Genomic DNA, 72,089 nt, shown 5'->3' with positions numbered 1-72,089 from the left:
CAAACACATTTCTCTGGCTGTGTCATGGCTACAAAGGAGTCCAGGCGGGCACAAATACCCCATGTTCTTCGCACTTGAACACAGTTTGGTCGCTCATGCTTTGATCTCCTTCCTGCAATAATCCAGCACTAATTGTACCCATCAGTCCCTTTCTCTTTTCCCGGCCAGCTGGCAGGTTGATGCCACCGTTTGCTTTTTATTTTCTCAGCGGTTAGGCAGGGAGGAAGCGGAGCGGTCGGAGGCCAGGGCATTGTCCTGGGCCGCACTGGTGGCAGTGGACTGAGCAGGCTGCGGTCTGTGGCTTCAGCCCAGGTGAATCCCAGCGGCCGGGACCTCTGGCTGCGGTCACGCGTCTCCCCCTCATGGACAACCGCTTCACTGTCCCCACCGCCTGCAACCTGCCATGGTGGGAAGCTCACCGCCACCAGAGGAGAAAGGGGCTTTCCGCTGACTACAGCCAGCTCCAAGCACCGCCAGGAAAAATGACCCAGCTGGAGAGCCTGAATTGGACTCTTCAGTGGGAAACCAGCGCATAAAGTAGGACAATGGGTTCCCAACGCAGCCCATGGCTGCACAAGCACTAACTGCCTATTAGTGAAGAATTTTACAGGCCACTTATTTTTTTGGCAGGAATTGATCCCTGCAATAAACTGGAAAGGGATCCATGAACTTTCATGTGACTGATGCTACATAAGGTCTGGGCCCAGAGGCTTCAGCCTTCAAGCCTAGCGGTTCAATGTGATCAGATTGTCTTCTCCCAGTGCAAGTCTCACAGGATCACTCACAATCTTCTGATCAGCTAGGGATGGAAATGAGCACTTTCCTACCCAGTGTAGGACAGTGCTTAAGAAGACACCAAAGCCCTAGGCAAGCTGGACAATTTGAAGAAGTTTGTAGAAGAGATTTGAAGAGCAGATGTTGTCAATATATGTGATTGTTTTGAAGGGAAAGATATTGTTAGTGTTTCTCTCTCACACCCAAGATGTATCCTATGTTTTCAACCTTCAACCAGCTGCACATTACTCCAGTACTGCTTCAAGCCATGGAGAAAGCTAGTACTTTCTTGTTTCCTTTGACTGACATCTGTACTCCCTGTGTGTACTTCAACCCAATGGTTGTTCATCCAACAGCCCTGTTAACTACCTAGTAGCCCTGTTAACTGGTCCTAGAGGAATGCCTCTGCCATTTTGTGCGAGCAGTAGTATACTGAAGTTTTAAGGCATGCAAATAAGGTGCATTGATATGTCTCCAAATGAAGCTGGTGTAAATATTTTAGTTAGACATCCTGGGATTTTCTCAGGATTATTCAGTAGTTCTTTAGAAAAAGCCTGCAAAATCTCTAAGGGAGAGTCTGCCTGCTGCGCATGTCATGCAGAAGGCAAGCACATCTAGCGCACATTCAGTCCTATTGCTACCCATGCACCAAACCATTTTCTCAGTTAGTCATCTTTCCCTATCCTCCTTCTCAATGCAAATATTGCTTCTTAGCACTCGTGAAACTCACCTCTGTTGTGTGTCTTACATAACTTACTTATTTCTACACGGAGAGTTGTGTGACAAACATAGTGGACACGTGATTCTCTAGTCGGCTTCCGATAGCCACCTTATACATCAGCATGGCTTCCTGGGCGCACATTTGTAACTTCCACACAGACATATGTCCCTTACAGCAATCCAGGACTCTTACATGCCCCTCAAGGATTTCAGCTTCTTCCTGCAGACCGGCTGGATCGTTCTCATCACACGCCTCCCTCTACAACTCTGCCAGTCATGTAAGCACAGCACTCACTGAACACAGCTGTCCCTGACCTGCACACAAAACCAGCATCTCATATATCCATGCACCTATCGTCACTGACTATATGCATTTACCTGTGTCTCCTACTTGCTCTCCCCTTGCACTTAACTCCCAACCTGCTCTCATGCTGCTATATATGCATGTACGGCCCCTTGCACACTTAGACAGCCTCTCTTAAACTAAGAGGCAGATAACTACAGATGGTTTAAGCCATCATAAACTTTTTCCCACTCCTCGTCACTCTTCCCTCCCCCATAAGCTGTTTTCCTTCTCCCAGGCCCCACACCCAGGTCTGCAATCCTTACTTGTACTTCCTTCATTTACTTTGAGCATGCTGTGTGTACAACTCTCTTTTATCAGACACAAATTTTCAGTCCTTTCACCTTCCCTTCCACAGCCCTTACAAGCAGGCACAACTGGCAGGTACCTTCCTTGCTTACACACCATCGTGTGTCAACTTACACTCAGCTTCTCACCCCTCGTAACATGAACTGTCATTCCTGTTCACTTCCACTTCATGCCCTATATCTCCTAACTCCACTTGTCTCCCCACACACTTCACACTTTACTTTTGACCTTAGTACAGCCATGTGGCTTATACGGCCCTCCAGGTAGTTATCCCTCCCATTCCTTCTCCTCCCACCCCTTTATATCTTTAGTCGTTTCTCTGCTAGCACATTTGTTCCATTCCCTCTTGCTGCTTCATTTAGCCAGTACCTACCACAGAGATATAAGCACATTTTTAATGTCTCTCTTAACACAGTCACTCCTTTTTGTTTGTGTATGTGTTCTCCTCCTCCCACACCCCTCACATTGTTCCTTACTTTCCATTATTTTCCTCAACTACTTCCACTGTAACATACTGCCTGTTGTTCCCCTATGTTATCTCAACTACCCAGTAAGGAGTCATCCTCTGTTTCTGCTGGTCAAGCCACTCCTGCACCTTTGCACTACTTTCTCTGCCTACGAAGCAATACAAAACTAAATTTCCTCTCACCCTGTGCTCTCTTGCCCTATACCTCCTCTAAACCACCTTTTGCCTAGGCATCTTTACAGAAGAACTGGCTCTTAATTTCATCCTAATGCCTCCTACATTCCTCATTTTTTCCCCATTCTCGTGCTTCTCAAGACCTGCCACATCTTTATGTTCCTGTCACAGATCACCCTGCCCTCATGATTTCCACTATCTTGCATTTCCCCACAGCACTTTCACATGGCTTTTTCCCTAGTTTTGTCTCTCCCTTGCAACCAGGCAGCATACTCCAGCAGGCTTCCAACCTCCTCTGAAATTTCTCTGAGCAACTACCCCCTCACATACCTTTATGGGTCCCTATACACTTTTCCCATCACCTCAACCTATCTCCATCCAGCTCATTTTTCCTCTGCATTCCTCTTCTCGGCATGTGTTTCCATCACCACGCAAGCCTTCCCTTTCATACTCTAACACCTTCCTCGCAAATACGTCCTCATATCTATTTCTTGACAGAATCAAAGGTGTCTCCTTTAGACGCCCCCCCCAAAGCATCATGTAGCTGATTATTTTCCATACCTTTCTCCAAATAGACAATAGTTCACATTTTTCTTCCTCCTCCAAACATCCTTTGTGCCCTGTGCTGTCACCTTTCTCCCTCCACTCCCACTCCATACCCTACCTCCCCCTTGCAGACCCTAGCATCCTTGTATGTCCCTTTCATATCCTCATCCAGCCTCCAGTCTGCACCTTTTCCCATCCCTCTCAAGTGTTACTTCCCCTTCTGAGCTCCTAACCTTTTTTCCGCCCACAAAGATCCTTTTTTTCCAGTTGACCTGCAGCAGTTCCCCCTTTAAGCTGACCACCTTTGCATGGCTCACCTAACCGTATTACCCCAATACACAACACTTATTACATCATAGCAGTTTATTTTCGGTATATAACACTTTCCCTCCAAATTCCTTGTATCTATCTTTCTATGTACCATTTAGTTTTTCTTTCCCTGGGAAAAAAAAAAAAATTCTAAACCTACATGTATTACATACCTCAACATATAGCACCCTTCTACACAAAGCACTCCCCTCCTGGGTCTGCTGGTACATCCTCTTCTCCCCATATTTTGGGACCACCACCTGCAATCATGCCTAGTTTTCCTCCCCCACTGTGCTCACACACAGAGCTCCTGGTACTGACACGTGTATCTAAGATCAGTCTTTTTACTACTAGCAGCTGGAACCATGCCGAACTCTCTTCCATTCTCTACTGCTTTTGTCTGCCTTGCCACAAAGTGAGTTTTTCTTTTTTTTAATATTAGATTTTCCTTTTTCTTACATCTTATTTATAGGTGTTTCTTGCACCACTCCTCCACTTACAGGCTTGCACAGATCAGGTATTTCTGTGCCTGAGAATGTCTCTTCTATTTGTCTGGGTGTTTTCCTGAAGGCACAATGTAAAGGCAAACTTTACATACCATTTGCACTCCTCATGCAACAAATCACACGAGCCTAAGAGCAAAGAGTGCTTTCTGAAAGGTTGTAGCTCAGAACAATTGACTGGACCATATAGCACACATCCCTGTCAATTTAAAAAGGAGAGGGGGGAAGCAACCCCCCTCACACACACAGAGTCATCTCTAAATAACTGGTTTTGCCATATAGGAACCAGAGAATGTGCGCATAGCAGCCCTATTCAATCCAAAATATCCATCTCTCCGGATACTGCATATTTATAGTTCAAGAGATAAGACCAACACAGAGCTTTCCCGTTTATTTTAATGAAGGATTAAGAACTGATCAGAAAACTATCTAAACCATTCAAGGACTTTTTCCCCTCTTGGCTAATAGCAGTTTGGTGTCTCCATAAGGACTCGCCAGTAACTGACGCTTTAAGCTGCATTTCAGCTGTTTAGATGAGAAACAGCTTTCTATTTTGCTCTCTGTATGTGAGTCTGTGTTGATTAGTTGTGTGTTGCTTTCCTAGAAGGCACTTACCAAACGCTGGAAATTGCAGCGTAAGAATAGTTTTCCTGCCATCCTAGCACAGAGTGAGTGTCTCTTTTTCACCTAGACACAGATGTGCAGGGAATCTTTTGATCTCCAGTTCCTCCCAGAGAATTTAGTGTTTGGGTTTGAGTAAATGGGATTGATTCAAAGGTCATGAATAGGGTTTCCAGTGTCTGGCACACACAAAAAAAAAGCTCCAGTGAAGTTAGTTACCTGAGACAGGCGAGGTCTAGAAATTGGGAATTTTGACTTTGCTTGTCACGGGCTTTAACTTTCCCTGAGGGCAAGCATGCTATGTATGCTGAGGCTGGTTCTTGCAATCCACGTTCAAGATTTGCAAGCCCTTTTGTTGTATCTGAAGTTACTGGTTTCCCTCTTAAAATAAAACCAAGAGTCTCCTTTGCTTTTGCCTTTTAAATCAGATTCCTTTAGCACCTCACATTTCTCCTCTGCTGTTTTCTTGCCAGGGACCTGAACAACAGTGTGCAGAGCAGAAGGAGAGAGGAACCTCAGGACTAAAGCAAGCTATAGGGCAAGTAGGGGTGGGGGGAGGAGGAGGCACAATGGGAAAGGCAACATTTGGGACAGATCTACTGCTTACAAGACCCCCCCTCCTCCCCATTATACTTCTTTAAAGGACCCCTCTCCCCCCCTCCCCTCCCCGCCCTCTTAGGACCCCATTAGAAAACGTCAAATTTCCCTTACCGTGGTAGGAGTAACCATGGCATCCGTGTGAATGTTTCCAGAAAAGTCGACATGAAGAGAAAGGTGGATGTAAATATGTTCATTCAAAGTCCCAAAGTTGGTCTGCTTGGGTTGCGCAGAGTTGCTGTATGGGAGAGGAGCCTTAAACTCTGAGTCCCGTGAACATAATCTGCTCGATTATAACAAACCAGCTCAGCCAGATGGCTCTGTGCTCTGCAGATTAACCCCTTTATTGCCACGCTCTGCTTTCCCTACCTACTATTTATAATAACCTTGCCTGGTTGGGGAATTTCAGAGAATGAGTCATTTTTTTGAAAATGACAACACCGTCGTAAAGGTCATTTTTTCCCCTGTGTGCTCTAAAAAAACCATCATGTGCCTATTTTCTTTTTTTTAATCCTATTGACGGTTTTATTCCTCTTCCTGGCAAAATCTTTTCATATTATTAAGAACAGTATTAGCACCAGGGAACATTTTAGAGGATTCTTTTGTTAAATCATAACCATCTCTTCCGGACTGCGATTCTCAGAAGACAAGTATTTTATTGCAGGAATGTCTCTGTGTTTGCACTCTAATGGTCTATTCACTCCCCTCCCCCCCCCCCCCCCCCCCCCCCCCCCCCCCCCCCCCCCTTTCCCCATACTCTCTCTGTCTCCCACATGCACACTCACACACATGCACACGCACACCCTTTGGTCAAACTGCCAGCATGTGTTGCTATTCTTACCCATATTCAGAAGTCATTATAGGACATGTAAAACAGGTGAAATTGAGACACAGAACTAGAATGCCATAAGCCTCTGCTCTCTCCCTCTGGCTCCTCTTTTTTATTTTATTTTTTTTATTACTTCCAAATCTTAGACAAATTCATTTCTTTGGTCAGCATTTCTGTCAACCAAGTCACCCCCCGTGACACAAAAATAAGTGTTGGGAGAAATATCCAGTGTTAAGAACAGACCTTAGGATGGATTTGTGTCCAGATATTCCTCCTGTTTTGATTTGCAGATTAGTCCATTAAGTAAAGGATGGCGAGTGCCAAAAACATGGAAAGTTCATCAGCAACCAGCAGCGACTGCTTTCCAAACTTTTTATTTAGAGTGATTGCTCACAGAGATGGCTGATAAATTTAGCTGCATGCCTCTAAGTCTCCCTCTAAATTTACATGCTTAAGTCATCTTTCTTTTCTATTTGATTTAAGCATAATTGAACAAGTCATAACCATAAGAACATGGTCATATAAGATACGATACAACACTTCAAATCTTAAGAGTCACGAGATTGTTTCCTTAAAGAATACTTCCCTTAGTAGCTCATGAAGTTTTTTCTTTTGTTATTTAACCAAGGAATTTTTCCTCTTTCCCCTTCTTGTGTAAGGATGATTAGCCCTCTCGTGCTGTCACAGCATTGTATCATCTTCTTTAAGACATTTTAATCTACCTAGATAGTTGTCACAGTTTTATTGAAATATTTTCCACTGTGGACTGAAATACAGTCGGTGTTGTTTGTTGTGGTTGTCCTTCATCTGACTTTTTTCAACCATAAAATAATCCTATTTAGGGAACTCTGAACTCTACAAATTGTATCTGTCTCATAAATTCTGCCTGAGTCGCTTATTACCTCTAACTACCCAGATGGAGAAGGAAAGAGTCGTCTTCCACCATTGCCTCCGAAGAATTCTCTACTGAAACTTACTGCTCTGCCAATCAAAAAACCACTCAAACCTTGAATAACTCTAGAGCCTTTTTGTCTTCACCATTTGGCTGAATGCTGTTTCCATCCTTTTTAGAGCTTTTTCAGCTAACAGGAGGGAATCAGAATTAAATCCTGTGTCGCCCCCCAGCCCCAGCACTGTAGTCAGATCTGAGAAATGCCTAAAATGTGACTCAGCTTTTAATCTCTTGAAGTAGACAAACAGTGCTAGGAATAAAAAATTTTTCTGTGGCTGGTGAATGCTCCTCCAAAGGTAGGCAAAGGGTTAAGCATCTGAACACAGCCCTAGCCCGGGAACTTTGCATTTGCAGCTAGCCCAGCAAAAAAAGAAGGAAAATAAGTAGGCTACAAGTAAATGTCCTAGGCAAAGGGGCTGCCTACCTCTGACGGGAGGCAAACCTATCAGAGCCAGGCAGTTTGCACAAGTTGAGGGGTTCTGCCCTGTACTTGTGTCTGGGTCTGTGGGCAATCAGACGCCTTGTAATTTGAGATGTGACACCTTAATCTTGCCAAATATGTGTGCACTGTAAAAAGCATTGTAGACAGGGTGTTTTCACAGCTATAGAAAATGGAGACAAGTTTGGTCCTTGTAGTTTTCCAACCTTTCCTCTAAAGACGTTTCTGTTGCTCTGAAGCTGTTTTTTTCTAGATATTTTTACATCTTCATCTGTTATTCTGGGGGTGGGTGTTTTTTTTAATGCTTACCCTTAGGACAAGTGGATTTTTTTTACATTTTAAATATGTTTCTGAATTTTTTATGAGAAACAATAAAGCTCCCAAATGGTCACCTTATTTTGCATGTCACCCTTGGATCTGAGGTTCTCACATGGCAAAAAAAAATTGTTACTTTGAACAAGTCTCTGTTCTGTCTTGAAGAATTTGAAATATTGCTCAAAGCATGCTGTAGAAAGTCATCTTTAAATTCTGGGGATTTTAATTGGAATAATTACTAGACATTGATCTGATTAATTAGGCACTTGATCAGACTTCAAAATATGTAACATTTTATATACTTTGAAGATGTGTATTTTTCTCTACCTATGAACAGATACCACTGTAATTGCGTTTGATGTTAAAAAACTGAATATGTATAGAGAAGACGTGCATGTGAGTACGTAAATGGATGAAAATTTCATTGGGTTTAATACATGCCTTGGGTCATTATAAAAGCAGGGAGTTGGTTTTCCCCGTTAACCGTTAGCTTTTGCAACAGCTCCACTTTGTGGTTGAAGTCCCGAATAGATACTGAAAGGTGGAATGCCTGCAGGGACATCACATGCGCTTCAGCCAGTTTGTGCTGTTCCCGTGATGGTTTTGATATGCATCGACAAACAAGACTTACCTGCGATGGAAGTGCGCTCCAGCCATATGGTCCTCCATCTATGAGATGACAGCTTTGAATTAAAGACAAAGAAGAAGAAATGGAAGCAGAAGATTAGCTCCGAACATTTTGTCTAAGATCTTCAATATAGGAGGCTGTTCGCCTTTCAAATGTCAAAATCGCTTTTGTTTGAGTTTCCAGAATTTAAAAAAGGGTCTGACAACATCTCTAGGAAAGATTTTTCCTTGGCATGTGTTGTAATATTTTGTTAAAAATAAAAATGAATCCAAGCATGGTTTTCTTTAACTGGTGGAAATGATGGTGGGAAAGAATAAGTTATTTTAGAAATTATTTATTGAAACATTATTTAAATCTTATTTTAAGAATACCAGTGGTGCTATTTCAGAGCTGAAAGAATTGCTGAAACCTCATTGACATTGACCTTCCATACACTTGCGTTAGTGCTGAACTTGAACCATCATGTATGCTCACATTTGAGTTTTCCTTACAGTCTTACACCCAGGCTAGAGAAATCAGAAGTATTAAAAAGAAACTCCAAGCAAGATTCACAAACGAGGTCAGATCTGGTTCTGATACACATTTCTTGGAAAGTTGTCTTCTGCAGTTTTTCCTCTTTCATTAAAAAATAATCTGATAAATTCTTAAAATAATTACAACAGCTCAGAACAATTAACATGGTAGATCAAAGATGACACAGTGAAAAACATGTACCCAGAGCTGTAGACATGCCAAGAGGTAGAATGGAAAATATGCAGGGCAATAACCATGAATTAGGGTCACACCCTGAAAGCCATTGCTCTTCAGATCTATTCCTAAAAGCAATACACTTCAGAAAGTTAGCTTTTATGTAGTTCACCTGTAAACCTATTTTCGTGACTGAGAATTAGCAAAGTGAGATTAAATGGGATTATAAATATAGTATTAATTAAAATAATATGTAACAGACTTTTGTGCCTAAGTACAACTACTAGCACTTGCTCATGTGAAATATTTTACACACACACAACATAGTTTTAAGTGTTTTACACATATTTTTCATTTCAAAGTTTCCCTGTTTAATGAAATGTAGGGATCTGTATTCCTGTATCAAAATAAAGCTATATATTAAGTAATATACAAGAGGGCACTTACACTTGCCAATATATAGCTATGTTTTGGCAATAGAGCTATGGATCATTACAAACCTCTCTACTATACTGATGTGTTACATCACTTATCAGTTTAGCACATATTTTGGACTTACGTAATATTTGCCTTTTTCTGATGGTATCTAATTTTTCCAGAGACAGTCTTTATTGCAGGAATAATTAAGAATTGTTGCAGCAGAACAAGGTTAGTTGATGATAGGCACCATTTTGGGAAAGAAAAAAATCTTCCTTGTAACAATAGGCATACTTTTAGCCACTACTCATTTGTTATGATTACCAAATTAGTTGAAGAGAACTCACATGACTATCTGTAAAAAAGTCTTTTCTTACTGACATAAATGCTAAGAAAAAAAGTCAAAGCTACATGAAGAAGTTTGTTTTCAGTACTTATGCTGGAACTGGGAAGAGGTACCTTCAGTTTTTAATGATCCTAGATGAGGAAGAAGATATTTGGATTCACAGCACCATTCTTTTGCAAGGAAGATAAATTCCACACTGGGACATATAAAGAGGTGCCTAGCCTGCAAGGTACATAAATTACTCTTGTAAGACATCAGCTGGGATGTAGGATCCAGTTGTGAACAAGTTCAAGTCAGAGAAGACCTGGAAAATGACAGAAGCAATGATTAAATGTGTAATATAGTTTAAAACATAACACATGACAAAAAATGAAAAATTGGCATTGCTTACTAAAGAAGAGAGAACTTGCGAGGTGCTATGATTGAATACTTCAAGTTCATAAAAAGCTTCTGCGTAGAAGAGACCAGCTCGCATCCTGAATGACTGGGACAAGAATTAATAAGTTGCAGCAAGACAGGTTCAAGTTAGACATGAGGAAAAACTGGAGAGCCCAAGCTCCAGAACTGGTTGCCTGGGGCTGCTGTGATGTCTGTCTCATTGAAGGTACACACCAACAGGGTAACAAAATCTGTCAGGACCCACAAGGCTGTAACTGATCATGCACTGGGGCAAGGGGAGGTCTAGGTAGTCTCTCTCAGCCCATCTTTCTCATGACTGTATGACTTACATCATCTTTGAAAACAAATATTTTCTGGAACATCATGTACTTAGTGCTCTGACCTAGCTTTTGAAGAAAACTCCCCAGTGAAATCATTCAGGAAGTTTCTTTTAGGTATCCATATGCCTTGGTGTCCTGGTTTTGGCTGGGATAGAGTTAATTTTCGTCTTAGTAGCTGGTACAGTGCTGTGTTTTGGATTCAGAGAATAATGTTGATAACACACGGATGTTTTAGTTGTTGCTAAGTAGCGCTGGTCTTAAGTTAAGGACTTTTCAGTTTCCCATGCTCTGCCAGCAAGCAGGTGTGCAAGAAGCTGAGAGGGAGCATAGCCAGGGCAGCTGACCTGCACTATCCAGAGGGATATTCCATACCATAGAACATCATGCCCAGTATATAAACAGGGGGGAGCTGGCCGGGAGGGGCGGATCACTGCTCAGGCATTGGTAGTGAGCAACTGCATTGTGCATCACTGTTTTTTTTTCCTTTTTTTCCCCTCTTCTTTTTTTTGTTATATTCCTTTTCATTACAATTATTATTATTATTATTATTATTATTATTATTATTCATTGTTATTACTGTTAGTATTATATTTTATTTTAGTTATGAAACCATTCTTTTCTCAACTCATGAGTTCTGCCTTCTTTCCTGATTCTCCTCCCCATCACCCTGGGAGCGGGGGGAGGTAGTGAGGGAACGGCTGCATGGTGCTTAGCTGCTGGCTGGGGTTACTTGGTTTGGGACACTAAGGACTTTATCACTGGGGGAATTGACTGCTACACACAGCAGAGTTGCTTACTAAAACACTAGTACACACTAAAATTTCCCCAGAAGGGAGATACCTCAGTACTCCCTCAGTACCGTTTTTCTCTCCTGGACTGATGCTTCTGTATCTTTGAGGTCCAGTGGAACTATACTATCTGAAGCAAGTTGAAAGAGAATGAAGGAAAAGGAGAAGACAAATATATTTTTTCAAAATAAAAAATAAAAATACAAATATCTACCACTAAGTCAAGCAGTTCCAAAGTGAAGAGCCTCAAAGCATTGCTGATTTGCCAACATGGCATCAGCTGTGTCTGTTAAATTCAAGCAGGTAACCCATCACTGAAATGAAAGGCAGTTCCACACAATACATCTGATAATACTCCAGCCACAGGGAAATGTGACCTGACTTTTGTGTTTACATTCCTAATCTTAGTGTGAAATATAAGTGTTCTTCTCATTTGTCAGTTTCCCCTACTGGAAGAAATAGAAAATAATGCAAAGCAAAGAAAGGAAGGTAAAATAGTAAAACACTCTGTGAAAAGAACTGCTCCCCAGCCTTGCTCACTCACTTGCAAGGAGCAACAAAAGTTAGTGTAATGATGGAAATACAATTGGGCAATGACATTTTTCATAAAATAATTTAGTTAAGGCTCTTTTTTTTATTCTAAGATTATGTTTACTAGAATAGAAAACGTCTTGATTCAAAGTACAGCTGACGAGGTGTGTTTCACAGCAGAAGTCGGCCTTTGAAGTCAGTGGGACATTTCTCAGCACTAGATTGTATACCCTGTAGTTAGTATTTGTGTGTTCTGACCTTATAAGGCACTTTTATTTGAATTAAAGCAATTTTTATTCAAACTTTTTATCTGATGGATGCTGATGCCCATTTGGCTGAGCTTCTGCATTCTAATTCTCTAAAAGCTTAGTGTGAAATCACATCTGCTGGAGGAGGGGCAGGGTAGCAAACATGGCATGGATCGCCTTTCAGGCAGCCTAAAACTGAAAGTCCCATTTGAGCTAATGCAGATGTACAGGCAAGGGGTTTTAAACAATTCTGGGCCAAACTATGCTTTCTGTTGATCCTAGCCTATCTTTTTTAAAAAAATAGGATATTTCCCAAACTTAGGCAGTACACTCATCTAGCTGCCTAAATACTCTTTCAGGGTCTATAGACAAAACATTTAATGCATCTGTCTATAGTATTAAGTTTAAGCTCACTGTGATTGTCTGTGAACTAGTGAACCGTTAGGAAGTCCCTGGCTTGAACTGGAACTGTTTCAAACAGTGGTCTCCCCAGCAGCTGCCAGGCAGGTCTGGCAGCTGGACCATTCCAGGCCCATCTGCATGCCCCTACCCTCTTGTAGGCAGGTCATCAGCATGGACATGGGCTGCTCCATGCCTGTTGGCCTCAGTGCCCAGGAATGCTCAGTTTATTAGTATTAGATGTAAGCAGTGATTTCATGCACTGGTCTTCCATGACCAACAGGGTCTTCCATGCACTGTAGGAGCAGGACCCCAACATGAATTTGTTAAGGTTTGGAAGAGTCCCGATTGAGCAAGTGGCATGGGCTTGAGTGGAAACACACAAGTCCAGAGCCTGCTTTCAAGCTCAGATAGGCTCTCTGTATGGAAAGCAAGCTTGCAAAGGCAGCTTCTGGTATAGCCACAAATTCCCCCCTGGAACATGTGGGGCTCCAAGGACCAGAGCCTGGAGGCATCATGCAGTACTGAGCTCAGGCAAGGTATGTGCTGGTGGTCTGCGTGCAGTGTGAGAGGCACCCATGAAGATAGCTGATCAAGGATGCACTACACTTACAGTCAGGACTACTCCTTAGGAACTGTGTGAACAGGCAGCAGGGTTTTTTGCATGCTCAGAGCCTTTTTTGATCTCAAGTCAAAGAAAGAGTATACCTTTTTTTCATTGCCATGTGTCTCTTTTTTAACCAAGTAAACGGACAAACGTTTTTCACCCAGAATCCATCCTTCCCCACTTTTATTTGGAAGGAGAGGAAGGAAAAATTCAGCCTATAAGGAATCGGGGGAATAAGGAAAAAAGTGAAGGCAGAGAAGATTTTAAAATTATAATTTCTTCTCAGTCTGAAGACTTCATGGCATGTCTTTGCTAGGCTTTTGTCCCATCTCTCATCATAGGAGGAGGGGGAAAAAAAGAGGCTGAACAGAAAAATCCAGCATGTTCTTTTGATTGAATAGTACTACTGACAGTTGAGACTGATTGTGCTTCAGGCTGTCCATACCTGAATTTAAGTTTAAGTTCTTTTCTCTCTGCCCTCTCAGGCAGCTCATGCCAAATACTGTTCTGCTACATGGTCATGGCAAATCTCTCTTCCCAAATATCATTGATGTTTAACCCACACCTGTGATTGTATAAAAGGTTCCTACTCACATGTTTTGTTGTCAGTCATGTGTCTCATTCTAGTTCTGTAGTTGAGTCACTTCTTTATCAAGCACCAAGAGGACCAGAATAGCAACTGAGGTTAATGCCCTGCAAGGAAGGAAAATGAAGAAACCACGTGTTGAGCAGAGGGCAACAGAGAGTGTTTATTACAGCAAGATGGGCATGGTCACACAATTGTCCATGCCTGGCAAAGCCTAATGCATGAGTCATGCAAGCTTGGTCACACAAGTAACAATAGGAAACTTCATGGGGCTTTACAACTGTTATGAGGTTATTGCATGTATGTTCTCTGTAATACACATGCTGTGTTTGATTTTCATATTTGCTTTAGTGTTTAATTCAGTCCTTTTTCTCCTTGCTGAGAAGGTCCTGATGAAGGTAATTCCCCAGTATGGATGGCTTCTCTCAGTAGCCAGTGGTGTTTGTTACAGACAGACTCTATCCCTGCAGGCTTTCCTTTTAATATAAAGCAAGACGTCATTATGTTGTATAATGGCTTGAAATGTGTGTAAGTAGTTGCAATCTAAAGGTATTAAGGACAGTTTTCATGACACTATTTATACTCTAAGTGTGCATCTTGGCTTTCTCTTAATTATCATGGTCTCTGCCTAAACATTATGAAGTGAATAAGATGAAATTTTTATCCTGAGAGCAAATAAAACTTTTTTGCATGGCTAGTTCTTCTGAAATTAGAGATTATTCTTGCAGCAAGGCACTAGTCGGTGCTGCAGTGAGAACGCAGCTGATAAAGACAAATATTTTGGCTCCCATCAACCCCAAATAAAGCAAAACTCCAGGAGTCCCTGATTTCTTTATGGAAATATGACTATACTGGGCTAGGCCCAGAATTTTAAACAAATAATCACACGTTTAAATTTGTCCATACCAAACTCCACATCCTCAGTGATTAGCTCACTTTCTTCATCATCTTGATACCTTCCCTGTATGTTCCCTTAACTTTTTGCAACCTTCTCCCTTCTTCTGTGTAAGACTTCTATTTTTTGAAATATCTCAAGAAAGGAACGGATGTTGTACTGTATCTAAAATGGTAACAGATCTGGGTTCTGACTGAGCAAGTGAGTAAATTTCAGAAAATCCTCCTAAAAATGCCCAGCTAGGACCAACACATTTCCTAGCCCCCCCCCCCCAGCTTTCATCCTGTGATGTGATACCTACAGCAAGTTGTAATTGTTTCACTTGGAAAAAAATAACCATGCAACATGTCTTACTCCACACTGAGAGAAATGCCACATGTCATTTCTGTTGCAGTCCCATCTCAAGTTGTTTAAGGCAATTTCCATGCTTCACTGTGTTTTTCCCAGGGATGATATTCTGAATCAGCTTAATAAAATGAAGAACATTCAAAACTTCTATGGAATTATCCTTGGGTTACTTATTAAAAGGCAGTAGACATGTCCCTGCTCACACATAAATGGCTTGTGCTGTTAAAACACCCCCTACTGTTGTGGAGCTTGGTTAGCAATTAATGCTTGTGTCACAGTCTCGTGTATGGCTGTGTGGGATGCACAGATTTAGCATAATCATGCTGTCCCTGTGAAAGGAAGATATAAAAAACATTCAAAGATTGGGATTTGCGTTTAAGTGTGAGTTTATTAAGAAGTTGTACTACTGCATGACAACAGAGAGGTCCTTACTGCCCAGATGCCTGGTGGGGTGGTATGGTCTGTGTTTTTAGGGTGTCTGTATGGTGCACACTGTGCTTATGAATTTCAGCTTGCATATAATTGGTGCCTTGGACTAAAATCTCCTGGATGTTTTTCAGTTCATGGCTCTTTTTCATCTCCCAACAGAGATGAGCTGGATACGCCAATACTGTGTGATCTACAGTGATTTCTTTCTAAAGTGCTTGTCTATCATTGCAACTGTTCTTCAATGTGCAGGCTGCTATCACTGACCCCTATGTATGGACAATTTCACCTCCTTATGCTCTGCATGCACGGGGTTGTGTGTATAACACACATTCTATGGTCCCAACCAAGTGCTTAACACGTCATCTACCCTTTCATAAGACTGATTCTGGATTTTGTGTGAAAAAAGGGAGGTACAGTGATAGTGTGTAGGAGGTGAGAGGCAAACAAGAAGACAAGTGAATGGAATAGCTTGTTGAAGTAAATAGTACTGAAAAGCACAAGAATAACTGCAGTTAGAGGAATTCAGAGAAACAAAGATAATTTATGCACACTGAGGCTACAAAATCATGTCAACAGGCAGAGGAAGGTGATAAGACATGACTCTGCTTCTTCTACAATGGCCTGAGGCACAATCACTTTTGCAGTTATTTCACACTACTGCCTACTCAGGCCAGTTATTAAACACTACAATTGAATAGTTATCGTCTATACTCAAAAATGCACCCAGAGTCTAGCTCTGACATGAAAACATAGTCCTTTGCCACTAGTCCCAGATTATTACGAACAGTTGGTGCTGGTACTGAACGTTTCCAAGATCTCAAATGAGATGTTCACTTTGTCACTGTATTTTAACAAAAATATACAACAGTTTTGTTTCTGTGGGGAAAAAACCCAAAAACAACCAAACCATTTTATTAACATTTTATCTGAGGAAAAAATGTAGGTTTAGGTCTGATTAAAAAAAAGTACTGAAATCTCTACTTAAAAGATAATTTTGGTTTTGAAACTTTTGTACTTGAAAGGAATCTCAAAGTCTACTTAAAAACCAAGTTATCAGTAAGATCAATCTGGATCAGCTATTCAAAAAATGTTCAGTGAGTATTTTAAGCTGAAGGATTGGAAAATGACATGTTACTGCAATACTTACCTTATATTTATGTATTTATTGCAAAAATTGTATTTTGATTAATAGATTTCCACACAGCTTGCATTAAAACCTTAACACCCTTTGACGACTCTGTTCTGGCATAGTGCAGTACAAATGACGCAGGAAATCTCATCCTGAATATTTTGTTAATAACTTCTACCGAAGTGGAGTTGGGGTTTTCTGGCTTATACAATGATTGTTCTGACCTAGCCTCCTTGTAAGAGAGCAGAACGGTAATGGCAAGTCTCTTCCTGCGCACTTCAAATCTAAGATTCAAACAAAACATCCACAACTTTGCAAACATGGATTAAGTACTGGACCTCCTGTATTACGGATGGATATGACTGAGAGAACACAGCCAGAAAATATTTAGCAATCACAGGACAGCATCTGAAAGTATGCACAAATGGTCCATCTTCGTTTTTTTGCTGTGAAGAGCCAAAATAATCTTTTTTTTTTTGTAACTCCCCTGTGCCTGCCAATGTCATACACAAGGCAGGCAAGACTAACATTTGGTGTTAGGGGTTAACATAACAAGAGCGGAAAAGCACACTTCAGCCCCCAGGGAGGTGGATAAACATTGTGATCCCTTGCTGGCGGGTGGCTGTTCTGCTGAGAAATGTCCTTGCTTTTGGTCTGGGTTGTTGGAAGAAAGACATAAAGAAAAAGGCCTTTTTCTTCTACTAGATATGATTATGAAAGTCTTCCAGCTTTGTGAACATTGAATATGTATACTGATTCTTTAACTGCTTTGTGACCAACAGAGAGGTAAAATGGTCCCTTTATCAGGTTTTAGGCAGTTCAGAAACTCTCTTTATCGCCCAAAGTGAGTGTCAAAGGGTTTAAAACCCACTGAGAATAAAATTGCTTTACATCCAGCTGAAAACAAAATGAATAAAACTGGTGAACCCAAGGTAATTTCTTGCTCATGTTATATGTATCTCCTCTTCATTACCAGAGTGATACAGAAGTGACCACAGTGTAAACTGGACTCCTGCCTTGGACTGCTTGTCTGAGTTTCTATGAAAACCGCTGTATTTCTTTTTACGAAGGAAGTTAGAGTTTTCCACAAACTTTTTGGTTGTTCACTGGAGGGGGAGGGGGGAAAGTAAGAAACTCCTTTTAGGTTGATATTAGTGACGCTAAAATATTTTTCAAGCAGAATTGTTTCTTTTGGGGTAGTTTCGCACTGATCAGGCTCTCCCTTTCTTCCACAATATTGTTGGGAGCTGCAGTTCAGGTTATCTCATAATACTGGTTTCCTGTGCAGGCTAAACTCATTGCACGATGGATCTCATTTAATCCCGAGGCCTAAAAAATGTCGGTCACAGACATCAGAGGAGCAAAGTGTACCTCAAGAAACAGCATTCAACCCAAGACTACAAAAGAATGGTGACAGGAAAACTTTAAAATACAGTTCCTACGAATCCTAAGGAGATCTTGAGTGAAGGGAGATTGTGTTGAACAAAGCTGAAAAGAAATATGTTCCCAAATAGTTTGCTCGGGACTATTTCTATTTGGTCAGAAAGTTAAATGACAAATATATATAAAAAAGCGGTATTTTGGATTTGTATCTCAATGTAGGACAAACATTTTTTGCAATATTAGCACATGAATTTCAGTTTTGAACAGTCTTTAAAGCATAATAAATGCTATTTATCTGCCTTTAGTTTCTAGTTATGTGTATGAGAGATGGTGAGTAGTGTTTTGCCTCTTTGTAAAAATGTAAAGCAAATCTTATTAATACCACCTTTATAAAATCATATACTCTCTTAAAATGTTACAAATCATAGTAATTCTGATGTATTTCTCCATATATATTTATTTTTATCCCTTTTTAGGAGCAGTTCCAAAATTTAGGGAGTTTTAAACTTAAAGCATTTTGCAATTTCTGAATAGTTTTCATATATATTCACAAGTTAAATTTTAGTATTTGCCTTTTTTGTCTTTGCTTAAAACTTAATTTAATTTGTTTTTTTTCCTCTTAGCCCACAGATCTTTGCATTCCATTCCTTTAAGCCTTTCCCTTTATCTTTCTAGAGGGTTTTTTTCCCCTATCTAACTAAAACAAAATGACAAAACCTCAAGTGAGTGCTTGGAGACATTAGAAGATGTTTTAGAAAGGTGCTAAGCTGTGTTAGATCAACAGCAGGTGTAAGCAGCTGTTTCTTTTGCTTCAGTGGAGCTACAAGAATTTATAACAATAAAATTTACACCTTTTTGTTTGTGTTCTCTAAATAGAAAACTGGCTAACCTTTCCCCCCCTAAATGCATTGGAAAATTTTTACAAAGAAACACTTAATTACTTCACAGGAAGAGCAGGGAATTAAAGAAGCTCTGTTGATTCATTCAAAGGCGTATTGATTTATTGCAGGTGAGGATCCAGCCTTTATCATCCTTTATCATCTTTGCTTTTCCAACATGCTGACCTCTGAACTCCTTTTCATTGTTACTGTAATGACTTCTGTCTTCTTTTAGTGGTGAGCAGTATAGCATATAAATTACCCAGTGATTTTCAAAGGTTCATTTCCATTTCTATCACACCTTTCAGTGATGAAGAACTAAATGTTGTATGGTCCTCAACAAGCATTTATGTATTTTAAAACGTTCATCTCTCTAGACAGTACTTATAAGCAGCTTATATGCTTAGATGTATACATCTCTCTCTCTCTCTCTCGTTATTAAAGCAAATATATCTATATACACTTATAAAAGTATATATGCTTAATTCTATCTGTATATACTATCTATACTATTTTTATTCCTGACTCTTCCCCCCACAATAACTGTGTCTCAAGTTCATTAATAGGTACAAGTAAGGAAATGCAAGCATTCCAATTTTAAAAATGAAGACGTAGTTGAATAAACTGCAGTATGTTATTCAGTGGTAAAATTAAATTAGGAGCTGGGAGGAGTTGGGAAACGTCATGGGGGTGGGCAAAGGAAGGATATAACACTGAGTGGATGGTTTCTGCTGCCAGTGGGGACGGTGCCAAAGCTCTCAAAATGTTCCCGTTGGTTTCCTGCGGCACCTCTGAATTGCACCCAATACCAGAGACAAGAGTAATCTGGCTACCGAGTGAACTAAAAAGGAACAAAACGCCCGCACTGGCTGGAAGCTGGCAGGAGTCCTGCTCATTGACTGCTGCCTCCATTCATCCCCAGCTTTCATGAGCAGGTTTGATTCCGAAAGTGCGTTACACTGTTGTTGTTGGCACACAGGACGGAGCTGAAGCAGGCAAGCGGTTTGTGTAATCACCACTCCAGCTTTTCAGCCCCGTATCGGTTTCTCATAAACAAACCACAGGCCCAGTCCTCTGTGGAGGTCACTTCATTCAGCTGCCGCTCTGGCCGTGTAAATGTCCCTTGCAGATGTAAATCAGTAACAAGCTCAATTAAACCAGTGGGTTTGCAGTAGTGAAAAAGTAGCACGCGTAAAATCACTACCAAGACCTTGAATTTTAATAGCAGGACTCAGTGTATTATGGGATCAGCTCGCACGGTAGCCAAAGCCAAACAAAGATTAAAACCCAGGATACTTCCAAAACAGTCTCTGGATTTTCACCAGCATAACTGAGAAGAGAGCTCGACCCTCTCTGGAGGGACTGCGAGATGTCTATGACAGCCGAAGGTGAAAGATAGTGTAGGAGCAAAGAAAATGTATGGGAAATGGACTCAGAGTTTCTCTGTGGATTCTCCAAGCAACTTGCTCCTCTCACTTGCAAAGAAAAGACTGTCCCAGCCCCTCGTCTGTAGAGGCTTTAATCCTGAGACTGGGTTATGTGTGAGGAGTGAGTCCCCACCAGTTTTTCCCTTAGGAAGAAGAAGCCAAGTTTTAGCCATTAGGGAAGGCTTTTTTCTCTCTAAGCAAAGACTGCTAATTGACAACACATACTTTTTTTCGGTTTTATTACTTGATCACAAATTATGGCTGAGGAAAGTGTGACAAAAGACACTCCAAGGTTGTTCATGGTCAGCCTGTTGTGCCCATGTGGGTTTCCAAATTTTGATCTGTGTTATTCTGGCTAGCTTCTCCCAGCTATAAAGTTGGCCTAAATTCCGGTTTTCTAAGTCCTAAAAAACCTAGCAAATAAGCAACTTCCTTGATGTAAATACATTAAATATGAATATTTATAAATGTAAATATCATTAATAACTAAATTCAAATATTAATAAATGTAAATGTATTAATAGTGCATTTATATTGTTATTTATTATCTTTATTTAAAATAAATATATTTATTACATATAGATTACAATTAAATTATATATATGTATATACGGATTAAATTATATATATGTATATATGTATTCTTTCTTAGATATATATATGTATTCTTTCTCAGCCTGATCTGTTATCTTTCTGTGAGATTAAGCAATTACAGAAATCTAGTTGTGTTAATTTACCCCATATCCAGCTAAAAGAGAACACATACCCTGAACATTAGATCCTTAGTCAGTCTCAAAAGACCATCTGTTTAAATCACTGGCACTATCCTGATTTACAGCAGTGGAGGATCTCCTTTACTGTATCTCTTAATTAAAAAAAAAAACAAACCTAAAAACAAACAAAAAAAACCCCTCCAAAGATCTAACTAGGGAGAAAAGTTAGTATTTCCATGTTAATTGTAAAAGAAAAGTGATGGACTGAATAACAAAACAAAAAAGAAAAACCCAATGCAAGTTGCCTGGATTTCACAGCTCTTTCAACAGAGGTGGCAGAAATGCTGTGAGTTCTCTGAATACGTGAGCTATGTGACAGTGTGTATATGGTATGTGTGTGTTTAAATGAGATTTAGAATTGTTAATCGTTTACATAACACCTGAAATCAGTTCTTCTGGGCTGTATGTGCAAAACTCAGTACAGAATTAGATTTCATCCCCATATTATAAAAAATAGATCTGAGGAGAAAAATGACTGATTAGATCTACAAAGACCCCTTTTCCCCACCACAGCATTTCCAGACGGGACTTAGCTGACCAGGATTCAAGGTTTGGAACTTGGGAATGAAGCAAGAACTGTGTCTTTCCTCATCTTGCCTAAATAACCTCTGCCTTTACGTTGTGCATCTATAATGGTATTGGAGCCCCAGGGTACGTAATTCTTTCTCTCTCAAAACTTTTTTTTTAAAGCAAAAGCAAAAAAACGAAACCACTAAAGAACAAGGTATATCAGTTGTAAGTGGTAATAACCCCTTGGGAATGATGCTAAAATGATGGCCAAGTATGGGGTAAAATATCACGGTGTTGACCATGGTGGGTCTCATCTTTCAGACCTCAGAACATGTACACTCAAGCTGAAAATAAGCACTTTATGTCACAATGTGTATGTGGGCCTCCCGGGGGGAAAATGGGTCATTAAACTGTTACTTTTTACAAGATTAGGATTATTAGTCCCGTTTTCCTAGAAGACTTCTACCTATCTAATAATTTCACACCAATGTGAAGTTCCTGTGAATTTCCCATTGCTATTCAGTTGTGATATCCTGTAATTTTTTTCAAATCTATGATGTTCTGGCAGCAAGACTGCTGAAACTGCCTAATGAAACAGATGTTATTTCTTTATGTATGCTAGAAACCTTGATCCTACAACTGTATACTCTACTTTCAAACAGGAGTTCTTTACAATATCATTGCCAAAGCCTAGAATGGCGAGATACGATGAACATTTCAATTTTTATAGTTAAAAAAGCAGTTTACTGGTGACTATCTTTAAGGCTATAACAGGAATGCAATCAAAACAATCAAAACATGCAATACAGCCAATAGCCCATTAGTTAGGGGACCCTCCTGGAGTCTGGAAGAAGCAGAGTTCATATCGGGGTCTCCTGTTTTTCAGGTGACTATCCTAAATTGAAGCTAGTGAGTAATGCAGTTCACCTTAATCAATAAAAATACGAACAACTTCTCCCCTAATACCAAGCAGGGTTTGGGGCTTTTTTTTTTTGTTTAGTTATTTTTTTACACTGATGTGTAGGGATGGAAAAATAATTTCCTGCCCAAATCTGGTTTAAAAAGAAAGATCTAGATAAAAAATGATTAAGGTTTTCTTCTCTTCTGTAATTACTGATCTTACAGCACTGTCAAAGAAAAATATTAAAAATCTCCCTCCCTAAATTGTAAACTGAGTTAAAATCTATACTTTTAAAAGCCTATTGTTTTTAGTCATTGTCTTTTAATTCTTTAGACTAGTTTGGTTTTTTCCCCACTCTAGTACTGTAGAAAGTTACTTAAAATTAATTGTGAATGAAGACTTTCTCAAATTCATCTTTTTACTGTAACAGACACCCAGAATGTCAGGGAAACTGAAACTGAAATCAGGGAAATCAGCAGTGCCTGTAATGACAGTGGCCAAGGATCAGCTTGGGTATTGAGAGACTGTAGAAAAATCAGTTGTGATAGTGGTTTGATTTGGTTGGTTTTGCTTCTTTTCTTTGTACCTTTCCATCTTTACATCTCTGCTATCTGGAAGGGCAATTGCCATTCCTCTTTTTACAGAAAAAGTGTAAAATCTCCTTGCTTTGTACTTACAAGGAGATGTTTCTTTTGTGGTTTCTTTCCTTTTATTCTGACACCCCCCCCCCCCTTGTTTCCAATGTTTTTGAAAAAATGGAAAATATTTGAGGCCCAAAGAAGTCAAGGCGCAAACTAATATCTTGCTGTATTTAAAAAATCATAGAAAGTACATTAAATTTCTTTATGTCCAAATCAGAAATCATCAATTGTTGGCAGTTTGACCTCATAAAAATTTTGGTTTCATTTGGAAATATATCTAATTATATCCTTCTAAAGGCTTGAGTTTCAATCAGTCAGGCCTTAAAATGTGCTGTCTTTTTATTTCCATTAAACTACAAGTGCATGATGGTTAGCTGGATTTCTAAATACCTGATGTATCAATGGAAGTAACACAAGTCTGGAGATGCCCTTGTGGACAGAGGTATGCTGTCTTAGAAAGTCTTTCTGAAATAAGTTGTACCTAGACAAAACTTCTGCTGCTTTCCACCGGGGCAGCTCAAATCTGGACCTTTGCATAGTCATGAACGCCGCTGCAGGGCTGGGTCCTTAGACACCTACAAATTATAAGCTGTACTGATGAGTACAATCTGCATACACTTAGCAGCATCCAGGTTATGAAAAAAATGTGGCATTAAAATTCCCCATGCAGGATTGCCTTGTTCTTGTTCAACAGCCAGCCATGAGAATTTTTCATTTTGCATTAAAGTGTAAAAGGAGGATGGGGGGTGTTTCCACGGCATTTTTTTTCCATGGGGCTGAGAAACAGGATACAGGAATGAAGGTTAAAGCTGAGACTCCAGAGGCAGGGAGGGAGCTGAGGGCCAGCCCAGGGATGACACGCTTAATGCGAGGCATTCTTCTCGGTGGAAAGACTTTGGCACACATTCCAGAAGGGCTCTAGCTGGCATTGTGACTTGGAAATATCACAGTCCCTCACACTTTGAGAGGGTACTTAAATTGACACATTGGCTCCCTTCCAGGAATATTACAGCGTATTGGCAGAAAGGCAAGGCTTTCCTTTCTAAGAAGTCATTGTAATTTTTGTAATTCAAGATGTAGCCAAAAATGGGCACAAAGTTGCACTGTATAGCTTCAGTCCTTTATGACTCAGTTTTTCATGTTATATCCAAACAGTGGGACAGGCTGTTGTCAGAACATGCTGGACTTTTTATCCAAGTCTCCATATTTCACTTGTCATAATATCCTGGACTCAAGGAGATACTTGCTTGAAGCCATTGCCAACTGAGCCTCTTCTGTTGCTGGCACATCCTCAGCCCTGTCCCTCCTCCACCCAGGAGTCACGGAAAGCCTGCAGGTATACACCTTCTTCCTTATATCTTTGCTGCCGCCACAACATTAACTCCCACCACTAATTCCTGTCAACGTGAGGTGATCTCAGGGAGCCCATAAATTCATGCCTCAGTGATTTCCTCTGCTTTATAATTAGACTTCCATTCATTAAATAAATCAAATACATATGCTGTCTGCTGGCTCAGAAGTAGCAAAACAGGTACATGGAAAGCTTACAGCTATCTCTCACTTGCTCATACTGCCTAGCTGAGCGCAGTCAGGCTGCAGGGTCCCAGCAAAGGGGAGGCAACCAGGGACTTACTGTGCGGGGAACTGCTCTAACAATTCAGTGCAAGACATCAGTCTTGCAGACACATTACTGGTGTGATGCTTTCCACATGTAGAACACTTCCATTGAGCTGCTGTTGGTTTAGGTACTCACAGCATAAAAGACAGTCATCTCCATTTAGCTGTAGGAATTACATTTCAAAATGTGGGTGAATAGGAGGGACAGTATTTATCTTCTGGTACAAAGCCTGCTTGGTAAAGAAATGGCAATATATTGGAGAGAGAAATAAGCAGGGGATTCTTGTACATACTACGAGATCTAAGAGTATATTTATTTATATAAATGTTTAAACAGTTGCAGGAATATTATCAACATTGTAATTTTTATTTCTGAGAGTATCTGTTGAAAGCTAACATTTTACTTAGACCCCAGTCATATTTGAATAATATTCCTAGCCATTTGAACAGTGTCCAATTATTCCTTGGACCAAGACGTAGTTCAGTTGCTCTAAATTGAAAAATGTCTTAGCATCATTTTGATGGGACCCCATAGACCCCAAAGAGTCTGCATTCTGAATTTTCACAGCTGTAAATGGGACTGGGTTTTGGTTAATATTCTTGGTTTAGTAACCTGGTGCAAGCAGTGACACCATGATGGTGCTGTTTCTAATTACCTCAAAACCATCCCTGATAGAGGAATGGCTCACGGGATTAAGAATAATCAGAGAATTATGACAACAGAAAGCCCCTGCCAAACCCCTTGGGGCATTGTACAGTCTACTTAGAAACAAACTAGAAGACAGTTAAAACCACTTCATAACAAGCTCTTAAATCAAGCAGATAAAAGCAATTAAGTAAACACCAGGGAGGGAGAAGAGTGATTAAACTAAAGGAAAACATTGGCACAAGAACAAATGGGTATAACCTAGACAGGAATACATCTAGGCTGGAAATTTGATAAGCATTCCTAAGTTTTCAAGAGCAGAGGTTCTTGCAACAGCCATTCAGCAGGAGCAAAGGGGAAGTGAGGCAATAATCCAAGCTGTTTTTAAAGTAGAGTTCCATGGGTTTGTTACCGAGATTGTATGATGTTCCCGGAAACTGCAGTAGTTAGGGCTCAATGACCCTGGAAAATGCCTTTCAATCCTCTGTCCTATGGTTCTAAAGAAAGAGAATTCAGTGTTAAAAAAAAAAACAACAAAAAAACCAGATGAAAAACTAGTACAGAAGTTAGCTGTCAATCTCTGACCTCTTTTTTCTTGTAGGACAGGTCATTTGTGCCAGCAGCCAGTGGGCTGCAGGCAGGCATAAATGCTATTGGAAGAACTGCTTAGTAAAGAGACCCATTGCTGACTCTGAATCTACCATTATCATTGTATCTTGGCCCAGCATGTTGGAAACTGTTCATCTCTAGGAAGGTTAAGCCCTCCTAAATGACATCCTTGTAATGTTCAGAAAGTTCACCCTGTCTGTCAAGCACCACCTTTCTCTTTACTTAGCTCTTATGCTGCAAATCTAGCTATTTTTGATTTAATGGCTGCTCTGTGCATCTCACTTCCCTCCCACATCACTCTCCAGAGCTCTTCTTTTCAGCTCCTCCACCTGAGCCATTTTATCTCTGTTGAAGGTCTCCTCTAAGAGACTCTTTTATTAATATTGCTTAGTCTGCTAATTGCCCAGGAGGATCATCTATCTTCTTCTGTTGGTGTGTTCAATTAGCCTGAATCTTAAGAACACATTTTTTCTTACATGTTACCCCTCCTCCTCTCTCCTTCTGTGCTCTCCTCTTCTCCTCCCCTCTGCCCCATGTCATCTTTCAGGAAGCAATAAATAGTGCCCTCCATTTACATCTCTGGCTTCAAGCCCATTTTGAAACTGAAATCCCTATTAGAAATAGAAATACAGACACAAATTAGAAATAGAGACACAAATTAGAAATAGAGACACAAATAAACAAACCTTAAAACAGGGACGGGGTGTAGGAAAGTAATTAAATACTCTGTAAACACTGCAAAGCTGTAATGAAACTGCCATACCATCGAGCTAGTGGCTTGTGGAAGGTGCTACTCAGGGAAGAGTTCAATCCTGATGTTCAGTCACAGCGAGGAATTCCTACAGGCTTGAATTGCTTGTCTGCAGCTGGAGGAACTTTTTGGCCAGTGTCACTTCTGTACCCTCTGGGCAGGTATCAGGCTTTGATTTTTCCATTACCCTTATCACCTACCACATAACAGCCAATGTTCTTCTAGAGCTGTAAAGATGCACTTAGCCATGGGGAGAGGGGGGCTGAGGGTGGAGAGAGGCTGAGAATACTGTATTGGAGATACATTGGGTTGTTCCCTATAAATTGCATTTTAAAGAAGAAGCTTTACGTGCTTCGAAACAATAAAATCACTGCTTCACAACCCCTATTCTAAGCAAAAGGCAGACATCTCTGTTAATAAAATATTTTGGTTTTTTAGACCTAAATTGCCTTTTCTGCTTTTAATTTTGTTCTGCATGCTGTTGTCTGAGTTATTACTGGACCACATTTTTCAGGGAACAAATAATTTTCAAAAATATTGAACAGTGAATTGATCTTACAGGCCTACACCTCATAACAGAATCAAATCATGGTTTCCTATGGCAGTTTTAGTGACTCTGCTTGCTGGTGTAGCCACTTCTGCTGATGGTCGGGAGGAGATACAGCACTAGTCTGCATAAATCAAGTCAGATACTGATATCAGACATCCACTGAATGTGGTGACTACAGTCTCCTTGTATTTTACTCTTTCCTCACTGCTTGCTGGGCAGTGTAGTGTGGGAAGGAAAATGGATCCAGCTGACCTACTATATCACTTCCTAGATATTGGACGTCATGTGGAATATGGTACAGGCAAAGCTTTGCTTCTCTTTCCCTAACATGTTGGGAAGGAATTATATATAGCTCAGCGTGCAGGGTAATCAATGATGTGCTGAGTCCTTTTCCCATCACAGCTGATGGAGACTTGGGAGCAGATTATGACTAAAAAGCCGGAACCTGCTCTTGGCCTGCTCCAGTAGCATCACAGCTGTGCAACTCTGTGCTTCTATCAGGTCAGGGGCAGAGCAAAAATTGAATATACAAAAACTGGAAAGTGAAAATCTCATTGAAACCAAAAGTATTATACTGAAAGGAGTACAAAATTGGTTTTGTTATATAATTTCTGGTGCTTTTCTATACTTCCTATTTTTCTTTGTGTGTGAGTGTGTATGTTTAAATTGACATTTTTACTAATTTCTGTTTAACCTGAAGAAAAAATAGCTTAAATTTTCTGCTGTTTTAGTTTTTTGTCTCCCCAAATGCAATTTTTTGATCCAGGCTGCAAGTGGAAAAATATAAAACAGAGAGAAAAAAGATAAAATTATCTGAAATTCAGTTGTTAAAACAGATTTTTCAATAGCCACAAAGAAAATAACAGGCTTCACTTCTTAATTAAATGACACATCATTGCAAGTTTGTTTGTAAGGAAATTTCACCAAAAATTGGGAAACAAGTATTTATCCACTGTGTGTCTCTGGAAGACCTTTGATATCTCTGGATAACACAGTCAAAGCAATAGAAAACCTAACTGACTTCTGTTTCTGTGGAATATTCTCCTCCATTATAGCATCTTGAATTATGCTTCATTCCCTGTTTGGTAAATTCTGTGTTTTCGGGCAGCCATTCCCTCTGCCTTAGTCAGCTTTTACTTAAGCTATCTATCTCTTCACTATGTGTCAGTTCCTCCAGCCCCTTGATCAATGTTTTTTCCCTCTGAACTCCATCCAGTTTGTCTCTGGTACATTTGTATACTGAGGTTCCAGCAACCAAAAAAGGAACCTAATTGCAGCTTTGTAAATATGTCAAAATGCTGTGCAGCTGGAATACATTAAGAAAAAAAGATTGAAATTACTGATTTTCCTGAAGATTGCTATAAGCAATGGTATCATACCTTATGTGCAGGATGTTTAAAACTTTCCTCTCCCATCCAAACACACAGGGCTTAACTTTACTCCCTAAAGTAATTCCCTCAAACTCCTTAGGATTACTTGTATGAGTAAAAATAAATCATTGTGCAAGTGCTCACAAGGCTTTGTACATTTTGCATGTGCAAAATGGACGTATCTGCTAGATTTGACATGTTATGCTTTGATGTGTCTTTCACAAACTAAAGGAATAAATGTTAATGGAGGTGACATTCCCTGAATAATTACTGGAGCCTGGCAAATAGTTTATAACACTAATTATATTCAAATCATTAAAAAAAGTTAAATTCCTTTTTCTTTTTGTATATTGCTTCTTGGCATGTTTTTATTTTCTTGTGACTTCCAATTACATTTTAAGCACTTTATAAAGGGGCTTGGTTTGGCTTGAAATCTGAATCAGTTTTTACGTAAGCATCTTCTGTTGCCTTATTTCTTATTCCTAACTCATTTGGCCAGCTCTAACTCACTCTGACTTCGGAGGTCATCTGGGGAATTGCTGTCAAAACATGTCATATAACCTAGAATGTGACATGCAACCAAATTCTTCCTATGCCTGTCCTCTCCCTCAAACATCTCTTTTCTTTCTGGCACAGCTGCAAGATGCTGGTTTTATGCCAGCAAAGATTCCCCGTACTAATATAGGTCTTGTTCAAAACGATTTGTACAATGCTAGGAGCATCAAATGGCCTGAGCCGGTCTCAGCTTCTTTATTTTTATTTTTAAAGGCTTCTTAATTTTCCTTCCATTTTTGCACATGTAGTTTTGTGCCTGCAGCTGTCTAGAACAGCATTTTTGCAGGCACATAATGAACCTGCTGAAGATCCTCCTTAGATCCCAATTTGTCAGGAGACCTAGTTCTAGTTCTGTTTAGGCAAGCCCAGGCTGTTTGTTTTCCCAGACAGATTTATTGTCTTTAATTATGTGGTGGCCCCATTTCTGTACAATGATACTGAAAATAGCAGAACATATACCTCTAAATCAGAAGCTGCAATACTTTTACTAGATTCCTTACTTTTACACCTATCTTGGGTCTTATAAAAGAAAGTGATGCTGAGCATCAGCCACATCACTTATCAAAGTACAATCATGCAGAAAACTGAGTTCCTGTTCAGTCTGGAACATGATTATTTTGAGGTTTTTTTCAGATGATAATACTAGGCAATTTCTTCTGAACTGACTTCAGTTTACAATGTAATTGTTTGAGACATTCCTGGCTATTTTTTTTTTTTTTAATGGTTTGCCATGGCAATGACTTTTCTTTTGCTAACTGTCTGAGGCATAGCCCATAAAATGGTAGACTTAATTTCTCGTGTATCGCTGTTAATAGTAAATTTATCTATGGAGGAAGCAATTTCCTGAATCACAACTTTATCTTACAATAATAATATATTAGTGGTCCTTCTATTACATGATTATTTAACCTGCTCTAAAAATCCTCTGACGACAGAATACATGATCAGACATACATGATCAGAAAGGAGGATTTACCTGATAAGATATTTTCATACAAGGTTTCATGGAATTTTTGAAAGATTAATTTAAATCTATGAAAGGATATAGGTTATTCCTGCACAAATAAAATATACTCTCTCTAAAACTAGGTAATCAGTCTTCAAGCATCACTTAAGCCCAGAAGTTGTATTTTGGCTAATGGACATTAGATGACAGATATTAATGAAACATGAGATACGATGTGCTAGGGGAGACCAAAGAATTATCTGGCCCAATATACAGGGAAAGAGTTTAAGTACAGGGATGTGTACAGCAATCTGTACACAGTACTCAGTATCATACACAATCACACACAGTACTCTGAGATGCTGTATTATTTTACAGTCATAAACAAAAACTTCCAGATCTGGAGGTTGTATCTGTAAGATGGTGTTTAATATCTGCCTAGCCTCCAGGAATTTCTCTTGTACCTTTTTAAGTGTGTCTAAATATTTGGTGTACATAACTTTCTGTGATAAAGAATTCCGTAATTTGATTGTGTATTGCGTGCAAAAGCATTTCCTATTTTTCATTTGAATCCTGCCTCTGGTATTCCCGAGTTCTTGTTCTACAAGAAATAAAGAAAGATCATTCCTCAGTCATCTTATTTACTTCATTCGTTACTTTATAGATATCAATCATAGCTCCCTTCTGACATCTGTTTTCCAAGCTGAAGAGCTGTAGTCTGTTCAGTCTTTACATGCGTGGAAGCCATTTCGTTTCTCTGACCACCCTTGCCAGCCTTGTCCAGATCTGTCCTACTCCTTGTGGAGTTCCTCCTGAGGTGCAGTGACCTGAACTGTGCACAGTATATCAGATGCATATACAGTGGCATGATAAAGATTTCTCTTTCCTTCTCAGTGCTCTCTGATGCTTTCAAGATAATGCCCTCCGTGTCACCCAGGTATCTTACCTGGGGTCAGGAGCAGGGGATACCGGTCACACCAAGTAAGAACCTACCTTGATTTATGAATCCTGAATATAATTTTTCCTATGTACATTATTTTCCATTTATCAAAATTTCATTGCAACATTTCTCCCAGTCAACCTTCTCACTTCTGGATCATTTGTGAACCTACTGCACAGCACATCTGCTAGTGACTTTGCTGGTAACTTCCTGTACCCACATGCCTCTTGACTCTTTCATGAAACTATAAAAGATCTGTAAGACATTACACGCAGTTGAAGTACGCAATGCATTTACAGGACTTGATACAAAATCTAAAAAACATCTGACAAAGAGAGTGAGGTTCTATTCATATCTCTATATATTCCCTTGAGTATTGTATCTGTGTGCATGTGTGTATACGTACGCATGCACATGAGAGAGCAAGATATAGACAGAAGGTTTATACAATACAATAAGGATTCCTGTAACTATTTGACTATGGAGAATGATCTCGGGGAGAGCAATGCATACATTCAATATCTTCATCAGTGACAGAGATAGCGGGATCAAGTGCACCCTCAGCAAATTTGCAGATGACACCAAGTTGAATGGTGCAGTTGATACACTTGAGGGAAGTGATGTCATGCAGAGGGGCCTTGACAGGCTTGAGGAGTGGGCCCATGTGAACCTCATAAAGTTCATCAAGGCCAAGTGCAAGGTCCTGCACCTTGGTCAGGGCAATCCCCTATGTCAATACAGGCTGGGGGATGAAGGGATTGAGAGCAGCCCTATGGAGAAGGACTTGGGGATACTGGTGGATGAAAACTTGGACATGAGCTGGCAATGTGCACTTGCAGCCCAGAAAGCCGACTGTATCCTGGGCTTCAGAAAAAGAGGCATGGCCAGCAGGTCAAGGGATGTGATTCTCCTGATCTACTCTGCTCTCATGAGACCCCACCTGGAGTACTGCATCTAGTTCTGGGGTCCTCACTACAAGAAAGACATAGACCTGTTAGAGTGGGTCCAGAGGAGGGCCATAAAAATGGTCAGAGGGCTGGAACACCTCTCCTAGGAAGAATGGCTGAGAGAGTTGGGGTTGTTCAGCCTGGAGAAGAGAAGGCTCTGGAGAGACCTTATTGCAGCCTTTCAGTACTTAAAGGGGGCTTATAGGAAAGACAGGACCGGGGCAACAGTTTTAAACTGAAAGAGGATACATTTAGATTGGACATAAGGAAGAAATTTTTTATGGTGAGGGTGGTGAGACACTGTAACAGGTTGCCCAGAGAAGTTGTGGATGTCCCATCGTTGGAAGTCTTCAAGGTTAGGTAGGACAGGCCTTTGAGCAACCTGTTCTAGTGGTAGATGTCCCAGCCCATGGCAGGGGTGTTGGATTAGGTGATCTTTAAAGGTGCCATCCAACCCAAACCATTTTATGGTTCTACGAGCCTATTTTTTCACAACTTTATTTTCAGTGGAGTATGACAGAACTGGAAAAACAGACCCAACCAAAATTTTAAGACATTTTCAAAAGCTTTGTTTTTTCACATCTCTTATAGAAAACTACATTTTAAATATCAAGGATAAAAATGTACTTAAACACTGGACAAACTAGACTTCCTAAAGCATGTACTAATATTTGTTCAGTTTAAAATGAAAACCAGTGGTTTTAAAAACTCTGACAAACATGGACAAAACATTGAAAAATTCTTTACTTTTTAGACTTTATTTAACCCGTTCTCCTGTCAAGGTAACTGCATAAGAAATTCTGTATCTCTTCATTTATATTGAAATGATCTAATTCATTGCCACTAGAGGAAAACTATGAAAGCCTTGCTCACTATTGCATGGTTAGGCATTGCCTAAAAACTCTAATAGATCAGCCTTATTACCAGTCCTCCCCTTCCTTCTCAAATAACCTCCCTATTCTTTCCATTAATATACCATTTTATATGTGCCTTACACATAAAAGCCAGGTGCTGTGAAATTTTATTTATATGAGCAGTCCCTTCTAACTTCAGCGAGACCACCTGAGTGAGCAAAAAACTGAAAAAACATGTCCTGTATCTGTAGTACTAATGGCATTTTGCAGATTGAGTAATTCTATAGTTTGAAAAATGCCAATGTAAATTCATAAGAAAACAATTATAATCTGAATGTCCATTAATGATAGGTAATAATCTCATAATAATTACACAAAAGAAAAGTTTTAATTTTATTGCAGAGATTGAAGTGGCAGATGGAATTCTAAAAGCCATCCAAACAGTGACAAAAGCAAAACCTTAAAAAGAGGGCCTCTGTTCTTGTAAATATCTACATATATGGGGAAGAATATTTGTAATACATAATAATTAGTTTCCAGTGAAGAAAATTAAATACATTTTAAAAAATGTCTGTTGCTGGGATTTTTTTTTAATAGAAAACATTTTGGCTTTTTGAGAGGCTTTTTCATTCAAAATTGAATTTAATTCAGCCTGTAAATGGTTAAATATCCAAACTGGAAGCCAAATCATTTACTTCAGGATTAACAGAGCAGCTTAGGTTAATTGTGCTGGTTTTGGCTGGGATAGAGTTAATTTTCTTCATAGGAGCTTATATGGGGATATGATTTGGATTTGTGCTGAAAACAGTGTTGATAACACAGGGATGTTTTAGTTATTGCTAAGCAGTGCTTACACAGAGTCAAGGCCTTTTCTGCTCCTCACACCACCCCACCAGCGAGGAGGCTGGGGGTGCACAAGAAGTTGGGAGGGGACACAGCTGGGACAGCTGACCCCAACTAACCAAAAGGGATATTCCATACCATATGACATCATGCTCAGCATATAAAGCTGGGAGAAGAAGAAGGCAGGGGGGGACATTCGGAGTGATGGCGTTTGTCTTCCCAAGTAACCATTACACGTGATGGAGCCCTGCTTTCCTGGAGATGGCTGAACACCTGCCTGCCGATGGAAAGTGGTGAAGGAATTCCTTCTTTTGTTTTGCTTGTGCTCACAGCTTTAGCTTTACTTATTAAACTGTCTTTATCTCAACCCACAAGTTTTCTCACTTTTACTCTTCTGATTCTCTCCTCCATCCCACTGAGGCGGGGAGCGAGCAAGCGGCTGTGTGGTGCTTAGTTGCCAACTGGGCTTAAACCACGACAGTTAACTAAAGTAAACAAGTTTCAGGGCTTTTAGGAAGAAGGGAGAAAATTTTAAAAAATCATTTGAGGTTGAGGAAAACAAAATTGAATTTTTAATTTTTTTTTTCCTCAGCACAAAACCAGGAAGTCAGCTAGTTTTACAGGACCATTCATAACCCATGAAACTAACTTGGAGAAATTATTCAGGGACACCATGATTTATTTATGAAGCTTTTTACTTTTGCTATCATGGAAAAGAAGATATTTGTACACTCTATTCCCCACCAGTTCAGAACATGGTTTTGCGAGCTCTTGAAATGCTTAAGAGCAATTAAGCGTCAATCCAGCAAAGTACTCAACCATGTGCATAGTGTTAAGCACCTGAATAATCTCAGTGAAGTCAATGGGATCAAGTGCAACGCTGGCGTGCTTCAGTGCTTTGCTGAGTAAGAGACTTAAAGAAGATTTGCAGAGGAGGTAAAATGTCTTTTTATCTTTAGTCAGTTCAAGATCCTGGCTGTCTGGGTGATGTTAAGGCTGTCTTTCAATGACAGCTATCTTGTACTCAACATATTCTACTTCAAATCTGACCTCTGTTCACTGCTTGAGGGAGAGATGAACAAAGCTTCCTGATTAGTAGGCTTTGGTACTCTTGAAAGAAAAAAAACCCAAGCAAATCTTATTGATGGCAGAATGAAATTATCTTTCTATGGCATCAGGAGTGTTTTTGGGGCACAGAGCTAGAAGGAGGAATAAATTTGCTGGAAAATACCACTGAAATATTCTGTGCTTACAAAGGTGATATCAGCAGGGATACATTTGTGTGTTTGTCTAACCTCATCTGGCTGTGATGAAACACAACTACCCTAAGCTTAGGGTGCAGGTGTCCAGATGTGAAATCGTGTGAATCTCCTTAACACCCCCAACACATATGGTTGATCTGCATGGAGCTAGAGTTGCCACATCCTGGACCCAGCCCCTATCAGAGCACTACTAAGGTCCAGTTAACATGCAGTGTGGATCCCACACCCCACATTCACCCCACATTTCCAAACACTGACAGGAGTGGATGTCCCCTTCTCAAAATGTTATATCAGCCAAAGGCAGTGGTATGGGGTTTGCTTTTTATGGACAGGTGAGTAGCACATTGACCCAGGAAGCCAAAGACTTGTCTCCAAGATCTGCCTCAGCATAAGAGACTCAAACCCACACAAGCTCAGAAAAGGGCACTATTTAGGTTATAAGCAGTGGCAGGAATGTGTTTTTCCTGTTCTCTTAAAGCTCTGTAATTGTACAGAGATTTATAGGGTTCCGGATGTGCAATTCCAGGAGGGAACAAGACTCTAGAGACTCCTGGTCATACATGTGTCTGGCTCATGGATGGTTTCTGTCCACACTGAACATGCATTCGGTAAAAGACAAGGATAATTCTGAAAATGGGACAGAATGCACCTTTAAACTGATGACTGAGAAGCATTTGTGAGAAATACAAATTGAAAGCAGAGAACTCCACTCCCCTACTTTGCGGAGGACTGCTCTTATGTCAACAGAAGATGGCCCCCCAATTAGCTGAATGTTGAATAGAACAAACATTGTTCTGCTCATCTGGAAGAAAACAGCATCAGAAAAAAACTTCACTACAGGCTAGTTACAGTACTGATGGACAGGTCTTGTTCAGGTGTGTCGACCCTTGGGTAATGGATGACATTTCAGACACGTAACTATAGTCACGTGTTGACTTGTTTAGGGAGGTTCCCAGAAAGTCTGAGGGCTTTTTCACTGCCCTTCTCAGGATCCTTTCTCACGACATGCAGAGGTAAAACATCCAGCTCTGCACACTTAATCCTTTGGAGATAGCCCATATTACTCATAAACCAAACTAATTCTCCATCCTGCCTTCTGAACAAATACAATTAGGTTGACTTTTATGTTCAAAAAAGTGCCTAAACCTCTCCCCGCCCAGCATTAATTAAATGTGGACCTTCTGTTGGATGATTATTTTTTGTGATATTCAACACTACATTCAATTCCCATTTCATTTCCTGAATATTATAATTGAAAGTGCTGAAGACACTGCCCTCTTAAATGCTAGAGGTGATTTCTGTATGGGGTTATTTAGCCAACATTTTCCAAAATGTATCACGATGTGTTTGGGGCTTCAGCCATTCCCACCTTTGTACCACAATGGCAGGGAACTGAGTGCTTTTAACTAGGACTAGTGGGAAGTTTTCTCTAAATAAATCATATACTCAACAATCACCCCAACAAACAGCAATGTGGGGATTCTGATAAGCAGTATTACACAAAACCTGGGTTTTGTTTCTTGTGAAATGGTATCTGTTTTATTTCTGTGTTCACCCATTTGATGTATGACTGCTGTGTTGACAGACTATGGCAGGAGGTAGGAAGATGACTTTGCTCACCTTATCTTAGCTACTGCGCTCAGCATCAGAGGAGAGGAGAGGAATTTGCAACCTTGATGAGAGGCATGACACGTCTATGGCTGGAAGTCATCTATAGCGCCAGGGACAGGAGGAAAAAGCTGGGAAACACCTGAGAAAGGCAGGGACCAGCGGACAGTCTAACCTCAGGGGTGGTCAAAAGGCACAGACTTTCTAGGGAATGGAGAAGAGTTTATGGAAACTAAGGAAGTTACTAATATCTGCTGGTCTGAGAACAAGTCCAAGGGGAAGAATCTGCCTCACAAAGAACTGGTCAGTTGGCCAAGGGAGTTTTATTTATTCACTTCTAAATTTTGATTTTGTCTTATCTAGAGAGTTTTCTGTTCTATTTAAAAAGTGACTCTGTACTAGTTATGTATTCTGATAACACTGAAGTTTAGATCTGAAAATCCTCTTACTGTTTTCAGCATGGCCACTCAAAGGAAAAGGTAGAGATAAATTCATCTTCAGGCTCAGGTTATGTGGGGTTCTTGCCATGCCTGCCAAGACAAATTTTTGTCATGCACTTTTGACACAAAATGAAAATCCCCTAAATATTGAAAAAGGAACGTTTTGTTAATTTCCATGAGCAACTCCCTTATTAACTCTACCCTTTATTCTCATGGAAATAAATGGCAGTCTTGAATGCATGTCTTAGTCTTGACAGCTGGGCTCAAACATATCTAGTGTAAGGCATGCAACAGTAGAGAAAATAAAAAATAGGTTTCTGTTGAAAATGTGGATGTGTCAGCATAATTAGAAGGACTTTTAAGCAGTTCTGAAAACATCTCTGGGCTGGTAGGAAGTGCTGGGATGCGTGCATTGGAAATAAAAGGTGCTAGAAATCACAATCGAGTAGTTCTTAGAATCACTCAAAGGAAGAAACTATGTGCTGAGAAACTACATAAGATGGAAATTATTTAGGTAAAATGTATGCAATTTGTTTTTGAATGGGAACATTTCATTAGCATTTTGCAGTCTATGAGCTGTCAGTGTCTAAACAGGTTCTTCTTTAGTTGATATGTTAGGAGCTAGTGTATTTGAGTGAGAGGATCGGGGCCTTACTCCTCACATGTGAGCAGAAAAAATTCTATACCACTGAGGTTTGCATCTGGAGTTTCCCAAGTGTCTGTGTATGGCAAGCACCATAGCACAAAGTCACAAATAAGAAAGCACATGTAGCTTTCTGAACAGGGTAAAAGATTTTGAAAATGCAGCTTTAAATTCCTCTTGCTTTTATGAGCTGATAAAAGACTTCAAAAGGAGCAAGCCTGATTTTGGGACTGGAAACCCCCTAAAACACAAGTACGTTACTGTAGCCCTGGTTCCATGCATTGCGAGCAGCTTGGTGTCCCAAGCTTGCGGAGGCAAAAAACTTCTCATCAAATCTGGGAGCAAAAAGTCATGTTTGTATCTAGCTAATTCTTCTAATTATACAGTAGCAAATTTGTTCGTGATATTTCATGCTTACAGCCACACAGATGAAGTTTTTATACTTAGGGCATTTCCCTCGTTCAGATGTTTAAAATAGGAAGCTAGCCAGCTCAGACTTCTTCTATAATCACTAAAAAGAAAAAGACTCCCCCCGAGGATGATTCAGATCAACTGTCTGTCTTATATTCTCCAAACTGTTCTTTGGAAAAGTGTTATTCTGTCCCTTAGTTAGGCAGAGAGCTTAGGGGGAAATAACTGGTACTTGAACACCCCATTCTATGCAGGGTACACAAGGCATTTGACTCTCTTGGTCCCTGACAGGTTAAGCACACACAAACTCTGCAGTGACAAATTTCAGTTAACCTCTTGCCACATTGCCCTTCTCTAAGCAGACTGGAGGAAAAGGACTGGAGTCCATCAGTATATTGAATCCTGTATATTTACGCAAGTAGCATGATATCATGTCCTACTTCTTTCCCATTTAGCTAAACAGTAACAGCTTTTTTGCTATGTCCAGCATCTCTCGCCATTTTCCCTCCCTGTACTGTTCCCTTTGTTCTTCTTTTCTAAATTGTGTGGCATATCTAACACAGATCAGATACAATGAAGAGACGGTATATCCCTCCCCCTCAGCTTCAGCAGAGTCTAAATGGCTTATTAGGCATAATTTTGATATTTGTTTTTAAGAGAACCACCTGAGAAAACTCTAACAGTGTGATTAGCTGCCTGCAATGCTTTAGGTATATATTGTCTCAAGCGAAAACTACACCTAAAGTTTCACTATCTAGCATTACCAAGATGATCATTGTCTACCCCTAAAAGAGCCTCGCTAGATATGGAGGGTGTAAGTAGGCAAAACTCACTTGACTTTCACTGAACTAAGAGCAATATGGTCACGCTTCTGTGAAACTGGTGGATTTCTTTTCATGATTATGCAAGAAGGAAGCATTTTTACATGAGTCTGGTACACGTCCCTAGGTTTGACTTGTTTGTTTTTGCCAGGATACCGGACAAAACATGCTGAAGGCTCTATGGATTGACTGTTTCCTGGAATGTGCATAGACACAATATGTTCAGAGCATTTCTGTTAAACTATCAACTAAAAACCTTGTCTGTTTCAAAAAACTTAGGCACTGTTCTGCTTTATAATTAAATATAACCTCATTCAACGTTTTAAAAAGTGCTTCTGGTGTTTCTAAGCACTTTCATAAGGAAAAGGTGCAGATCTCCCCAAACCTCTGTCTAATGACTTAGCTTCTAATTCTCATCCACTTTACTTCAGCACTGTGAAATTGGAGGATTACAGCCTCTAGAGTCCTTGTGTTGAATCTGACCCTGGAAGCAAAACTCACTATTGTCCTAAAAGCTGATTCTTAGAAAGCAGGGCCTGGAAGAGTCTTCAAGAGGCCACCTGAGCCATTCCCCTGCTCAAAGGCCAGATCAGCAATGCCAGCAACACCACACAAGAGATATTTGTCTAATCTGAAGAACTTCCCATAATTGAAACTTCACAATAAATGTACTCTATTCCAGGGCTTAGCTGTCATACAGCTCATCATTGTTTTGACAGTGTTCCACCTTTGCTGTATTTGAAGTCCATTATTTTTCATCCTAGTTACAATGCCCAGGGAGAACAGGTTATGTCTTTCTTCTTCACAGTAACCTTTTTACACCTGAAGGCTGCTGCCGTGATTGCCCTTACTCCCCACTAGGAAGAACACCCCCAGGTCTTTTGGTCTTTGCTCACAGGTCATGTCTTTTAGGCATCCAGTTCTTACTGCTCTACTCTGGACTTTCTTCAATTGCTCCTCATTCTTTCATAAGCATGAAATGGTTCTTTTCACCCATATGCAACTAAGAGCAAAAAAGGAGCAAACGAGTAACAAATCAATGTATCAGTGATTTGTACCTCCTTCCTTGGTACTCGATGGCACAGCAGAAACACTAGGAAAAGAAAATTACAGAGGCCTGACATTTACTTGAACCGGTCCTGCCACGTGGCTCCTTGCATACTGAGAGACTTTGTGTAGAGGAACAGCACGATCCAAGTTTCCAGAAGTGCTAAGAAATAAGCTCTAAAAAGCAGTATAATTTTCACTCACAGAATTATTGCCTTTGTGGAGTTCAGGAGGCAGCAGGGAGCAGAGGGATGGTTTCTTGTTTCGCTTTTTTGCCTGTGGCAAAACATTCCTCTATTAATTCATTGCTGTTTATAAAGTGGTTTGACTTCCTCAGATGAAAGGCATGACATAAGTGCTTGGTATTAGATGATTATTAATTATTTTTATTCCTTACTATTTTTCAGGCCAAGGACCTATTATAGGCCTCATAAAGTTTAGCACTTCAGCCTTTGTACTTTAAATAAAAAAAGAAGAAAAGAAGAAGAAGTTCAATCTCTGTAACACAACAGAGTTCTCTACTATGCAGTCCTCAGAGAATTTATATTTAAAGGAAGAAGTAGAAACAGAAACCAAAGAGACCTTTCAATGGAAAAAAAAAATTGGAATGTTTTTAAGAAAGAGGTCACTGCTTGTCAGATTTTTCACTGCTCTAAATTGATGTAGTTCCACTGATTTTGTTTGGGTAGTCTGTGATTAACATTTTCAAATTCAAGCTCGAAGTTAATAAAGCTTTCCATGGTACTTTCAATAAACCTTTTTGGGGGGGCTTGAAAGCTATTGTGTATGTAACACAAGCAGGCAGTCAAAAACTGGAGATGTGCAGGAATAAAGTTATGTGAACGCATTAAAAAAGTCTAGGCCAGCACCTTGGTTCATGTAAATCAGCTTTGCTGCTTGGAAGTTAGTAAGGCTATGTTGATTTATGTCAAGTGAGTTTATAAAGCTGTCAATATTAGAAACTTGACTCACACACCCAATCCAAACTGAAATGACAAAATAAAGAATCAGAGAAGTGATTAAAGCATATTATTACTTCAAACTTCATGTGCACCATTGTCACCTCCAACTAGCAGAATTTTTGTCATCCAATTGTCCTTTTTTAACTGATGAAAGTAATTTTTCCCCTCAGACATATTGTATTTGTTGTGATTGACACACAGGTTTCCTTATTGTCTTAAATCACTGAATTGATATTTGCTGCTATTGTCCTTGGAATATATTCATTTTGTTGCTGACTAGAATTTTTCACATACAACTAGAGCAACTCATTTGCTCTTTAGGTAGAATTTGCTTGCATTTGCGGACATCAGTGGCATTTTTCCATTGACTTCTGAATCAGAATCCAGCCTCTGAACTTTGAAGAAGAGAAATCTTACTAGACACACGATGCAACGCACAGCACTGTTAGTCCTATTTGTTTAGCAATGCCTAAGCTTATTTTACATCCCACAGGGAAAACTGCAGCCAGCCTTGTCTGAGGAACCTGCAAGGGAACACTATTCTTAGAAACCTTTCTTCCTAGGCAAGCTTTCTAGGTAAGGTGTACAGCTCTTCTCAATTGCAAAAAGCAAGTACAGTGTAAACTGAGCTCACAAAGACCTTGTTGTTAGCTTTGGCTGCACTCTCGCCCTGTTTTTATTTTGACCAACAAAAGAAAGAAAACATTTACTTAAAACTTTAAGAAGCAACTCCAACATCACTGTGCCTAGGGAACATGGAAAAGGGCTGCTAGCAGCTCTAAGCAGTTCCAAATTCAGAAGTGATGTGATGCTGTTAAACTTCATACATTTATGGTGTGTAATCGGCTGTTTTGCCCTTACTTATACACTGGCAGTTGGATTTGTTGAGTGAGCAAAGGTTGTAGCTACTTTTACAGAAAGACAAGACTACTGGTTCGCAGAAGCACCCTCTCCAGCAGGTTGCCTGACCTTGGCGTGTCCTAAGGGTCATTCTGAACACAAACAAGCATTGGGGCAGCCAGAGGAAACACCAAGGGCTTCCAGCCTTTCCGGACAAGAAAGAGTGGACCAGTTAATCTGTTTTGGCATATGCCAGCTCCTATCTACAATTTAGTACTTTAGAGTAGCATGTCCTTTATCTCAAAGCTCTGGCAGCTTAGGCCTGGTCCTTTGTTAAATGGCCAGTTTCACTTCCCAAAGTGGATCGAGAAACAGTTTTCTTTTTCTAGTGCCTTGGGTGATTTCTGGAGCATACAGTGTTTCACAATGTTGAAAAACTCTTCTTTGAGATCTGTCTGTGAGCATCTGGATTCCTCCCCTCTCCCTCTCTGCCCCCCATTACTTATTAGAGTGGGCAGATTATTTTGCCATGGGAAAGAAGTTTCAGTTCTTGTTGGGTATAATGTGTGTGCCACTGTTATGTCACGTTTAGTTCACTGGATAAACACTCTGGCCCCCAAATTCTGCTTTCGGCTCCTGGATCCTCACACATGCAAGCCCAAGAAGGTCCTCCTCAGACCATCCCCACATCTTTCATTCAGCTGAATAGAAATGCCTCTTGTTAATGGCCTTTCCAATGCAAAATCTCAAACTTAATAACATTTCCTGCTGTAACTACCCGGTACATCGCTCTTAAACAGTCAGAACTTTGTAATCCCTAGGCAGTGTTTTTTTCCAGTTTGGTTACAAATACAGACCACCCCTCTGAGAACTATAAGCAAGTTCAGTTCCATATTTCCACATTCAATGTTCTTGTAGTTATCAGAGTAAAAATTTGTCAGGCTATATACAGTATTGCAGCCAAAGTTTTTCTTTTCACACAATGAACTCAAAATTGGTTACGCTTAAACTGCACATAGAGATTTTCCAAGAAGAGTTAATCCTAAACAGGTTTGCCCCAGGAAGAAGTGAAAATATGAAAACAAGTGTTTGTAACAAAAGAGTTTTAATCTGGGCAATTGTGCAAATTGAAGCATACACTTTGTAGTCAAGGAAACATTTTAATCTCAATATATTATATATAAGCATTCAAGCTAACAGTATGATGATCCTATTTGTAGACTGCAGTCATCGGCTGAGGCCAGTCTAGATGCCTGGAGGCTGAGGACACCGTCCTGCGATACGTCTGGGAATCCAGGCTGTCCCCTTCCTTGCTGCTACACACTGTGCGCTGACTCAGTCACTGCTTTGTCATTGTCCTGGACCCATCTGTCTTCACAGAGAAACAGAGCTTCCTTTCCTCACACATGTCTTCATGTAGCTTTTCATGCACATGAGGCTGGTTTCAGAAGAGTTAGAAGAAATGGCCAAGTTGAGTCTCTGTGTAGATTAAAAAAAGAGTTTTTCAGGTCTTACTATCTAACAGGTTCCTCTTATTTTCTTTCCTATGTTTTGTATATAACTTGTAGTCTATGTACTGTAGCCTTTACTCATGCAAGTACTCCTTCTGCCCTTCACCAGGTAAATGAAGTTTACCAAAGAGATTTCGCTATGTGTACAGAGTCAGTATCCCGTTCTCTTTCTCCGTTTAACTACTCCCAGCCAACTATTCAGGCTGAGCAGGGCTCAGTGCTCATTTCTGCATGAACATCAGTCTACTCATATGTACAAAAGTTGTAGCACCAGGTTTTAAAGTACAATTTTCCCCTTTTTAAACACTGACACCAAATCTGACTGCAAGCCATAAGAAACTAGTGAGAAAAAAGAAAAGGTTCTATTTTTCTCTAATTATCTGGGGAAAAAAAGAATCAAGGAGACTCAGGCTTACTGTCTATGGCAGCGAGCTAAATTTCCTTCAGGGCAAAGCCACGGGACATTCACAATAGAAACAGATTATAGTCACACCACAGTTTAATGTGAGAGGACACATTAAAAAGCCAATAGCCACTCTGTTGACCTAACAAGCAGAGTGCAGGATAATGCATTATAATACCTGTGGTGAGTCATTGCACACATATACCTGACTTTGTTTTCCCACTGTTTTAAATTAAAAGTAGTGCCACTGAAGTTAATCCTATACCTGTCCTAGCCTACAGAGAATGGTCAGTGCTGAAACTTACAATAAGTTAAAGAATCCATCCCATCCTACAGGTTTGTCTGAATTCTTTTAATCTCAGAAAGTACAGTTATTATTGTTTCTTTATTATATTTATAAGAAGGAACCTGAGCATGCTTATTCAAATTCAGAATAGAAACCTTAGACAAGAAAACAGCATGAAAGAAGGCCATTACACAGAGTCCGTTTGAATGTTAAAGCTAAATCTGACACCCCATCCTTCAGGTTACATACAAGTCAACATACAGCACACAAGGTTTATATGAATAGAAATGTGCCTGGCTGAAAAGTGCACCTCAAATTAAAATTTTGACAGACACAGACCTTTCTATGTGGAAGTTTTAAGAGACTTTTAGAAATATTTTAAATTCAAATTTTTCTTTCTACAATTTTATGTCTTTTTTTATTATTATTATTTTGGAGAGAGACGTAAAAATGTTGAGGCCTTCATAAGAAAATTCTGAAATATGACAACAGGTTTTAAAAGGTTTTCAGAAAGAAAGATTTAAAATATTCCCTTCATTTAATAGTAGCATAGAGTAAAGAAGTAGCATTTCTTTTTACCAAAACTTTTAGCTGAAAAATGAGCTGGGGTTTTTTTGTTTGTTTTTTTAATAAGTAGAAAAAGTATGTCTAGCTTGATTTGCTTTATGGCCACTCATGAAGTACTTATGAAGTATTCACATCAGCAAATATATACTTCATTAATAAATATTCACCAAAATAGTTCCATGGAATAAGAGGCAGATCACAGGTGTTAGTTATCTGTATTGTTTTCACCTGAAATATATTAATTTATGCAACATTTGAGAAACACATCAGAAGAATGTTTTTCAGCTAATCTTTTTAAATAAAAAGTCTGTTTAGAACTAAACAATTTTTTTATCCTTTCTGTGCTCCCCTCTTCTGAAGAACACATGGAAATTGCCAGTGATGCAAGAAATTTCCAAGGTTCTTTTAATGATCTTAATTGACGTCGTGACCGGAGAATCTGTTTAGTTCCAAACAATGGTTTGTAACTCTGAGGTGTACTACTTCTTGTTTGAAGTAAAGTAGACATGTTTGGCTTAGGTTCTTCTTTCAGATACATTTTCTATTCATTCCTGATGAATCCAACATACTGAAGAGTCACACTTCTCTAAATCCCACTGAACAACGGGCTTAAAAATAGTTCTGCACATTCAGGACCTTAAGGAAAAGTAAAGTTGAAATGGCTTGCCAAAGAGGACGAGTACAGGAAGCTATTCAGAAAGGTTCCTTGCCTCTGAAAAGGCAGGAACAGAAGGAGATGGAGCTAAGGACAGTTGGAGGGGAAAGGTGAAGTAGTAAAATGTGAGCAGGCCAAGAGATTGCGTGGCTGTGGATAATACAGCAGTACCATACACAATATCCCATCATGCAGGGTTAATCTTTATTCTCTCTGAGGTTTGGTATATTGAAAATTTCAGTTTTCATATTCCTCTTTCTGGGTTACTAGAGAGAGATTGTCAGGGCCTTTACTTTGAGTTTGAGGGATTCTTCTAAGTGTTGCCTGTCAGTTTGTTCATTTGTTCATGGTGTTGCAACTGTGGAGTGACTCTTAAAATTAGAGGGACTATCAACTTTTCTAGCAAGGCCTAGAAGGAAGGCTCTACTCAGAAAACAAGTTAAAATATATGGGGGTTTCTCTAATGACTCTTTTAAATCAGCTAGACTAATAAAACATATTAGGTGATAGCGACTGGGGGGAGGGGGACATCGTTACCTAGATGTCTGACACTGAATAGAAGCAGTGGTGAAGGTGAAGGTGAAGGTGAAGGTGGAACCGCACATTGGGGTCAAGCCACCATCCAAGATCCCAAGACTGAGACCAGTCAGAGGAAGTGTCACTTTTTCCTCAGGCTTGACAGTGCAATCTCACTGGAGCGGTGATTGGGGAAGGTCTCAGTTAAGTGTAACTGTGTGTGTGTTTGTGTGTAAAGCTTTTCCTGATGCAGCCTATCCCTCTGTTGGCCCACTTAGCAAACTGAGCTCGGTAGTACGTTGCCTGTGCTCCTTTTTGCCCCTTGACGTTATGAAAAAACATCTCACAGCCTGTGTTTGGAGAGACTGTACAGTCATATGTCTGGTTCTGCTAGGAGCACCTGGAAGATGCTATCCAACTTAAAGAAATGGTTGCTATCAGATACTCCTCCCAGAACTTCTCTCAGAAGTGACAAATGCTCCCCTCTGTAAATGCATTTGGTTAAGGCAAAACAGGCCTTTGTATTGCACTAACTACTGAGTGCACATACTTTGCTGGGTCATTTGTTTATCCCGTGTGTCACAGCAATAAGCTGCTTGGTTTTCTTTGGGGAATGAGTTGTAGGAAAGCTTGGTTTTGTTCTTTTCTGGAGTGCCTCAATCCCCAGAAGAAGTTCTCAGAATGTTGTTTCTTTGTTTTCATCTACTGTCTTTCTAAGTAAGGTGCTGATTTTATTTTTTTCAGTGCATTTTGTGCCCTATTCCCATTCAGACTCTCTTTTCTTATTTTCTTGTAGGTGCTGACTCTTCCATCTCTCCTTTATGCCAGTCTCTACAAATCATTAATCAAATTTGGCTGACAGTCATCCCTAACCCTTCTCTCAAACTTTCCTCCCTTTTGGTGGAGTTACCTCTAGCAAAACCTTGCCACGTTTCTTCACATTCCACTTTTAGCTTCTCCTTTGCTGTGATGCTTACAGTGAAGTTAGTGATTGACACGCTGATCTGTCTGCTACACTAATCAGCATTGCTGCATTGCTTCCTTGTGGCACCCTGTTTTTATTGAGTGATGTTTTCTCTTGTATTATACATAAACAATAGGACTAGGGTAGGGCTGCATTTACACAGTGTGGTCTGGTCCATAATTTGAACTCCTATCTAGTGCTGTAATACAAATAATAAGGACATCAATAAGAGTACTGGTGAAAGCTAGTAAAATTTTTCAAATTATCTAAATTTTGACTGATTTTTCAAGTTCAGAAAAATAAATGGGAGAAACTATTTTTAACCAGTTACAGATTTGCTTGTATTTCATGTTTTATTTTTGAAATTGCAGAAATGTCTGGAAAATTATTGCAAAGCTCCGCCATTGCTTTAAGCTACCTGCCATTATGTTATCCTTTGTTCTCTGTTAAGACATGCTAACATTTCAAAAATATAGAATTGCTGTGGCCTCAACACAATTTCCCTTACTTGCCATATCCAATTTCTCTTCTCACCATCTCTTCTCTTCACTGTTCAGGATCTTTCTTCAGAGTTAAGAATGGGAGCACTCAGCCTTTACCAGGCTTGTTGAAGATGGGTGTTTTGTTACAATCCAGTCAGTAGGGTAAAATGAAAGGATGGTATGATTCAGGCAAAAGACAGGCCAAACAATGTAGGCCAAAACACAATAGCAGCTATCTATGATGGCTGTGACTTCAGCCATCAGACAAAGCTTTAGATGAAAAGCCCACACTCATAGCTTACTCTATGTGTGGTTCATAAGTAGCCATCAATCACAGCTGGCAGCCCAAGCATCTATGAAACATGAATGTAGCCACCTCAGAACCAGTAATTCAGTGGATCACTTCCTACATGGCCACGGAGTTCTCTACTCCTGTTATGCTCCTATTCCAGTTTTCCTCCTCTGTGCTATCAAAGAGATTTACTCACACTATTGCTCACATTTTGGAGCTATAAAAAAGTATCCACAAAAGTAGTGATCTCTGTAGGGGTTTTATTGTCTATGCTTCTGGCAGGATCCTGTCACCTACAGAATCAGTATTTGAATAAAGACCATAGGTACTTGTAACTCCAGGTTCTGTCTCTAGCTGTCTGAATTGACATGCTACTACTGTCACTTTTTTTTTAATCACTAGGAGTCAAAGGGCTGTCTTCAGTTCTGTCTTGCACTTGGCTGAACATGTTGTCAGAACCTATTAAATGTTAATAGCTAACAAGTGCAAACACTAAGCTCTGTTTGCAGATATCTCCACTCAGCTTAAGGGTAATGAATGTCCACTTAAGGATGTAGTTGTGGCTTGTGTTAAAGTGGAAATTTACTACAGCAAAACATGAGGAAGATGAAAGTCCTCTTGCAAACAACATCATTGTTAATGATTCATAGGACATTGGTGCTAGATAGTTTTATGAAGTAGTCAGTTAAAACAGTAATACAGCTGGCATCACAAAGAGAAGCAGACCACATTAAACCTCAACTTCAGTCTAATAAGACAGTGAGTCAGAAAAGTTTGCACAATGTGAGATTTTTTTCTGAAATTGCTAGGCATCTGCCTCCCTGGCTCATCACAGCATCTGAAAATTGCTTAAAGAAGCAATGACATAAAACTTCAGGAGTATTTTAAAGCTATAGAAATTTTCTCTGACAAATGGAAGACACTTTTTGAAATTTATTAGCAAATTAAAAAGTAAAATTTGCATTCCACTGTGGAACACTAAATATTATTAGACACTTGGAGAGAAAGAGAAGATGAAAATAATATGGATATAATAATATGTGTCCTTAAGAGCTTAAGAAGTCTAGTATGTAACATTTTAGCAGTAAAAAAAAAATCACGTGATAGAGTCCATACAGAGCATAGGAAGTGGTTTCTTCAGTGCTTGTAAGCTTCTGCATGTTGTAAACTTTATTCTCATGGAACTTATAAAATCTGTAAGTCCACAGCTTGTAAATTATTTATCATTGTCTGGCTGACCAGAGTGCCCTACAAACCCTGCTGAACAATAGCCCTCCTGGGACTAGGCACCTTCAAATGCTGAGCATGAAAAGACCAGAGACCTTTGTCAAGCCAGCACACATGGCTATAACTAGAACTGGCCAAAAAATGTCAAACCCTTTTCTGGCAGCCTGACTGAAGAAGATGCAGCATTTATTTTTCAAAAAAATAAGTACATGGCATTTCAAATCTAGACAAAACCCCTCAATTTTCCTGTTCCTTTACATGATGTCAAAATTTGGGGGTTTCAGTTTCTAGTTATGTTTCATTGCATGAGGTTTTAAAGTTCTCTTGGTGTGGATTGTACATTATTTCACATTGGCGTCTTACAGGTATCCAGTCAATGCTAGATATTTAGGCACCCCTTGTGGTTAAAGAAGCAGAACCTCCAGGAATGTATTAATTCATCCCAGGAAAATGGGATAAGCTACCTCTTTAGCTATCCTCTCATCAGCTGCAGAACAAGTATTGGCAGCCAGTGTGCCCTAAATGCCATACCTATATGTCTGAAGTTACGTGAGGTGAATGCAGTTCTTAATGTGATTCTACTGATTATTTTCAGAAACAAGCACTTGGCATTAACCAAGTGAAACATTGGACTGTTTCTTACTTGAGAGTTTTCAGAGATTTTGTTTTGTCAGATTAAAACTTCATTGAGATTCTGAAACAAATTTTAAACCATGGACTGATTGCTAGTGTTGGAAATTATATTTTCTTGTCAGCAGCAGGCATAACAAACAGGGAGAAGATAAGTCGTGGTGACCCTGAAGGTCTGGGTGACTTGATGAAGGTAAGTGATGCAAACTACAAAAACACTACAGCAGAACCAAGCAGTAAGGTACCTTCTCCTAAATCCTAGTGTCTCTTCCACAGTCTTTCTTTCTCCTAAGAAGTTTTTTCTCCTAAGAAGTAAATAAACTCACTCTCTCCCTCTTTCTTTTCGTACTAATTTAAGGACTTAACAGCTAGGGTAATTCAAATTAGGGTTCCTGAAAACAAGGGAGTGCAATGTTATATCCATGAACCATTCCATGAACGATAACTCTGTTCTTCTGATTTAGAAGCTATCAATTCCTACTAAAAACTATCTACATATAACCCAGTTGCATTCACTCCGTTAAATGTAAAGGGAGTGATGGTGAAGGGAGGCATTAGCTGCAAAACCTTGACAGTGCTTGGATTGTGAGGGAAGGTTATCTGGGGTCATGTCTAGCAACCCTTCACTGCTACTGAATGAAAAGCAACAGGTGCATGAGTACTTCAAGAGGTTCAGCTTACTGCGTTTTGATGCTATGTTGGTGTTCATTTCAGTAGTGATGCCTGGGGTTATTTTACCAGGGATACTGTCAGCTGTGAGCAAGTAAAGATGGAAACCTGCATTAAAGGGTGATAAAATGGAGTAGGTAAGGAGCTCTTATTTAAGCATGTGCTCAAAGCGTACAGCAAATGCAGCTTATTGCGTTTCTTTCAAACACCAGTTTTGCTTTAGCATGGTGAAGGTGCTGCATACTAGGTCCCTTCTTTGTGGTCATCTGCCGAGCTGTTTGGGCAATACCAAGACTGAGGGAGAGTACATGCATTTGAGCATTTTAGAAGGCTGTTTGGGAACTGCAAAATTGCAGCTGTGTACCATCAGTCCTAATTTCCTAGGTTTTGTGGGCTTGAGTTTTGCTGAACTGTGTGATTTGAATTGCCAGACTTAATTGTGCATTTGTAAAGGGTTGGAGGTTTTGTCACTGATCAGTTTGTTCAATTTCTCTCTCTCTTTTTTCCTTGGTTATTTTTTCTTTTTTTAAATCAGAAAGGAATACTATTCTTCACAGCTAGCAATAATTTGGGCATCTGAAACATTCAGTAGGAAGACAGGCATCTTCTGATTTCTAGGTGCACCTGCCTTTTCCAGGTCAGATTATGGTCAGTAGCACCAGAGATACTTGGTCTCAGTAAATTTAATACCATGCTGTGGTTTGTATCACAGGGTTTTCTCTGAGCACATGAAGCGTATTTCCTTTGGATGAAATGAGCTTGGAAGGAGAAGTCCAGGAGCACACCTAATGCATGCCAGCTACAAATTCAACCCATGGGACCAGGCTAGAGATCACTGAAGCAAAGCCACCCTGAAATGTGTATAAGGTGGGCATTGGGTCCTGCATCAGGCAGGGTGTCTGTACCAGGGGGCTGCAGGGGTGGCCTGTGTGGGAGGAGGCCATGAACTACGCCGTGTCTGGGTATAGTCAGTGAAGATACGTAGGCACTGCATCCAGCCTGCCCACTGTCCATTCCTAACCCAAGTGCTGTGACCGTTCCTGTCTGCTGACTGCACAGGGAGAGGGGGTCTTGCTGCCCTGCAGAACAGGTAGTCAGGGTCCACCCATTTAGATGCCTCCAGTCTAAAGGCAAAACCTCTAGCGAAGCATCTATATAGAGTCCAGGATGGGTGTAGATCACTTCTCCATGTGGCATGTTGATCCTAAGGGGTTTGATTATGGCCCAGAACCAGTGAACATAGCACATCTCCTTGAACCATCCCGTTACCATGACAGTGGTCTGTCTGGGAACACTCTTACATAGGCTTGCTATAAGTGTTGTTTCTAGCCTGTTTCTTCTGGGCATTTATCATCCAAACTTGCGCTTTAGCAGCCTTTTTATCATGGCTTCTCCTGAATGACATGTGGACTGTGTAGTAGCTGAAATGAATGCTGAAGAGCTGAAACAGACTGGGCATGACAGGGGCCCTTGGCTGAGCCCCAGGTGAGCCAAAACAAGCAGCACGGAAGGCAGTAGACCATCCAAAGAGTTTTGTTTTATACTGGAGTCTGTGCCTTAGGAAACCATTGCTGGGTAGGTCAGTCTTCATCAACGTGCCTGTAGATAGGAGGTATCAGGAAAATGCAAGCCTGTAGGCTGATTTTAGAACATGTTCTATCAACCTTATAGTGCAACAACCCCAAGTTGTTGCAATACAGCGTATGCAGTGCAAGGACAGGCTTCACGGGAGAGAATAGCTAACAGCCTCCTTGCTAGAGGAAACCCAGAATGTGACTGGTGGATGGAAGGATTAGCTAAAAGTGGTGCGTAATGTTATCAAAGTCAAACTTAGCTAACTCAAAAAAGAATATGTCATTGTATTAAAGCATTGTGGACACTATATGCCCAAACATATATAGGGGTCTATTAACTGGTTAAATTCAGGTTACAGCTGCTACCTGTTTTTCAGAGCAATATACAATCATTGGCGGATAATTGTAAATTTGAATGATTGCATTTTTTCCAGCTTCCATCTGTCTGATCATATTATGTAAGGATTGATTCTGATCTTATACAGGTATCGGACCAATATAATTCTACTGCTGTTAGTTAATACATGTCATTTTTCGTGGAACTCATGAAGGAAAACCAGAATCATGGTTTCAAACCATATAATTTAAATTGACATGGTCTCTTCCTCTACTTTTACGATGTTTCCATATCAGCGCGATTTTACTGAAGCCTGTAGAGCTATACTGTGTTAAGGCTCAATGGCAGAGTGGAGAATCAGTATTAATGGAGTAGCTCATTAGGAAAAATTATCTTTCAGATTTACAGAATTAGAGTGTTGAAGACGACAGAAAATTTTGAGATAACAGTCCTTCAAAGGAGGGCGATCAGAATCCAGTTAATTCTTTGAAGATGGGTAGAGTTAATAAACATAGTGGAAATTTTAGAATTTTAGGGCAGATGAGTGTAGACTTCAGGAGACCCACAATAAGTATAAAAAAGATTTTTCTGATGTATCTTTAATGAGAAGTGATGAATAGTAACAAATACAATCTGAAATCCTCGGGGAGAAGGAATTGTGATACAGCTGTAAAAATATGAGGTCAGCCCTCTGTTTAGCCTAGTTATATTTAATTGAAGATGCTTGAATATACATCAGTGAGTGTCAAAGGGTCAAAAATAAAGCAGTTACATGAGAGTAGATCATACTTGCCAAGGTAAAGGGAAAGGAAATTCCTGCAGGAAAAGGAACACTAAACCAGCCATAATAAAAGAATCAAATATGATCTAGTCCAAACATGGGTAAGGGGGAGACCAATTTATTGCTAATAATCTAATTATAAACTAAAGTTAAGAACCATGGGTGGTAGAATCAGGAGTGCTGATGAAGAATGAAGAAACACGTTAACTTAGTATTAAGGAATATTTTCTGTCTTTTCAGAGCTAAAATGCAAGGAAAGAGCAGTATTTAAAGATGGTTGGGGTTACAATACTAAAAATGAGCAGACTGAGTAAAAAAAAATTTTCTCTCTTTTCTTCCACTCCACATATTATCTAAGGACCTGATCAACCAGATACATGCAGCCATGAATATGAGATACTACTATGTATGAGCATATTTAAGTCATCAGTGATAGTGCCTCTAGTACTAAAATCCATATTGAAGATAAATGCAAGACTGCACCCTTGGGTCATAGCTTCACAGAGATTTATGGGTGTATTTAACTTTATGCACATGAATAATCCCACTGATTTCTTTGAGACTGCCTACATGCATAAAATGAAGCACAGTTTTAAATCTTTTCTGAATTATATCTTTAGATTATAATCTCCTCAATCTATGCACTAGTTTGAAAAGTGGCCTGATCCTCATCCACATAAGTCCTTACTAATTTGACAACAGTTGGAGTAAGGCCTATATGTCTGTAGGATTCTTGGCTCACTTTTGAGACCTGAATTAGTGAAGATACATACCACTTGGAGAGCAACCCATGAAGTGGATATACATTATCTCATCAAGCACCTTTAGGGATCTGGTATGTGAAATTGATGCTTGAGACATATGATTGAGAAAGCATAATCCCAACAAAGCAGTAAATGGAAGACCTGTGCCACAAGAGTGAAGCAGGAGGTAGGGAAATGGTGGAGGACAAACAGCAGCAGCCAACCAGTTTGCTTTCACCATGTTAAATGCTTCTTGATTTTCATGCAGATCTGTAGTGACTGAGGAGATCCCACAAAACAGGCAGCCCATATAAAAGTCAAAGTGGTAAGTCTTAGGAGTGCATCCACTATTTGCTTTATTCCTCCATGAATTTTTATTGGAAAAGGAGAGAGGGAATAGTGATAGAGTCAGTGCTCTGTTCTCAATGCTCTGTTCTCCTATGGACCAGTCAGCAGAAGGTAGCAGTCATTGTATGTGAAGATGACCCTTTGATTTACATATGAAGCACTGAGATTGAGGAGAAAGCCACAGCGAATGCAGATATAACAACTGATCTGAGAACTCCTATACTTCAATTTGTGTGTCCGTGAGGGAAAAGAGATCTAGCAGAGGGTTAAGAACAGGCCCAGGCTTGCTCTATCTTTCTTTAAAAAAGGGGAAGCCTCCAAACCTAAATTTATAGCAGAACCTGAAGGACACCCAAACACTGTTATCGCAGAAGGACGCCTACTGAAATTCAAACTTATTTCATCAGACCCTGCCTGTCTGGTAAAAAGTCCTGAATTACTGGCATTGTCCTAATACTGGGTTTTGGGTTGTTTTATTTTTTTAGGCAATAAATGTCCTGGCTAATTGATAAATCACTTAACAAAGTTTTTTTGCCTGGGTTGTTAGTTAAACTGAGTAATAGACAAGTTACACTTCAATGTAGAAAACATATATTCCTCACTATGCAGCAGGGGCTGAAAATCTGAACGGTTTTTCTTGGTTCTAGTGATAACAAGAGGTGCCCAGATATACCTGTATGTATACATTGATGCACTGATCTAGGCTGATACAGGTTTTGATGACACACAAACCATCCTCGGAGGAGTTCAAAATTTCACTGTCGCTAGAGAATTTTATGACATCCTGGAATTTTATTCTTTTCCAGTTGATTTTCCAGATGAAGCCCAAAGGTAAAGCTCCTTTACTTAAACTCGTCATACATCTTAATGCATAACTAGGTATCATGGGAAACCTTCAAGCAAAGCCATAAAAACATATACAAGTAGGTATGAGCACAGGAACACCAAAAGCTGTCTCAGTCCTTAATGCATTCTTGATGTGTTTACGAGTAGTTCATTATCACTTGAATACCCTATTTCTAATGATGATAAAGCTGCATTCTGCATCTCCAGGAATGGTGCCAGATTTGTTTCCTATCAAAACCAAAAGTAGAAATTCTGACCACTGCCTGACATATTTGTAGGACTAACTGACTTTTTTATTTTAAAACCATTAGTGGTTCAAAATCTTAGACACTGGATAGTTTAAGTTAAGTCTAAATTATTTTCACCTCAGCCATCATATTCATTTGCCAATGACAGTCTTTAGTTAAAGTATGCAGTATATATCAACTCTGCTTTTATAGTGATATCAGTACTTTAATTGAAGCAAACCTTGCAGGGACAGATAATGTTTTTATTAGACCAAGCAACAAAGCTGGAGAAAAAAGAAAGCTTAGCACTCACAAATTGTCATTACCACATTTCCAAAGGACTTTCCTGCCACCCAAGCAGTTTGACTCAGGTGTATTCTTTCTCCAAAGTTCGTTCTTGCAGAAAATGCTGCACATACAGTCATGCCTTGTATTCAAAAGGTTTTGTCTGAAGTGCTTTCAAAGACAAACAAACAAACAAACAAACAAACCCACACCAAAATATTACTTAATACTACCATTGATTCTCTAGCATTCTTATATTGTATACAAGAAAGAATTTTCATTATAAAAAATCTGAAGGTAAAACTTAATTATCCAGTTAGACAAAACTGTTCTAGAGCAAAAAAAATCTCTTTCTCTGGACATTAAGCAGACTAATAGATAACATGCAATAAGAATATAGTGGTTCTGAATTCTGCTCCATGCGATCTTGTGTAACCTGACCAATATCAATGGACTCTGTGTTCTGCAGTGTGTAAACCAGTGCAGAACTCGGCCCACATTCTCCCAAAATGCAGTGGATTGATGACATTGCTAAAGCCTTTTGCAAAAAATATCTCTGAAAGCGAGCAGAGGAAAAAAGTAGCCAATTGAACATTAACTGCATAGTCTTGGATTCCATTCAATATTGGAATAACTGGAGTCAAAAAAGTAACGGGGAAAATATCATCAATAATTAGCAGGGGGATCTGTCCTGAATTACAATTTGCATATAACAGCCTGTTATCAAGGGATTTTTTTTTAATTGGAAAAAATAATAATTGAATAACCAGATTACTTTTATTTGACCATTTTTGGTTTCTAATACTAGTATAAAAAAAACTTTTCTGTTTTCTGTTTTTAAAGCTAGTAAGGGTTTCCCTTGCCAGCTGTTCACCCAAAAATGATATTTTCATAATTTCTTGCTCCTTTCTAATGTGCAATTTGCCAGAAGAACAGAGCAGGAAAGCATGAATAACTTATGTGTTTTAAATTGGTTCTTTAGTTAAAAAGTCACCTATTTCAATATGTTATTTTTCACAGGAGAGATACAAAAACACGTTGCATAGGATGTAGATTTCATCTGTACTACTAAATAAAACAGCCCCAAACTGGTGTCCCAGACTCGGCTCACAGGCCGAGTGCCATGGCCTGGCTCTGTGTCCATGTGCCTAAACTTTCTTCCTCCCTGAAACAGGGTGGCTGCATCTGAAGTGCCTATTGGATGCAGTTTTTGGGCTATGACCTTCCCTGAACCACACCAAGGACAGCTGGCCTGAGCCAAAAGTGTGCTAGGGAGTACACTTACCATTAAACCCTCACTGTAGAGGTCTGTAAGTTAGTGTTTGAGTCTGCTTACTTACACAATTGTATAAATATATATGTTGTAAATCAGGGTGCATGCATTTTTAGCACATAAAAATAGGTAAAACAAAATGCTCCTTTTACAAATGTATCCTCAAGATTCAGACATCATACCATTTATTTTCAACACAGAAGGATTTTATTTTTTTTTAATAGAAAAAAAGTTGATGTCTTAAGTTGATGGTCATAGTGTACTATTAAACACTGTGTTCAAACAAAAGTGCTGATGAATGACAAGAAGAAATGAAAGTGCTTTCTAATAAGAAACAACTGGGCTAAAAGCAAACATTTCAAAGACAGATTAAACTGTGTGGTCCATCCTAAGGCTCCAGCTCTGGCACAGCCATAGCACTTTAAAAAGAGCAACTGAAGATTTTCCCTGCCAACATCTTTATATCACGAGTGAGTTCACTCACAGTTCATAGAGCATGTTTTGCACGTAGCAGGACACATCCACAGAGCAGCTCTGGTGTGGCAGAGCAGCCAGAAGCAGGTTTGAGGTGCTCTAAAGCTGCCAGCTGTGAGGATCTTAATGCAGAATGTGGGACACGAGGCAATTTCTTACAGCAAAATCCATTGTCAGCTTGGACATGATGACCCATTCTGAAAGAAGTGCGGTCTCAACACCAGGTCAAGCCTCTTCAAAAGTATTACTGAAGAGGTGAGTAGCAGCCTGGAAAAAAGCCTCAAGGCAAGGCTGATTCCACATTAAGACTGGCATTTAGAATCAGCTAGGGTGACATCTCCTGCCTGAGGTGCCACGTTTGACACTCCCTTACTGACTCCCATTCAGAAAGCTGCATTGGAAGGACTCTTCTTTCTCTCTTTAGGTTAGCTACAGAAGGTGCAAGCTTTCGACTTCCATCCAGCTTCATCTCACCAAAGATAACAGAGATGGGTAATGGACCAAATAATTACTGTACTTTTCACACCATGAAAGTCAGGATACGACTGATTTGACAGAAGCATTTGCAAACCCATTACAAACACTGATCAATTTTACAGGGGAGTTTTGAATCCACATATAACGTAGCTATATAGATCTGTACTTAATCAGATTCTTAAAGGTTGCAGTTGGAGAACTATGAATGTGTGGCGGGAGTGGTAACACATGAGAATATTTTTCCAAGGGAAAAGGATGGGAACTATTATAAGTAAACTGTTGAGCTATGTTCATGCAGAAACACTAACATTTGCAGATGGATTTCATGTGGAAGGTGGACTGTTACAGTTTTAAGTCTCACTGACGCAAGGAGGTGTCAACTGATGAACCAAGGGGGTTTCTAGCAGATATCAAGTAATGTAAAACTAGGGATAATGCTGGTTTTCCTGTACTTCCTCCATCGAGGCAGAACACTCCCCACCTCACAGTTTTCCACATATGTGCTGCCTCCACAACTAACCTCTTTGCTGTTTGTTCTCCCTTGGGATAGCAGCAAGGAAGCAATAGAGGTAAATGGTCCATGGAGGAAGAGGTGACATGGATGAGTGATCTGACAGGGATCACAGCATTTCTCCTGTACATATGCAGAGTATATATGAACTTACAAACATAAGGCTGTTAGTTGTCTTCTGTATGGTGCTGGATGTAAGGAAAGGAACCAACTACCTCTGGACATTGGAGAGACGGGTGCCTTGAAAGAGGAGGACAGGAAGAGGAAGAGTATGTGTATTCTTACTACTCCTATTGCCTGTACATACAGATTTCAGTCAAAAAAAAGAACAGGAAGAATTCGGATCTGTAAGGTAAAAAAAGGCTTAGTGACACACAGCTCTGACAGCAAATATGTGGGAAAAGGAGATTTGCCATGTGAAAGAGGAAGTCTTTAATTCTTGCAAAGGAGGAGGGGAACAAGAAATCTTGGGAGTTTTCAGTCTGCAAGGATTAGCTTGTAACTATTCTATGGTCTGTCAGTTTATCAGAACTGGGGTGTGTTTCCAAAGCAGAGAAAGAAGAGAGCAAATTGGTATTTGTAATAGATAAGCTATTGTGAGAAATCAATTATTTTTATTTTAGGATATTACTCTAATAAAATAATTTTTCATGTTTTAAGTATTTAGTGTTACTGTGATGAAAATGCTAATTAAGTTATGTTTATTAACAGAATACAGCACCCTGGGTTTATTACGGATTTCCATATGCCATATTTGAATGATCAAATAATAAGTAATTTAATTACTTTGAAAGGGTATTAAACGACAGCTTTTGGGAGTTGTTCCCCAAAGTATCATTGCAAATGATGATCTTCATTTTGTTTCTGCTGCGCGGGTAAATGAAAGAGCTTCTCTTTCATTATAATAACCTTGATTTTTGCAGTCAAATTTCCTAACACCTATTCTCTTTGCCTTGCGTGAACTTGCCTGAACCGATTTCCATATAATAACACTAGTAACATGAAAATATTTGTAAATGTTTAGAGGGCTGAACCTAATAAATCCAAGAAGCAAACATCTCAAAGAAATAGAATACTTGGAAATTCACTAATTACTTACAGTCAAGGTATCATGATAGAAATTACTATTATTTTCAGAGTGTCTCCAAAAGTTTTGAAGAGCTTTACCACACACACACACACATACACACACACACACACTATACTTTGCTCATCGCTGCGGCAAGGGAACAGCAATCTGCCCGTTTTCTGTGGTTTGGAAGCAAGAGAGGCAGGTGTACACAGCAGGAATCATCTTTCTGGCATGCCATGGGAAGGCAGGTGATGTATCAGCGGGAAGCATTTACCTTCTCCAGCTCAGTAAAGGAGGATGGGGCAGTCTATGTTGTCTGCACAATGTGAAGGTCTTAAGCCTGTCTCTCTCCGAAATCAGTGAGGGAGGGGAAGGCTTTTGTTTCCTGTCTAATGTACAGAAGCGAGGGAGGTCGGATTCTCCCACTTCCTAGCCTGCCAACCAGCCAAAAATTAGAGCCTCACAGGAAGACTGGTTTGTCACGTCGTGCTGTTAGCAGAGACTTGCAAGGCAGCCCATCTGCTGCCACTGTCATGCTGGTGCTGTTATACGGAAGAGCTGCCAGAGAAGACACCCCACTTCTGGGCTGTTTATTGAGTCCTTGGGAATAAGAAGCATGGTGTGTTCAGAGGGGCCGGAGTAGACTGTGGGAATGGGAAACCTGATGGATTTGGGGGCAGGGAGAATGTGAAGCTGCTGGATTTTCTGGGAAAGTGTGCATGAAATCAATGGGCTGTTGTGGGGGGGGAAGAAGGAAGAATTTGTAATTCTTATATTTGTTCTCTGATAGGGAAATATAATACTGGTGGATTTGCTTTTGAGAGAAAAAAAAATACTATTTGAGAAGAAGGTTACTTGCATGACCAGAAAATGATTGAGGGAACCTTGTTTTAAAAGAACTGGATGCCTAAGCCTGAATTAATGAACTAGGAACTGCTGTTGAAACAATGCAAGGAATTTCCGAAGGAAAGACAGAGGGGACCTTGGAAAAGCAAGAAGGTAGGAAAAATTATCAATTTAATGATCAAATTCAAAACAGATCAGAGATACTTTTGCTAGTTTATTTCCTCTTTCTCTCTTTTAAAAAATCCTTTTCCTCAGAAATAAATGTTTAAGTGGAAATATATGTGATTATGACCCTGTCAGTTCTTTGGTTTGGAAGGGAGGAGAGGATGACTGGATTTTGTTTACTTTTTGAAAAAGAAAATTCATCCAAACTGAAAATTGACAAGCAGGCTATTGCTTCACTTTTCAGATACATGACCATAGAAAACATCTAGGCTGAGATCTCATAAATTTTCTTAGCATTTTCCACAGTTTTTCCACAGTTTGCTTTTGACACCTGAGAGTTCCCAATAGCTCTAAATGAAGAGGGGAAAGTAACAGAAATGTGTAAATTATTTAAAATGGAAAATCTAAAAGCTTTGGCCAGCTCAAATTCTAACGTGTCTGTTCTTCTGCGTTATTATCACTGGTATTTAAATGATAGTGTCATTATAATGTCTTTGCTGTTGCTGCAGAGTGAATTAGGAGAGGGGATTTCACTGATGCCAGCTGCAATTAAGCATGAAATTTCAGTTTTCATTTTACCCCTTGTCTCACTGTTCGTATGAGTTTTACCCAAACTCTCTCTGGCCAACGGGAGCCTTTTCCTTGGTTTTGTCTCACACCCAGATCCTCAAAAAGCTTCTTTTATAGCAAGACCTTCTTTTTGGTCCCATTGATTTCTAGGAAGCCTGAACAAAGCAGTTTGTATTTTGTAGGAAGACACGTGATAGCGCATAGACAGCAGCAGACTTTCTAGCATGATTTCCTATGGAAATAAGACTGATGTTAACAGCCAGTTTTGATGTCTGTTATTGTCCTCTCTATTCATAATCTTGAAACCCTTTTCCAATTTCAGCTAGATGTGACAGATAACTTCAGTTTTCAGAGACACTAAACTGCAAATTTCAATAAATTGGTGGTTGGGACAGAAGAAGATCCAAAGCAGTCTTTACTGAGAGAAAACCTGGAGCAGAAGCTCAAATATAATATCAGAAACCAGAGTGGCAACAGAGCAGCAAGGCAATGTTAGCGCTCTAGTCATGAAACAAGCTTTGGCCAGAATTTGTTATTCAGAGGAGAGCTCAACCACAAAACCTGGAGCTCCAGGGAATCAACCTTCAGGCTTTCTGCTGATCATGGAACAATTCATGTTCCTAGGAAAGAAGATGACTTGTAACTGAAGTATTTCTTTGTAGATACGGACTTTTTCTCATTGTTTTATTTGAAGAGAATGGAAACTTTTACTCTAAAAACTTAACAGGAAGTGAAGAAAATGCAGTTCTTTTCCTGAATTTTCTAGACAAGACTGGAAATCCCGCACATTCGTTCACCTTTCTCTGAAGTCCTTCTATTCATTCATTTGCTTAATGATCACATACTTTTTTTTTTTCATTTATGAATGATAAGTAAGAAGTTATTGATTCCTTTTAAGTCAAAATTCAGATGTTGCCAGAATGAAGTAATTTGTACCAGAGGTCACTTAACTGTCACCATTTATAATAAGAGATTAGAGACTGTGTTAATGATTGATAACTGTGGAGTAGTTGTCGTGGTTTAACCCCAGCCAGCAACTAAGCACCACGCAGCCGCTTCCCCCTACCCCCTCCCAGTGGGGTGGGGAGGAGGAAAGGAAAAAAAAGTAAAACTCGTGGGTTGAGATAAGAACAGTTTAATAACTAAAGTAAAATAAAATAGACTACTAACTAAGAATAATAATAATAAAATAATAGTAATAATTATAATAAAAAGGAATACAACAAAAAAAAGAAATAACACCCAAGAAAAGACAAGTGATGCACAATGCAATTGCTCACCACCCATGCCCAAGCAGCGATCCTCACCTCCCGGCCAACTCTCTCCTGTTTATATACTGGGTATGACGTTCTATGGTATGGAATACCCCTTTGGCTAGTTCAGGTCAACTGTCCCGGCGATGATCCCTCCCAGCTTCTTGTGCACCTGCTTGCTAGCAGAGCATGGGAAACTGAAAAATCCTTGGCTTAAGATAAGCGCTACTTAGCAACAACTAAAACATCAGTCGTGTTATCAACATTATTCTCACACTAAATCCAAAACACAGCACTGTACCAGCTACTAAGACGAAAATTAACTCTATCCCAGCTGAAACCAGGACAGTAGTGAAACGGCATCTAATTTTATATGGCAATATTTTTTTCCCTGTCTTGCCATCATTATAAACCTATGTACAATTCCTCTTCTGGATTGGAGCATCTCATCCTTTGAAGTCAGAAATTGCCCTTTTTTTTAATTCAAGGGTTCAAAGAAATGCCCCAATTAGAAGACAAATACGAGGAAAAATAATATCTGTACCTTGATAGGAACAGTCAAGGGGACAAACACAAGGTGTGGAACAACTGAGTAGGGAGCAGATCTACAAAAGGGAATTTGAATGTGAGTCAGCAGATTTATCCTGCTGCACAAAAGGAATCCTTGTACAGGCTGTATAAATGGGGGTGTGCTATATAAGGTGTGGGAAGTAATACTTCTTCACCATATGAATGAAGCCTCGTCTGGGATACTGTGTCCAGCTCACGGCAGATAACAGTTCGAGAAATATCTGTACCAATTGGCAAGAAACCAGAGATGAACAGCAAGAATTATCAGAAGTCCAGAAAACACGACTTGTGAGAAAAGATCAAAAGAGTTGGGTTTGTTTAGTCTAGGGAAGGGAAGAATGTGGAGAGACATGATAATAGCCACTATGAACAGGACAAGACATGATGTATTTGAATTGCCTCAGCAGAATTAGGGTGGACATTAGCAAAAAAAGCTTTTTAATGGCAAGATAGTGAACTGTTGGATTAGCTTGCTTCAGGAAGCTGTGGAGTCTTTCACTGGAGATTTAAAGAGCGATTTAGACAAACATTTGCCAGATGAGTTACGAGACTGAAGTTTGCTTACATGTAACCCTGCCTAGGGGAGGAGAATGGACTGGATGACCTCTTAAAGTCTATGGCAGCCTACTTTTTTATCTCAACTACACTAGAGAGCGAGTGATTTTTTTACCATTGTTTAAAATCATAATTTTTTATCTTTTAAATATTTTTAAAGTGAATGGGTCCTAATCCTCTGTTTCCTCACACACAGTATTCCCATTTACATGCACATAAGTGCATGTAAACCGTCATTATCTTGACTGATTGTTATTCTGACTGTTCATTATTCTGAACATTTTATGTCCAGAAACAAGTGACTTTAAAGGTTATATTAGATTTAGAGTTCTCCCTTTATAGTGACTATAAACTGTGCAATATATATATTTAAATACGTATTCATTAGTATTTTAAAATTGAACGATTCTATTAATAACTGGCTTAGTAAGCTTTAGTAAGCTTTAAAGTAGCTTTATAAGTGTGATACATTTTTACTCAAGATAGCTACTTCTGGGGTATATTCAGTTATACTTTCTAACATGAAAAGAATGTAGTATTCTGTTATTGGTTTTTACTCTTTTTAGCTGTGCAAAATAGATACAGATAAAAGGTAGTTGAATTGGACTTTGGCTGAAATATCCCTTCCCTTTTATCAGTTTTAAATTTACTGACTTTTAATTCTACTGCTTTCCCTCTGCTCCTGAATTATAGGTCAAAATAAGCAAAACTGCATGTTTTGCATTCCTTATGCCAGTCCTTTCTGGTGGATTCCTTCCCATTCACCTCTCTAAAATCCACAGACCTACTATTTCCAGTCTGTCTTGCAGATTTCCCTTTGTGTCAAAATAGGGTGTTGACTGGGTGCCTTCCGAGCAATAGCATGTTACATGCAGCAAGAAGAGGAGAGACAACTGAGAACAGCATCTTTGGAGCAGCAACAGAATGGCAGATGGCTTTAATTGGTTTTTTGGACCATTTTAGTTAGCCAAATACACAAGAATTACATAGATGACAGGTTATGTGGCATTTTCTTGTATCTTAAACATGACAGCAACTGCTAACAGCAATGGGAGAGCTTTGCAAGACCCTTTGAGGAAGATGATATAGCATAATCTGCTTTGAACACTAGATTTCACTTTCGTTGCTAACAATCAGAAATTGAAAAGAAACTTGAAGAATACAACTTAATAGTAGGAACGTTGTAACTAATACTCTGAGGAGAAACAGAAGCAAATGTAATAGGGAATATAGTACCTTCTTAGTCCAGCAGTTATAGCTGGAAAAAAGAAACAAGCTACTGAAAAAAAAAAAACCCATATAATTGGATCTGTCAAAGCATGAAACTTAAAGCTAAATATAGGTTTTAAAAGGTCTTAAATTATTCCATTTGGACTGATAATTTAGCTGAATTGAGATGAAAAAGAGTAGCTAATTTCTTTGGAGGATAGGGTCATTTTGCTATGTATGTGACATAGAGAGAGGTTGGCATGTGGGCAACAAGATTGTAATGAGCTATAAAACCAGTATCTGCATCAGGTCAGTGTGTTTTAGTATCTAATAGAATAACAAATATCAGTTTTCCAGATACACATTTTAAAGATGTGCTTCCCTGCAAAATCTTCTCTGTCAGCTCAGAAATAGAACTATTATTCAGTGAAAAATGTTCTGTCAATAGTGGATGTTCCTATCCTTTATCTGTTATTAAAATGTTCATCCTGGTGCAAAAGAGTTGTTTAATTTTTAACTAGCTTTTAGTGCATTGGATGAAGTTTGCACAAATATAGGGTTCATGGGTTCCGTGGTCCTGTTGTGAGCAACTACTAATTATTGTGGTTGTGGAGGTATTTCAGTAGGTTTGGAAATTACTACTTCAACATAGGCTGTTTGTTTTGGTTGACATTGGTTTTGCTAGTATATAAATAATTTAAAGTCTATTAATGAGGCCAATAGGCTGATTTTGTTGCCCAGAGGCCACAGCAGTCATCCAGGTGGCCAAAGGAGACAAAGCAGGGGTCTGAACCTTAGTCTCCCTCAGTGGCACAGTTGTGCTGTCTGTCCCTCAATACATACTGCAATGGTAGGGCTGGTCTTTCTAATTTCTCCTAAGAAGGGAAGATCTTGTTCCAGTACAATTTTTATTCCAGTGTGCTTTTTCTTCCAAAAACAGCAGGACAAAACAAATGCTGAAGCCTCTAAGATGTTAATAAAAGTGGAAATCCTTGTCTTCCAGGATGCTCTAGCTGGTGCCTGTTGCCAGTTTTGGGGAAGATGCTCATACAACTTCAGGAAATTAACAGCAGGGAATAACCTTACATTGGAAGGATATCCAACTATATGGCATCTGTGTATGTGTGTATGTAATTTGAAGAGTTCTGTGATGTACAGTTCACCAAAAGCCATTTTCCACACTGGAAACAACGAGAACCCAAAGTATTGGCTTGTGCTAACCCGTCTTGATGCTATTATGTTGTCTTGGGGTTTTGGTCAACCTTGAAAACAAATTTCATTGCCACTGTATGAAAAAAAAAAAGTAAACTACCATATTGTTAAGATTCTCCAGCTGGCTATCAGTTCCCTACATGGAACTGCAAAGTGACATCTAAGTTGTGATTTATTTTTATAAACGAAGAGCAGGCCCATTATGCCAGCCCTATAAGATTCTGGGTGTTTGCAACGGCCAATTACTGTGGAAACTGCTTAAACAAATAAATGTTTGGATAAGGATCTGGAATAAATTCCTCCATTTTTTAAAAAATCATGAAAAATATCATTAGACCAAGACATCCCAACCACTTCATCTGTTTGTTGCTAAATCTATATCCTTCCCTGGAATTCTTCACTGAAGCTCTACAGAGGAATAAATGAAAAACTGCTGTTCTCCCACTTAACCTATAGCAAGCAGCCTTGAAAAACAACTCTTCTCATCTGTTACATTCCAACCATATTTAGCTGTTTTTATCAGGGCTGTGTAGTAGGAAATGATCTGTGGGAGTTTTGTAACACTGAAATATGAGGATATGCAAGTACTGCTTTGAATCCAATATAATCCTGCACATGAACTTGTCCCATTGAAATCAAATTCATAAAAGCATACCTGTACACACCCTTCCTGAAATCAACTCTAAATGCCTCTGTTACTGTAATCCTGCTTGCTGTGGCAATTCTTGCTTCTTCAGGGAAAATCATCACATAACAAGAACCCAGTATCTTGCCATTCTGTACTTTCCCTTCAATCTTTCCAAACAGTGTGAATGGAACAAATAAGGAAATGCATAGATGGCACATCAATTAAAACAGTACGTTTTAATACTTATCAATGCATACAGAAATACACACAGGCATAATTTTACACAAACTGAAAGGGATACTAAAGTATTAGACTAACTATTTCAGAATTTAAGTTTTAAAAGCAATACTTGCTTTATGTGGATTCAAATAAAGTAAGAGATGTGCTATTTGGGCTATTATGTGACATTGAAGCCCACATGCAAAATGTTACCAGACTAAGTTACTAATTCTCTTCTCAGTGTTCAATATTTTTATTAGATCTGTCTAGGTTTACTTTAATATTATTACACACACACACACACACAAATTTATTTTATCCCATTTACAGTTATAGCTTTTGTGCTTTTCTTGCTGTAATCACAGGCTTCCCAAGCAATGAGGTTCCCAGTCAATGTGCTATTTATCATATTATCTATGTTTCTTATTTCTAGTTGCAAGGAAAAAAGCTTCTTACTATAGCAATATTGGCTCCAGAGTTCCTAACTTCATTCATACAGCACAAAATGTTCCAATCTGTCAAGGAGCCTCTAACTGTTGCTCAAATTTATTCTATTTATAGTGCAGTTAACACAGTCCACTTTCCCATAGGTTTGTATCTTAAGTTTGGTCCCTGGTGTGGATTTTCTTGTAGCTAACAAAGGCTGCACTCATGATCCATCCTTCCCCTGAGTGAAGAACTAATAGGGTCTCTTTCTGCTGTCCAACAGCTCATTTTTACAAATGTTTCAGGACTTGGCATTTTTGAGATCTGTGGTCCTCTGAAAAATATGGCTGAGATTTAGTCTTTGGTTTAAAAGACTTGTGTTTGGAGGGGAAGGGGAAAGGGCAGAAAGGAAAAGCAGATGCACAAAGACATAGAGTCACAGACATGCAGGCCACAGCGGAACAAATGATGTGTGGAGAACTCCCAAAACCTGAGCAGAGCCAACGGTGCACCCTGACCCAGCTATTCCCAGGGCTGTTGCAGGGGGACAATCAGCCCCATTTTCCAGATGTGAGACTCACCAGATGAGTCAATGGGACATGTTCTCCCTGGTCACCTTACAGACTGAAGGGACTAGAGGGGTGTGAGACTCATCATGGGATGCCAGGAAGAGCATTTTTGGGATGGGGAGAAACCAAGGTCTGGGAAAAGGAGGGATCAGGGTGGTTTGGGATCTTTGGTAACTAGTGCAGGAAAACAGATAGAAAAGATTATAAAAGCAGCTGTCACATGTAAACAGGTTGCTGGTCAGTACACTCATCTGGCCGTGCCCTGTTCCTGGTCACCACACTGTCCCGTCTTCTCAGTAAAGTCTATTCCTGACTATTTTCCTGAGGAAGGGGCTCTCTATTCTGTGTGTACATGTGTGTATGGCGGCCTAAGTGCCAGCCACTGGAAAGGACACCACGAGATACAAGGTCTCATTTGTCTCTGGTGCTGGTAACTGGAGAAAGTGGAGAGTGCCCACATTTTGTGGGTGTGTATGTCAGGCCTAGTATTGGAGTGACCATAAGCCTGGGCAGGATACTGAAGAGACCAGAGGGTCTGAGAGACAGCTCCTGCTGTCTGTGTGATCTGTCAGCCATCAGTATATATGTGTATGTGTGTATATGCATGTATATGTGTATTTTGCATATGTATGCGTGTGTGCCTAATGGGAATACATGCTCAGTCTTACTACTGGCTGGACTTGGAGACATGGAGTTGTGACAGCCTTGCCTTTGTTGGGCTACCAGATTCAGGAACTCCTAACACATATTACTGCATTTCATTTCCTTAGGAAATTAGGTTATCAAAAATGAAGATATAACTTCTTAGAGCATTAACAAAATGTATTAGTGTCCATTTTTTTCTCCTCGTCTCTTTTTTCCCTTGGAAACAATGGACCTATAATCTTTGGGTGCCTTTTCTCCTTCTTCCTGGAAATGATTCGACAGATGCCTCAGTCACTATTGCTGACATTTCTTTGCAGGCAACTCCTTTCCCATGAGAAAGCATCTTTCCAGACTCAGCACTTATTACAGGATAACTCCTGGCATGTGCCAGTATCCTACGTGAATAGTTGGCACCCCCTTGCTTGATAACTTTGGCTTTCCTTTCCTGTTGGTTACTCAAACTCTAGGGTCTTTCTTCTCTTGACCATATGCACACTCAGAGTTGACAAACAGCAGAACTGGCAGGTAAAAATTAAACAAACACTGTTTCGCCATGAATGTGGCACTGAAGCTACTGGAAAATAGCAGTGGCATACTACAATATTTTTAGAGCAGAATACTAAGGTGATGCTATTGGTCCTCTTGGTCTTAATTTGTGATTACCAGGCTGAATGAGGGATCTTTTTCCTCCTTTTTTTCACAGCGGTCATCTATGGAAAGGTCTAAATGGGAAACATTTGAGTATAAGAGAGAAGGAGCTGGTTGTTAGCATCTGATTTCACTCCTCAGATGTTTCTTCACTCAATTCCCCATCTTTTCTCATCATTAGCTATGAGGTTTTTGGAGACACTGAGTCTATAGAAATGTTGGCCCAACAGCCCAGCCCTCTGCTATTGCAAGCAACTGTGTTACATGTAATACTCCACATAATTGACCATGGTCCAGCTCAAAAATAATTCACTTTTCAGAGCTACTTTTCTTTACTGGAAACAGGGTTAAAAACTTAAGTGCTTGAATGGTTAAAAATATACTTTAACGATGTAGCTTCAGTGTCCTCAGTGCCTCTTAAAATTGGTTTATTGTTCTGTCCCTTTGCTCAGATACCTCTTCTCCCCCTACAGGCCTTCTAGCTCCTTTTATATTTCTAGCCAGTAATTACAATCCCTCTCTGTCTTTGTTTTACTGGGCCAGACAAACCCTCCTCTATTATTCTTCTCTGTTATTTCTTCTCTGAAGGGCTTGCTATCCCTGATGCTCTCTAGTATCTCTCCACTGCGACTTATCTAGAAGCAGTTCATCTTTCCTCGTTATTTAAGCTTACCCCTCCAAGACAAATTTAAAGCTCCTTCCTCCAATGGTGTACACCAAACAGTACCCGAACAAGGACATAGAAATGGTTCACAGTTACGACTCTGATGATGCTGAATAATTCCACCTCATCATTAACTCAGAAAGTTTGGTTGATTCTTGATTCTGTGGATATAACTTACATGTGCACCCAGCAAACTACCGAAATTGACTTACTTAGATTTAATGTCTTCCTTTTAATGTTCCCATTGCCTCTAGGGCTAATTATAGATGAACATACTGGATAATTAAAATGCTTCTATTTTTTAAAGATGTACTTCTGTTATAAAGCATAAAAATGTATTTTTTTAAATGAAGGTATTTTAACATTTGAAATACGGAATTTTATGAATTGATGTCTTTTTATTAAAAAGTACAAAAAGGCAGAAACTTATAAATGTCCCTTTCTTGAATATATAAATATAGGAATGCATGTAAGTCATCACAAATTAAAACTATAGAACATCAAACAAGGTAAATCATGCTAATTAACAGTTATGATAGTAAAAACTCTTTCATCTTATTTATTTGTTTTATTGATTTATGGAGTAGCTATATCTGCTGGAGGTTTGTGATGTGAGAGAACAGTGCAGTCCAGCAGTCCTTCCCACAGAAATAGTTCCAAAGGACATTCCAGAACTGGGGGCTGTAAAAAGATAAAAATTAAATTAAAAAGTATTACCAAAAATATTCACACAACAAAATTCAAACAAATAAATATGCCATATTTAGACTTAGAGTGGACAAAACACAAGACAGAACACAGAGTACAGACATGAGAGCTCTTACGAAGTACGAAAATAGAAAAGGACAGGAATTAGTGGTGTAGGAGGTTGGATTTCTCTTTATTTTCCCCTCCTGGGGTCTGTATTTTTTATTTTATTTAGAATTACTGTTTAAAAGAAATAGTTGGAAGTGTGAGATGATAAGTCTGGAAATAGAAATATTGAGGAGACACCCAAAAATGATACTTACAGTGTGGAAATGAGGAAGGTTAAGGCGAAGGAACTCCCAGTAAAGTACTTACTTAATCAAAATGCAGGTCGGAGCTCAGGCATTGAAGATGGAGGAAGCAAGAAAGAGTGAGTAGAATATCTTAGAGTAACTGTGATACTGTAAGGAGCTTGATGCCAGTGGGGTTGCCTTCTGCCTTCCGTGCACAGTAGGAGTGGGGACTCCTCTGATGGAGAATCCACAGAAGTGGTGCTTATAGTCCGGGCAGCTCTTGCTCCAACATCTAAGGGTGGATGCAGAGTAACTTGCATTGGACAATCCCAGACCATACCTTGCATCTTCACGAAACCCAAAAAATTATAATTGAGACAAAGTGGATCCACTCCATCTCCCATTTAGGTACTATGAGTAGAAGGAGTTTATGTGTAAGCCTTTTGGCATCAAGCTGTATTCTTAAATACACCTCTGCAGCCATTTTAAATTCACGTGTCTTTAGGCACCACAAGGATATGTGCTTTAATCCATGTCACACAGTAAGTGAGCAGTACAGTCAGGAACAGACCCCAGATTTGCTGGTAGGACCACACAGAATTAAACCCAGGATGGACGGCTGAAATATCAGGCACCAAAGAATGAAATAAGAAGATCAAATGTGCTTTTCTGAATGCTTTGGGAAATAAAATGTTTTTTTTTTCCAGCACTCCAATCCCATAAGCGCCCTTTTGTTTTCAGTGCTTGATGATATTTGGTTTCAGTTTGCGGTTTTGCTATTGTTCTTTTAAATGAAGTAAAGAAATATATACTAAATAAAATGGGGAGTGTACTTGACCTCTAACATTTCATGAAAAGGCTTGTTATGTTTACCACATTTAAATGAAAAACAACTTTGACTGAAGCAGCAAAAGAAAAGACTAGAAGGAACAAGGCAGTTGGATGATATAAAGTTTTCCTAACAGCAAACTCTTTTCAAGGTAGGCCTAGATTATGGGACCAAACATTTAAGCAGACACTTGGCAGAGATCTACATTCACTGGAAACTGAGGGGTTTACAGCCATGATATGTCTCTGAGGCAAGTGTCCTGGGCTGTTTTTATTCTTCTCCTTCCCTATTTTCTCAAGCATATCTTGACTACTGTGTCAACCTATCTACCTATCTACTACCAACCTACCTACACAGTTAACTATTCCACTTTCAAATGCCCAGAGGGAATAGTCCATGATGCTGTGTATACCAGCCTTGAAGATAGAAGCCAAAGCTAAGAAATAATGGAAGTTGGAAAAAGGCAACACTATGGAGTGTGTAGGCTTGGGACTTTGCTTCCATTTCTTCAAAGAGGAGTCCCAAGTAAAAGACCGACCTATGTGTAGGTTCTGAATGCACCAGAACAAACTTGTGTTTTGCTCAAAGGCACTATTTTCCAGTTTCTGCTTGTAGGTGTTCCATCCAGGACTCAGCTTTTCTTGGTGTTTCACTGTAGATTACATAAAACCCAAAAGTCTGCAAAAGAAAGAAATAGTTCAAACCACAGTGCTTCATCTGCCTTCACAAACCTTATGAAAATGGTCAGCCTCAAGGTAGAACTACACACAGCTGGTCATGTTTGTTTGAACCGAGGCCCTGGTTCATTTGACACAAAGTGTAATGTAATGGTATGGCTTAGCTTAAAATGCTTAAATGAGTATTCAGCACAGGAAAGCTCCAAATCAGGTCAATTTTATGATCATTTTATGAAAAACGTGGAAAAAGATCCAACGGAGCAGCTGTGTAGGCTTGGAACTCCAAACTGGTCCAGTAGCTTGCGTGCTGCTGGTTCAGTTGACTGATTGGTAGGACTAAGCATGTATGTGAGATCAATGACTTTCGTTACTAAGGTCAAAGCTAAGGCAATGACAAGTCTACCCAGTTCCCTGTGGCAAGATTCCAGACAGCAAACATAATGGT

The sequence above is a fragment of the Gymnogyps californianus genome, chromosome 1 (assembly GCF_018139145.2).
Source record: "Gymnogyps californianus isolate 813 chromosome 1, ASM1813914v2, whole genome shotgun sequence".
Taxonomy (NCBI): Eukaryota; Metazoa; Chordata; class Aves; order Accipitriformes; family Cathartidae; genus Gymnogyps; species Gymnogyps californianus.
This window is presented reverse-complemented; position numbering follows the sequence as displayed.